The sequence below is a fragment of the Macaca mulatta genome, chromosome 20 (assembly GCF_049350105.2).
Source record: "Macaca mulatta isolate MMU2019108-1 chromosome 20, T2T-MMU8v2.0, whole genome shotgun sequence".
Lineage (NCBI taxonomy): Eukaryota > Metazoa > Chordata > Mammalia > Primates > Cercopithecidae > Macaca > Macaca mulatta.
In genome coordinates this window covers 34,276,066-34,348,154 of record NC_133425.1, presented here as the reverse complement: position 1 = coordinate 34,348,154, position 72,089 = coordinate 34,276,066, and positions in this window count along the sequence as shown.

Here is a 72,089-nt window from a genome sequence, read left to right as displayed (position 1 = left end):
CTTTTTCACCATAGCCCTCTATGGGCTTCCAAATATCACTTTGCCAATTCCACAAGAACTGTCTTAGCGAAAGGCTTCTTGAGGGGAAAGCTGTAACTCTGTGAGATGATTTCACAGAACACAAAGAAGTTTCTCAGAAAGCTTCTTTCTCTTTGTTATCGGAGGATATTTCCTTTGGCCCTATAGTCTCCAAAGGGAACCGAAATATCTGTTCTCAGATTCCACAGAAATAAGGCTAGCAAAGAGATCCACGAAATACAGATGTAACTCTGTGAGATGAATTAACAGAACACTAAGCAGTTTCTCAGAAAGCTTCTTTCCAGATTTCATCTGAGGATATTTCCTTTTTCACCATAGCCCTCTAGGGGCTTCCAAATATCACTTTGCCAATTCCACAAAAACTGTCTTAGCGAAAGGCTTCTTGAAGGGAAAGCTGTAACTCTGTGAGATGATTTCACAGAACACAAAGAAGTTTCTCAGAAAGCTTCTTTCTCTTTGTTATCGGAGGATATCTCCTTTGGCCCTATAGTCTCCAAAGGGAACCGAAATATCTGTTCTCAGATTCCACAGAAATAAGGCTAGCAAAGAGATCCACGAAATACAGATGTAACTCTGTGAGATGAATTAACAGAACACTAAGCAGTTTCTCAGAAAGCTTCTTTCCAGATTTCATCTGAGGATATTTCCTTTTTCAAAATAGCCCTCTATGGGCTTCCAAATATCACTTTGCCAATACCACAAAAACTGTCTTAGCGAAAGGCTTCTTGAGGGGAAAGCTGTAACTCTGTGAGATGATTTCACAGAACACAAAGAAGTTTCTCAGAAAGCTTCTTTCTCTTTGTTATCGGAGGATATCTCCTTTGGCCCTATAGTCTCCAAAGGGAACCGAAATATCTGTTCTCAGATTCCACACAAATAAGGCTAGCAAAGAGATCCACGAAATACAGATGTAACTCTGTGAGCTGAAATAACAGAACACTAAGCAGGTTCTCAGAAATCTTCTTTCCAGATTTCATCTCAGGAAATTTCCTTTTTCACCATAGCGCTCTATGGGCTTCCAAATATCACTTTGCCAATTCCACAAGAACTGTCTTAGCGAAAGGCTTCTTGAGGGGAAAGCTGTAACTCTGTGAGATGATTTCACAGAACACAAAGAAGTTTCTCAGAAAGCTTCTTTCTCTTTGTTATCGGAGGATATTTCCTTTGGCCCTATAGTCTCAAAAGGGAACCGAAATATCTGTTCTCAGATTCCACAGAAATAAGGCTAGCAAAGAGATCCACGAAATACAGATGTAACTCTGTGAGATGAATTAACAGAACACTAAGCAGTTTCTCAGAAACCTTCTTTCCATATTTCATCTGAGGATATTTCCTTTTTCACCATAGCCCTCTATGGGCTTCCAAATATCACTTTGCCAATTCCACAAGAACTGTCTTAGCGAAAGGCTTCTTGAGGGGAAAGCTGTAAATCTGTGATATGATTTCACAGAACACAAAGAAGTTTCTCAGAGAGCTTCTTTCTCTTTGTTATCGGAGGATATTTCCTTTGGCCCTATAGTCTCCAAAGGGATCAGAAATATCTGTTCTCAGATTCCACAGCAATAAGGCTAGCAAAGAGATCCACGAAATACAGATGTAACTCTGTGAGATGAATTAACAGAACACTAAGCAGTTTCTCAGAAAGCTTCTTTCCAGATTTCATCTGAGGATATTTCCTTTTTCACCATAGTCCTCTATGGGCTTCCAAATATCACTTTGCCAAATCTACAAGAACTGTCTTAGCGAAAGGCTTCTTGAGGTGAAAGCTGTAACTCTGTGAGATGATTTCACAGAACACAAAGAAGTTTCTCAGAAAGCTTCTTTCTCTTTGTTATCGGAGGATATTTCCTTTGGCCATATAGTCTCCACAGGGATCCGAAATATCTGTTCTCAGATTCCACAGAAATAAGGCTAGCAAAGAGATCCATGAAATACAGATGTAACTCTGTGAGATGAATTAACGGAACACTAAGCAGTTTCTCAGAAAGCTTCTTTCCAGATTTCATCTGAGGATATTTCCTTTTTCACCATAGCCCTCTATGGGCTTCCAAATATCACTTTGCCAATTCCACAAGAACTGTCTTAGCGAAAGGCTTCTTGAGGGGAAAGCTGTAACTCTGTGGGATGATTTCACAGAACACAAAGAAGTTTCTCAGAAAGCTTCTTTCTCTTTGTTATCGGAGGATATTTCCTTTGGCCCTATAGTCTCCAAAGGGAACAGAAATATCTGTTCTCAGATTCCACAGAAATAAGGCTAGCAAAGAGATCCACGAAATACAGATGTAACTCTGTGAGATGAATTAACAGAACACTAAGCAGTTTCTCAGAAAGCTTCTTTCCAGATTTCATCTGAGGATATTTCCTTTTTCACCATAGCCCTCTATGGGCTTCCAAATATCACTTTGCCAATTCCACAAGAACTGTCTTAGCGAAAGGCTTCTTGAGGGGAAAGCTGTAACTCTGTGAGATGATTTCACAGAACACAAAGAAGTTTCTCAGAAAGCTTCTTTCTCTTTGTTATCGGAGGATATTTCCTTTGGCCATATAGTCTCCACAGGGATCCGAAATATCTGTTCTCAGATTCCACAGAAATAAGGCTAGCAAAGAGATCCACGAAATACAAATGTAACTCTGTGAGATGAATTAACAGAACACTAAGCAGTTTCTCAGAAAGCTTCTTTCCAGATTTCATCTGAGGATATTTCCTTTTTCACCATAGCCCTCTAGGGGCTTCCAAATATCACTTTGCCAATTCCACAAAAACTGTCTTAGCGAAAGGCTTCTTGAAGGGAAAGCTGTAACTCTGTGAGATGATTTCACAGAACACAAAGAAGTTTCTCAGAAAGCTTCTTTCTCTTTGTTATCGGAGGATATTTCCTTTGGCCCTATAGTCCCCAAAGGGAACCGAAATATCTGTTCTCAGATTCCACAGAAATAAGGCTAGCAAAGAGATCCACGAAATACAGATGTAACTCTGTGAGATGAATTAACAGAACACTAAGCAGTTTCTCAGAAAGCTTCTTTCCAGATTTCATCTGAGGATATTTCCTTTTTCAAAATAGCCCTCTATGGGCTTCCAAATATCACTTTGCCAATACCACAAAAACTGTCTTAGCGAAAGGCTTCTTGAGGGGAAAGCTGTAACTCTGTGAGATGATTTCACAGAAGACAAAGAAGTTTCTCAGAAAGCTTCTTTCTCTTTGTTATCGGAGGATATCTCCTTTGGCCCTATAGGGAACCGAAATATCTGTTCTCAGATTCCACAGAAATAAGGCTAGCAAAGAGATCCACGAAATACAGATGTAACTCTGTGAGATGAAATAACAGAACACTAAGCAGTTTCTCAGAAAGCTTCTTTCCAGATTTCATCTCAGGAAATTTCCTTTTTCACCATAGCCCTCTATGGGCTTCCAAATATCACTTTGCCAATTCCACAAGAACTGTCTTAGCGAAAGGCTTCTTGAGGGGAAAGCTGTAACTCTGTGAGATGATTTCACAGAACACAAAGAAGTTTCTCAGAAAGCTTCTTTCTCTTTGTTATCGGAGGATATTTCCTTTGGCCCTATAGTCTCAAAAGGGAACCGAAATATCTGTTCTCAGATTCCACAGAAATAAGGCTAGCAAAGAGATCCACGATATACAGATGTAACTCTGTGAGATGAATTAACAGAACACTAAGCAGTTTCTCAGAAAGCTTCTTTCCAGATTTCATCTGAGGATATTTCCTTTTTCACCATAGCCCTCTATGGGCTTCCAAATATCACTTTGCCAAATCTACAAGAACTGTCTTAACGAAAGGCTTCTTGAGAGGAAATCTGTAAATCTGTGAGTTGATTTCACAGAACACAAAGAAGTTTCTCAGAAAGCTTCTTTCTCTTTGTTATCGGAGGATATTTCCTTTGGCCCTATAGTCTCCCAAGGGATCCGAAATATCTGTTCTCAGATTCCACAGCAATAAGGCTAGCAAAGAGATCCACGAAATACAGATGTAACTCTGAGAGATGAATTAACAGAACACTAAGCAGTTTCTCAGAAAGCTTCTTTCCAGATTTCATCTGAGGATATTTCGTTTTTCACCATAGCCCTCTCTGGGCTTCCAAATATCACTTTGCCAAATCTACAAGAACTGTCTTAGCGAAAGGCTTCTTGAGGGGAAAGTTGTAACTCTGTGAGATGATTTCACATAACACAAAGAAGTTTCTCAGAAAGCTTCTTTCTCTTTGTTATCGGAGGATATTTCCTTTGGCCATATAGTCTCCACAGGGATCAGAAATATCTGTTCTCAGATTCCACAGAAATAAGGCTAGCAAAGAGATCCACGAAATAACAGATGTAACTCTGTGAGATGAATTAACAGAACACTAAGCAGTTTCTCAGAAAGCTTCTTTACAGATTTCATGTGAGGATATTTCCTTTTTCACCATAGCCCTCTATGGGTTTCCAAATATCACTTTGCCAATTCCACAAGAAGTGTCTTAGCGAAAGGCTTCTTGGGGGGAAAGCTGTAACTCTGTGAGATGATTTCACAGAACACAAAGAAGTTTCTCAGAAAGCTTCTTTCTCTTTGTTATCGGTGGATATTTCCTTTGGCCCTATAGTCTCAAAAGGGATCCGAAATATCTGTTCTCAGATTCCACAGAAATAAGGCTAGCAAAGAGATCCACGAAATACAGATGTAACTCTGTGAGATGAATTAACAGAACACTAAGCAGTTTCTCAGAAAGCTTCTTTCCAGATTTCATCTGAGGATATTTCCTTTTTCACCATAGCCCTCTATGGGCTTCCAAATATCACTTTGCCAATTCCACAAGAACTGTCTTAGCGAAAGGCTTCTTGAGGGGAAAGCTGTAACTCTGTGAGATGATTTCACAGAACACAAAGAAGTTTCTCAGAAAGCTTCTTTCTCTTTGTTATCGGAGGATATTTCCTTTGGCCATATAGTCTCCACAGGGATCCGAAATATCTGTTCTCAGATTCCACAGAAATAAGGCTAGCAAAGAGATCCACGAAATACAGATGTAACTCTGTGAGATGAATTAACAGAACACTAAGCAGTTTCTCAGAAAGCTTCTTTCCAGATTTCATCTGAGGATATTTCCTTTTTCACCATAGCCCTCTATGGGCTTCCAAATATCACTTTGCCAATTCCACAAGAACTGTCTTAGCGAAAGGCTTCTTGAGGGGAAAGCTGTAACTCTGTGAGATGATTTCACAGAACACAAAGAAGTTTCTCAGAAAGCTTCTTTCTCTTTGTTATCGGAGGATATTTCCTTTGGCCCTAGAGTCTCCAAAGGGATCCGAAATGTGTGTTCTCAGATTCCACAGAAATAAGGCTAGCAAAGAGATCCACGAAATACAGATGTAACTCTGTGAGATGAATTAACAGAACACTAAGCAGTTTCTCAGAAAGCTTCTTTCCAGATTTCATCTGAGGATATTTCCTTTTTCACCATAGCCCTCTATGGGCTTCCAAATATCACTTTGCCAATTCCACAAGAACTGTCTTAGCGAAAGGCTTCTTGAGGGGAAAGCAGTAACTCTGTGAGACGATTTCACAGAACACAAAGAAGTTTCTCAGAAAGCTTCTTTCTCTTTGTTATCGGAGGATATTTCCTTTGGCCCTATAGTCTCCAAAGGGAACCGAAATATCTGTTCTCAGCTTCCACAGAAATAAGGGTAGCAAAGAGATCCACGAAATACAGATGTAACTCTGTGAGATGAATTAACAGAACACTAAGCAGTTTCTCAGAAAGCTTCTTTCCAGATTTCATCTGAGGATATTTCCTTTTTCACCATAGCCCTCTATGGGCTTCCAAATATCACTTTACCAATTCCACAAGAACTGTCTTAGCGAAAGGCTTCTTGAGGGGAAAACTGTAAATCTGTGAGATGATTTCACAGAACACAAAGAAGTTTCTCAGAAAGCTTCTTTCTCTTTGTTATCGGAGGATATTTCCTTTGGCCCTATAGGCTCCAAAGGGAACCGAAATATCTGTTCTCAGATTCCACAGAAATAAGGCTAGCAAAGAGATCCACGAAATACAGATGTAACTCTGTGAGATGAATTAACAGAACACTTAGCAGTTTCTCAGAAAGCTTCTTTCCAGATTTCATCTGAGGATATTTCCTTTTTCACCATAGCCCTCTATGGGCTTCCAAATATCACTTTGCCAATTCCACAAGAACTGTCTTAGCGAAAGGCTTCTTGAGGGGAAAGCTGTAACTCTGTGAGATGATTTCACAGAACACAAAGAAGTTTCTCAGAAAGCTTCTTTCTCTTTGTTATCGGAGGATATTTCCTTTGGCCCTATAGTCTCCCTAGGGATTCGAAATATCTGTTCTCAGATTCCACAGAAATAAGGCTAGCAAAGAGATCGACGAAATACAGATGTAACTCTGTGAGATGAATTAACAGAACACTAAGCAGTTTCTCAGAAAGCTTCTTTCCAGATTTCATCTGAGGATATTTCCTTTTTCACCATAGCCCTCTATCGGCTTCCAAATATCACTTTGCCAATTCCACAAGAACTGTCTTAGTGAAAGGCTTCTTGAGGGGAAAGCTGTAACTCTGTGAGGTGATTTCACAGAACACAAAGAAGTTTCTCAGAAAGCTTCTTTCTCTCTGTTATCAGAGGATAGTTCCTTTGGCTCTAGAGACTCCAAAGGGAACCGAAATATCTGTTCTCAGATTCCACAGAAATGAGGCTAGCAAAGAGATCCACGAAATACAGATGTAACTCTGTGAGATGAATTAACAGAACACTAAGCAGTTTCTCAGAAAGCTTCTTTCCAGATTTCATCTGAGGATATTTCCTTTTTCACCATAGCCCTCTATGGGCTTCCAAATATCACTTTGCCAATTCCACAAGAACTGTCTTAGCGAAAGGCTTCTTGAGGGGAAAGCTGTAACTCAGTGAGATGATTTCACAGAACACAAAGAAGTTTCTCAGAAAACTTCTTTCTCTTTGTTATCGGAGGATATTTCCTTTGGCCCTATAGTCTCCAAAGGGAACCGAAATATCTGTTCTCAGATTCCACAGAAATAAGGCTAGCAAAGAGATCCACGAAATACAGATGTAACTCTGTGAGATGAATTAACAGAACACTAAGCAGTTTCTCAGAAAGCTTCTTTCCAGATTTCAACTGAGGATATTTCCTTTTTCACCATAGCCCTCTATGGGCTTCCAAATATCACTTTGCCAATTCCACAAGAACTGTCTTAGCGAAAGGCTTCTTGAGGGGAAAGCTGTAACTCTGTGAGATGATTTCACAGAACACAAAGAAGTTTCTCAGAAAGCTTCTTTCTCTTTGTTATCGGAGGATATTTCCTTTGGCCATATAGTCTCCACAGGGATCCGAAATATCTGTTCTCAGATTCCACAGAAATAAGGGTAGCAAAGAGATCCACGAGATACAGATGTAACTCTGTGAGATGAATTAACAGAACACTAAGCAGTTTCTCAGAAAGCTTCTTTCCAGATTTCATCTGAGGATATTTCCTTTTTCACCATAGCCCTCTATGGGCTTCCAAATATCACTTTGCCAATTCACAAGAACTGTCTTAGCGAAAGGCTTCTTGAGGGGAAAGCTGTAACTCTGTGAGATGATTTCACAGAACACAAAGAAGTTTCTCAGAAAGCTTCTTTCTCTTTGTTATCGGAGGATTTTTCCTTTGGCCCTATAGTCTCCAAAGGGAACCGAAATATCTGTTCTCAGATTCCACAGAAATGAGGCTAGCAAAGAGATCCACGAAATACAGATGTAACTCTGTGAGATGAATTAACAGAACACTAAGCAGTTTCTCAGAAAGCTTCTTTCCAGAATTCATCTGAGGATCTTTCCTTTTTCACCATAGCCCTCTATGGGCTTCCAAATATCACTTTGCCAATTCCACAAAAACTGTCTTAGCGAAAGGATTCTTGAGGGGAAAGCTGTAACTCTGTGAGATGATTTCACAGAACACAAAGAAGTTTCTCAGAAAGCTTCTTTCTCTTTGTTATCGGAGGATATTTCCTTTGGCCCTATAGTCTCCCAAGGGATCCGAAATATCTGTTCTCAGATTCCACAGAAATAACGCTAGCAAAGAGATCCACGAAATACAGATGTAACTCTGTGAGATGAATTAACAGAACACTAAGCAGTTTCTCAGAAAGCTTCTTTCCAGATTTCATCTGAGGATATTTCCTTTTTCACCATAGCCCTCTATGGGCTTCCAAATATCACTTTGCCAATTCCACAAGAACTGTCTTAGCGAAAGGCTTCTTGAGGGGAAAGCTGTAACTCTGTGAGATGATTTCACAGAACACAAAGAAGTTTCTCAGAAAGCTTCTTTCTCTTTGTTATCGGAGGATATTTCCTTTGGCCCTATAGTCTCCAAAGGGATTCGAAATATCTGTTCTCAGATTCCACAGAAATAAGGCTAGCAAAGAGATCCACGAAATACAGATGTAACTCTGTGAGATGAATTAACAGAACACTAAGCAGTTTCTCAGAAAGCTTCTTTCCAGATTTTATCTGAGGATATTTCCTTTTTCACCATAGCCCTCTATGGTCTTCCAAATATGACTTTGCCAATTCCACAAGAACTGTCTTAGCGAAAGGCTTCTTGAGGGGAAAGCTGTAACTCTGTGAGATGATTTCACAGAACGCAAAGAAGTTTCTCAGAAAGCTTCTTTCTCTTTGTTATCGGAGGATATTTCCTTTTGCCCTAGAGTCTCCAAAGGGATCCGAAATGTCTGTTCTCAGATTCCACAGAAATAAGGCTAGCAAAGATATCAACGAAATACAGATGTAACTCTGTGAGATGAATTAACAGAACACTAAGCAGTTTCTCAGAAAGCTTCTTTCCAGATTTCATCTGAGGATATTTCCTTTTTCACCATAGCCCTCTATGGGCTTCCAAATATCACTTTGCCAATTCCACAAGAACTGTCTTAGCGAAAGGCTTCTTGAGGGGAAAGCTGTAACTCTGTGAGATGATTTCACAGAACACAAAGAAGTTTCTCAGAAAGCTTCTTTCTCTTTGTTATCGGAGGATATTTCCTTTGGCCCTATAGTCTCCAAAGGGAACCGAAATATCTGTTCTCAGTTTCCACAGAAATAAGGGTAGCAAAGAGATCCACGATATACAGATGTAGCTCTGTGAGATGAATTAACAGAACACTAAGCAGTTTCTCAGAAAGCTTCTTTCCAGATTTCATCTGAGGATATTTCCTTTTTCACCATAGCCCTCTATGGGCTTCCAAATATCACTTTGCCAATTCCACAAGAACTGTCTTAGCGAATGGCTTCTTGAGGGGAAAGCTGTAACTCTGTGAGATGATTTCACAGAACACTAAGAAGTTTCTCAGAAAGCTTCTTTCTCTTTGTTATCGGAGGATATTTCCTTTGGCCCTATAGTCTCCCAAGGGAACCGAAATATCTGTTCTCAGATTCCACAGAAATGAGGCTAGCAAAGAGATCCACGAAATACAGATGTAACTCTGTGAGATGAATTAACAGAACACTAAGCAGTTTCTCAGAAAGCTTCTTTCCAGATTTCATCTCAGGATATTTCCTTTTTCACCATAGCCCTCTATGGGCTTCCAAATATCACTTTGCCAATTCCACAAGAACTGTCTTAGCGAAAGGCTTCTTGAGGGGAAAGCTGTAACTCTGTGAGATGATTTCACAGAACACAAAGAAGTTTCTCAGAAAGCTTCTTTCTCTTTGTTATCGGAGGATATTTCCTTTGGCCCTATAGTCTCCAAAGGGAACCGAAATATCTTTTCTCTGATTCTACAGAAATAAGGCTAGCAAAGACATCCACGAAATACAGATGTAACTCTGTGAGATGAATTAACAGAACACTAAGCAGTTTCTCAGAAAGCTTCTTTCCAGATTTCATCTGAGGATATTTCCTTTTTCACCATAGCCCTCTATGGGCTTCCAAATATGACTTTGCCAATTCCACAAGAACTGTCTTAGCGAAAGGCTTCTTGAGGGGAAAGCTGTAACTCTGTGAGATGATTTCACAGGACACAAAGAAGTTTCTCAGAAAGCTTCTTTCTCTTTGTTATCGGAGGATATTTCCTTTGGCCCTATAGTCTCCAAAGGGAACCGAAATATCTGTTCTCAGATTCCACAGAAATAAGGCTAGCAAAGAGATCCACGAAATACAGATGTAACTCTGTGAGATGAATTAACAGAACACTAAGCAGTTTCTCAGAAAGCTTCTTTCCAGATTTCATCTGAGGATATTTCCTTTTTCACCATAGCCCTCTATGGGCTTCCAAATATCACTTTGCCAATTCCACAAGAACTGTCTTAGCGAAAGGCTTCTTGAGGGGAAAGCTGTAACTCTGTGAGATGATTTCACAGAACACAAAGAAGTTTCTCAGAAAGCTTCTTTCTCTTTGTTATCGGAGGATATTTCCTTTGGCCCTATAGTCTCCAAAGGGAACCGAAATATCTGTTCTCAGATTCCACAGAAATGAGGCTAGCAAAGAGCTCCACGAAATACAGATGTAACTCTGTGAGATGAATTAACAGAACACTAAGCAGTTTCTCAGAAAGCTTCTTTCCAGATTTCATCTCAGGAAATTTCCTTTTTCACCATAGCCCTCTATGGGCTTCCAAATATCACTTTGCCAATTCCACAAGAACTGTCTTAGCGAAAGGCTTCTTGAGGGGAAAGCTGTAACTCTGTGAGATGATTTCACAGAACACAAAGAAGTTTCTCAGAAAGCTTCTTTCTCTTTGTTATCGGAGGATATTTCCTTTGGCCCTATAGTCTCCCAAGGGAACCGAAATATCTGTTCTCAGATTCCACAGAAATGAGGCTAGCAAAGAGATCCACGAAATACAGATGTAACTCTGTGAGATGAATTAACACAACACTAAGCAGTTTCTGAGAAAGCTTCTTTCCAGATTTCATCTGAGGATATTTCCTTTTTCACCGTAGCCCTCTATGGGCTTCCAAATATCACTTTGCCAATTCCACAAGAACTGTCTTAGCGAAAGGCTTCTTGAGGGGAAAGCTGTAACTCTGTGAGATGATTTCACAGAACACAAAGAAGTTTCTCAGAAAGCTTGTTTCTCTTTGTTATCGGAGGATATTTCCTTTGGCCCTATAGTCTCCAAAGGGATCCGAAATATCTGTTCTCAGATTCCACAGAAATAAGGCTAGCAAAGAGATCCACGAAATACGGATGTAACTCTGTGAGATGAATTAACAGAACACTAAGCAGTTTCTCAGAAAGCTTCTTTCCAGATTTCATCTGAGGATATTTCCTTTTTCACCATAGCCCTCTATGGGCTTCCAAATATCACTTTGCTAATTCCACAAGAACTGTCTTAGCGAAAGGCTTCTTGACGGGAAAGCTGTAACTCTGTGAGATGATTTCACAGAACACAAAGAAGTTTCTCAGAAAGCTTCTTTCTCTTTGTTATCGGAGGATATTTCCTTTGGCCCTATAGTCTGCAAAGGGATCCGAAATGTCTGTTCTCAGATTCCACAGAAATAAGGCTAGCAAACATATCGACGAAATACAGATGTAACTCTTTGAGATGAATTAACAGAACACTAAGCAGTTTCTCAGAAAGCTTCTTTCCAGATTTCATCTGAGGATATTTCCTTTTTCACCATAGCCCTCTATGGGCTTCCAAATATCACTTTGCCAATTCCACAAGAACTGTCTTAGCGAAAGGCTTCTTGAGGGGAACGCTGTAACTCTCTGAGATGATTTCACAGAACACAAAGAAGTTTCTCAGAAAGCTTCTTTCTCTTTGTTATCGGAGGATATTTCCTTTGGCCCTATAGTCTCCCAAGGGAACCGAAATATCTCTTCTCAGATTCCACAGAAATGAGGCTAGCAAAGAGATCCACGAAATACAGATGTAACTCTTTGAAATGAATTAAGAGAACACTAAGCAGTTTCTCAGAAAGCTTCTTTCCAGATTTCATCTGAGGATATTTCCTTTTTCACCATAGCCCTCTATGGGCTTCCAAATATCACTTTGCCAAATCTACAAGAACTGTCTTAGCGAAAGGCTTCTTGAGGGGAAAGCTGTAACTCTGTGAAATGATTTCACAGAACACAAAGAAGTTTCTCAGAAAGCTTCTTTCTCTTTGTTATCGGAGGATATTTCCTTTGTCCATATTTTCTGCACAGGGATCCGAAATATCTGTTCTCAGATTCCACAGAAATAAGGCTAGCAAAGAGATCCACGAAATACGGATGTAACTCTGTGAGATGAATTAACAGAACACTAAGCAGTTTCTCAGAAAGCTTCTTTCCAGATTTCATCTGAGGATATTTCCTTTTTCACCATAGCCCTCAATGGGCTTCCAAATATCACTTTGCTAATTCCACAAGAACTGTCTTAGCGAAAGTCTTCTTGACGGGAAAGCTGTAACTCTGTGAGATGATTTCACAGAACACAAAGAAGTTTCTCAGAAAGCTTCTTTCTCTTTGTTATCGGAGGATATTTCCTTTGGCCCTGTAGTCTCCAAAGGGAACAGAAATATCTGTTCTCAGATTCCACAGAAATGAGGCTAGCAAAGAGATCCACGAAATACAGATGTAACTCTGTGAGATGAATTAACAGAACACTAAGCAGTTTCTCAGAAAGCTTCTTTCCAGATTTCATCTGAGGATATTTCCTTTTTCACCATAGCCGTCTATGGGCTTCCAAATATGACTTTGCCAATTCCACAAGAACTGTCTTAGCGAAAGGCTTCTTGAGGGGAAAGCTGTAACTCTGTGAGATGATTTCACAGAACACAAAGAAGTTTCTCAGAAAGCTTCTTTCTCTTTGTTATCGGAGGATATTTCCTTTTGCCCTAGAGTCTCCAAAGGGATCCGAAATGTCTGTTCTCAGATTCCACAGAAATAAGGCTAGCAAAGATATCGACGAAATACAGATGTAACTCTGTGAGATGAATTAACAGAACACTAAGCAGTTTCTCAGAAAGCTTCTTTCCAGATTTCATCTGAGGATATTTCCTTTTTCACCATAGCCCTCTTTGGGCTTCCAAATATCACTTTGCCAATTCCACAAGAACTGTCTTGGCGAAAGGCTTCTTGAGGGGAAAGTTGTAACTCTGTGAGATGATTTCACAGAACACAAAGAAGTTTCTCAGAAAGCTTCTTTCTCTTTGTTATCGGAGGATATTTCCTTTGGCACTATAGTCTCCAAAGGGAACTGAAATATCTCTTCTCAGATTCCACAGAAATGAGGCTAGCAAAGAGATCCACGAAATACAGATGTAACTCTTTGAGATGAATTAACAGAACACTAAGCAGTTTCTCAGAAAGCTTCTTTCCAGATTTCATCTGGGGATACTTCCTTTTTCACCATAGCCCTCTATGGGCTTCCTAATATCACTTTGCCAATTCCACAAGAACTGTCTTAGCGAAAGGCTTCTTGAGGGGAAAGCTGTAACTCTGTGAGATGATTTCACAGAACACAAAGAAGTTTATCAGAAAGCTTCTTTCTCTTTGTTATCCGAGGATAATTCCTTTGGCCCTATAGTCTCCAAAGGGAACCGAAATATCTGTTCTCAGATTCCACAGAAATAAGGCTAGCAAAGAGATCCACGAAATACAGATGTAACTCTGTGAGATGAATTAACAGAACACTAAGCAGTTTCTCAGAAAGCTTCTTTCCAGATTTCATCTGAGGATATTTCCTTTTTCACCATAGCCCTCTATGGGCTTCCAAATATCACTTTGCCAATTCCACAAGAACTGTCTTAGCGAAAGGCTTCTTGAGGGGAAAGCTGTAACTCTGTGAGATGATTTCACAGAACACAAAGAAGTTTCTCAGAAAGCTTCTTTCTCTTTGTTATCGGAGGATATTTCCTTTGGCCCTATAATCTCCAAAGGGATCCGAAATATCTGTTCTCAGATTCCACAGAAATAAGGCTAGCAAAGAGATCCACGAAATACGGATGTAACTCTGTGAGATGAATTAACAGAACACTAAGCAGTTTCTCAGAAAGCTTCTTTCCAGATTTCATCTGGGGATACTTCCTTTTTCACCATAGCCCTCTATGGGCTTCCTAATATCACTTTGCCAATTCCACAAGAACCGTCTTAGCGAAAGGCTTCTTGAGGGGAAAGCTGTAACTCTGTGAGATGATTTCACAGAACACAAAGAAGTTTCTCAGAAAGCTTCTTTCTCTTTGTTATCGGAGGATAATTCCTTTGGCCCTATAGTCTCCAAAGGGAACCGAAATATCTGTTCTCAGATTCCACAGAAATAAGGCTAGCAAAGAGATCCACGAAATACAGATGTAACTCTGTGAGATGAATTAACAGAACACTAAGCAGTTTCTCAGAAAGCTTCTTTCCAGATTTCATCTGAGGATATTTCCTTTTTCACCATAGCCCTCTATGGGCTTCCAAATATCACTTTGCCAAATCTACAAGAACTGTCTTAGCGAAAGGCTTCTTGAGGGGAAAGCTGTAACTCTGTGAAATGATTTCACAGAACACAAAGAAGTTTCTCAGAAAGCTTCTTTCTCTTTGTTATCGGAGTATATTTCCTTTGGCCATATATTCTGCACAGGGATCCGAAATATCTGTTCTCAGATTCCACAGAAATAAGGCTAGCAAAGAGATCCACGAAATACAGATGTAACTCTGTGAGATGAATTAACAGAACACTAAGCAGTTTCTCAGAAAGCTTCTTTCCAGATTTCATCTGAGGATATTTCCTTTTTCACCGTAGCCCTCTATGGGCTTCCAAATATCACTTTGCCAATTCCACAAGAACTGTCTTAGCGAAAGGCTTCTTGAGGGGAAAGCTGTAACTCTGTGAGATGATTTCACAGAACACAAAGAAGTTTCTCAGAAAGCTTCTTTCTCTTTGTTATCGGAGGATATTTCCTTTGGCCCTATAGTCTCCAAAGGGATCCGAAATATCTGTTCTCAGATTCCACAGAAATAAGGCTAGCAAAGAGATCCACTAAATACAGATGTAACTCTGTGAGATGAATTAACGGAACACTAAGCAGTTTCTCAGAAAGCTTCTTTCCAGATTTCATCTGAGGATATTTCCTTTTTCACCATAGCCCTCTATGGGCTTCCAAATATCACTTTGCTAATTCCACAAGAACTGTCTTAGCGAAAGGCTTCTTGACGGGAAAGCTGTAACTCTGTGAGATGATTTCACAGAACACAAAGAAGTTTCTCAGAAAGCTTCTTTCTCTTTGTTATCGGAGGATATTTCCTTTGGCCCTATAGTCTCCAAAGGGAACTGAAATATCTCTTCTCAGATTCCACAGAAATGAGGCTAGCAAAGAGATCCACGAAATACAGATGTAACTCTGTGAGATGAATTAACAGAACACTAAGCAGTTTCTCAGAAAGCTTCTTTCCAGATTTCATCTGAGGATATTTCCTTTTTCACCATAGCCCTCTATGGGCTTCCAAATATCACTTTGCTAATTCCACAAGAACTGTCTTAGCGAAAGGCTTCTTGACGGGAAAGCTGTAACTCTGTGAGATGATTTCACAGAACACAAAGAAGTTTTCAGAAAGCTTCTTTCTCTTTGTTATCGGAGGATATTTCCTTTGGCCCTATAGTCTCCAAAGGGAACCGAAATATCTGTTCTCAGTTTCCACAGAAATGAGGCTAGCAAAGAGATCCACGAAATACAGATGTAACTCTGTGAGATGAATTAACAGAACACTAAGCAGTTTCTCAGAAAGCTTCTTTCCAGATTTCATCTGAGGATATTTCCTTTTTCACCATAGCCCTCTAAGGGCTTCCAAATATGACTTTGCCAATTCCACAAGAACTGTCTTAGCGAAAGGCTTCTTGAGGGGAAAGCTGTAACTCTGTGAGATGATTTCACAGAACACAAAGAAGTTTCTCAGAAAGCTTCTTTCTCTTTGTTATCGGAGGATATTTCCTTTGGCCCTAGAGTCTCCAAAGGGATCTGAAATTTCTGTTCTCAGATTCCACAGAAATAAGGCTAGCAAAGATATCGACGAAATACAGATGTAACTCTGTGAGATGAATTAACAGAACACTAAGCAGTTTCTCAGAAAGCTTCTTTCCAGATTTCATCTGAGGATATTTCCTTTTTCACCATAGCCCTCTATGGGCTTCCAAATATCCCTTTGCCAATTCCACAAGAACTGTCTTAGCGAAAGGCTTCTTGAGGGGAAAGCTGTAACTCTGTGAGATGATTTCACAGAACACAAAGAAGTTTCTCAGAAAGCTTCTTTCTCTTTGTTATGGGAGGATATTTCCTTTGGCCCTATAGTCTCCAAAGGGAACCGAAATATCTGTTCTCAGATTCCACAGAAATGAGGCTAGCAAAGAGATCCACGAAATACAGATGTAACTCTGTGAGATGAATTAACAGAACACTAAGCAGTTTCTCAGAAAGCTTCTTTCCAGATTTCATCTCAGGAAATTTCCTTTTTCACCATAGCCCTCTATGGGCTTCCAAATATCACTTTGCCAATTCCACAAGAACTGTCTTAGCGAAAGGCTTCTTGAGGGGAAAGCTGTAACTCTGTGATATGATTTCACAGAACACAAAGAAGTTTCTCAGAAAGCTTCTTTCTCTTTGTTATCGGAGGATATTTCCTTTGGCCCTATAGTCTCCCAAGGGAACCGAAATATCTGTTCTCAGATTCCACAGAAATGAGGCTAGCAAAGAGATCCACGAAATACAGATGTAACTCTGTGAGATGAATTAACGCAACACTAAGCAGTTTCTGAGAAAGCTTCTTTCCAGATTTCATCTGAGGATATTTCCTTTTTCACCGTAGCCCTCTATGGGCTTACAAATATCACTTTGCCAATTCCACAAGAACTGTCTTAGCGAAAGTCTTCTTGAGGGGAAAGCTGTAACTCTGTGAGATGATTTCACAGAACACAAAGAAGTTTCTCAGAAAGCTTGTTTCTCTTTGTTATCGGAGGATATTTCCTTTGGCCCTATAGTCTTCAAAGGGATCCGAAATATCTGTTCTCAGATTCCACAGAAATAAGGCTAGCAAAGAGATCCACGAAATACGGATGTAACTCTGTGAGATGAATTAACAGAACACTAAGCAGTTTCTCAGAAAGCTTCTTTCCAGATTTCATCTGAGGATATTTCCTTTTTCACCATAGCCCTCTATGGGCTTCCAAATATCACTTTGCTAATTCCACAAGAACTGTCTTAGCGAAAGGCTTCTTGACGGGAAAGCTGTAACTCTGTGAGATGATTTCACAGAACACAAAGAAGTTTCTCAGAAAGCTTCTTTCTCTTTGTTATCGGAGGATATTTCCTTTCGCACTATAGTCTGCAAAGGGATCCGAAATGTCTGTTCTCAGATTCCACAGAAATAAGGCTAGCAAAGATATCGACGAAATACAGATGTAACTCTGTGAGATGAATTAACAGAACACTAAGCAGTTTCTCAGAAAGCTTCTTTCCAGATTTCATCTGAGGATATTTCCTTTTTCACCATAGCCCTCTATGGGCTTCCAAATATCACTTTGCCAATTCCACAAGAACTGTCTTAGCGAAAGGCTTCTTGAGGGGAACGCTGTAACTCTGTGAGATGATTTCACAGAACACAAAGAAGTTTCTCAGAAAGCTTCTTTCTCTTTGTTATCGGAGGATATTTCCTTAGGCCCTATAGTCTCCCAAGGGAACCGAAATATCTGTTCTCAGATTCCACAGAAATGAGGCTAGCAAAGAGATCCACGAAATACAGATGTAACTCTGTGAGATGAATTAACAGAACACTAAGCAGTTTCTCAGAAAGCTTCTTTCCAGATTTCATCTGAGAATATTTCCTTTTTCACCATAGCCCTCTAGGGGCTTCCAAATATCACTTTGCCAATTCCACAAGAACTGTCTTAGCGAAAGGCTTCTTGAGGGGAAAGCTGTAACTCTGTGAGATGATTTCACAGAACACAAAGAAGTTTCTCAGAAAGCTTCTTTCTCTTTGTTATCGGAGGATATTTCCTTTGGCCCTATAGTCTCCAAAGGGAACTGAAATATCTCTTCTCAGATTCCACAGAAATGAGGCTAGCAAAGAGATCCACGAAATACAGATGTAACTCTTTGAGATGAATTAACAGAACACTAAGCAGTTTCTCAGAAAGCTTCTTTCCAGATTTCATCTGGGGATACTTCCTTTTTCACCATAGCCCTCTATGGGCTTCCTAATATCACTTTGCCAATTCCACAAGAACTGTCTTAGCGAAAGGCTTCTTGAGGGGAAAGCTGTAACTCTGTGAGATGATTTCACAGAACACAAAGAAGTTTCTCAGAAAGCTTCTTTCTCTTTGTTATCGGAGGATAATTCCTTTGGCCCTATAGTCTCCAAAGGGAACCGAAATATCTGTTCTCAGATTCCACAGAAATAAGGCTAGCAAAGAGATCCACGAAATACAGATGTAACTCTGTGAGATGAATTAACAGAACACTAAGCAGTTTCTCAGAAAGCTTCTTTCCAGATTTCATCTGAGGATATTTCCTTTTTCACCATAGCCCTCTATGGGCTTCCAAATATCACTTTGCTAATTCCACAAGAACTGTCTTAGCGAAAGGCTTCTTGACGGGAAAGCTGTAACTCTGTGAGATGATTTCACAGAACACAAAGAAGTTTTCAGAAAGCTTCTTTCTCTTTGTTATCGGAGGATATTTCCTTTGGCCCTATAGTCTCCAAAGGGAACCGAAATATCTGTTCTCAGTTTCCACAGAAATGAGGCTAGCAAAGAGATCCACGAAATACAGATGTAACTCTGTGAGATGAATTAACAGAACACTAAGCAGTTTCTCAGAAAGCTTCTTTCCAGATTTCATCTGAGGATATTTCCTTTTTCACCATAGCCCTCTAAGGGCTTCCAAATATGACTTTGCCAATTCCACAAGAACTGTCTTAGCGAAAGGCTTCTTGAGGGGAAAGCTGTAACTCTGTGAGATGATTTCACAGAACACAAAGAAGTTTCTCAGAAAGCTTCTTTCTCTTTGTTATCGGAGGATATTTCCTTTGGCCCTAGAGTCTCCAAAGGGATCTGAAATTTCTGTTCTCAGATTCCACAGAAATAAGGCTAGCAAAGATATCGACGAAATACAGATGTAACTCTGTGAGATGAATTAACAGAACACTAAGCAGTTTCTCAGAAAGCTTCTTTCCAGATTTCATCTGAGGATATTTCCTTTTTCACCATAGCCCTCTATGGGCTTCCAAATATCCCTTTGCCAATTCCACAAGAACTGTCTTAGCGAAAGGCTTCTTGAGGGGAAAGCTGTAACTCTGTGAGATGATTTCACAGAACACAAAGAAGTTTCTCAGAAAGCTTCTTTCTCTTTGTTATGGGAGGATATTTCCTTTGGCCCTATAGTCTCCAAAGGGAACCGAAATATCTGTTCTCAGATTCCACAGAAATGAGGCTAGCAAAGAGATCCACGAAATACAGATGTAACTCTGTGAGATGAATTAACAGAACACTAAGCAGTTTCTCAGAAAGCTTCTTTCCAGATTTCATCTCAGGAAATTTCCTTTTTCACCATAGCCCTCTATGGGCTTCCAAATATCACTTTGCCAATTCCACAAGAACTGTCTTAGCGAAAGGCTTCTTGAGGGGAAAGCTGTAACTCTGTTATATGATTTCACAGAACACAAAGAAGTTTCTCAGAAAGCTTCTTTCTCTTTGTTATCGGAGGATATTTCCTTTGGCCCTATAGTCTCCCAAGGGAACCGAAATATCTGTTCTCAGATTCCACAGAAATGAGGCTAGCAAAGAGATCCACGAAATACAGATGTAACTCTGTGAGATGAATTAACGCAACACTAAGCAGTTTCTGAGAAAGCTTCTTTCCAGATTTCATCTGAGGATATTTCCTTTTTCACCGTAGCCCTCTATGGGCTTACAAATATCACTTTGCCAATTCCACAAGAACTGTCTTAGCGAAAGTCTTCTTGAGGGGAAAGCTGTAACTCTGTGAGATGATTTCACAGAACACAAAGAAGTTTCTCAGAAAGCTTGTTTCTCTTTGTTATCGGAGGATATTTCCTTTGGCCCTATAGTCTCCAAAGGGATCCGAAATATCTGTTCTCAGATTCCACAGAAATAAGGCTAGCAAAGAGATCCACGAAATACGGATGTAACTCTGTGAGATGAATTAACAGAACACTAAGCAGTTTCTCAGAAAGCTTCTTTCCAGATTTCATCTGAGGATATTTCCTTTTTCACCATAGCCCTCTATGGGCTTCCAAATATCACTTTGCTAATTCCACAAGAACTGTCTTAGCGAAAGGCTTCTTGACGGGAAAGCTGTAACTCTGTGAGATGATTTCACAGAACACAAAGAAGTTTCTCAGAAAGCTTCTTTCTCTTTGTTATCGGAGGATATTTCCTTTGGCACTATAGTCTGCAAAGGGATCCGAAATGTCTGTTCTCAGATTCCACAGAAATAAGGCTAGCAAAGATATCGACGAAATACAGATGTAACTCTGTGAGATGAATTAACAGAACACTAAGCAGTTTCTCAGAAAGCTTCTTTCCAGATTTCATCTGAGGATATTTCCTTTTTCACCATAGCCCTCTATGGGCTTCCAAATATCACTTTGCCAATTCCACAAGAACTGTCTTAGCGAAAGGCTTCTTGAGGGGAACGCTGTAACTCTGTGAGATGATTTCACAGAACACAAAGAAGTTTCTCAGAAAGCTTCTTTCTCTTTGTTATCGGAGGATATTTCCTTAGGCCCTATAGTCTCCCAAGGGAACCGAAATATCTGTTCTCAGATTCCACAGAAATGAGGCTAGCAAAGAGATCCACGAAATACAGATGTAACTCTGTGAGATGAATTAACAGAACACTAAGCAGTTTCTCAGAAAGCTTCTTTCCAGATTTCATCTGAGGATATTTCCTTTTTCACCATAGCCCTCTAGGGGCTTCCAAATATCACTTTGCCAATTCCACAAGAACTGTCTTAGCGAAAGGCTTCTTGAGGGGAAAGCTGTAACTCTGTGAGATGATTTCACAGAACACAAAGAAGTTTCTCAGAAAGCTTCTTTCTCTTTGTTATCGGAGGATATTTCCTTTGGCCCTATAGTCTCCAAAGGGAACTGAAATATCTCTTCTCAGATTCCACAGAAATGAGGCTAGCAAAGAGATCCACGAAATACAGATGTAACTCTTTGAGATGAATTAACAGAACACTAAGCAGTTTCTCAGAAAGCTTCTTTCCAGATTTCATCTGGGGATACTTCCTTTTTCACCATAGCCCTCTATGGGCTTCCTAATATCACTTTGCCAATTCCACAAGAACTGTCTTAGCGAAAGGCTTCTTGAGGGGAAAGCTGTAACTCTGTGAGATGATTTCACAGAACACAAAGAAGTTTCTCAGAAAGCTTCTTTCTCTTTGTTATCGGAGGATAATTCCTTTGGCCCTATAGTCTCCAAAGGGAACCGAAATATCTGTTCTCAGATTCCACAGAAATAAGGCTAGCAAAGAGATCCACGAAATACAGATGTAACTCTGTGAGATGAATTAACAGAACACTAAGCAGTTTCTCAGAAAGCTTCTTTCCAGATTTCATCTGAGGATATTTCCTTTTTCACCATAGCCCTCTATGGGCTTCCAAATATCACTTTGCCAAATCTACAAGAACTGTCTTAGCGAAAGGCTTCTTGAGGGGAAAGCTGTAACTCTGTGAAATGATTTCACAGAACACAAAGAAGTTTCTCAGAAAGCTTCTTTCTCTTTGTTATCGGAGGATATTTCCTTTGGCCATATATTCTGCACAGGGATCCGAAATATCTGTTCTCAGATTCCACAGAAATAAGGCTAGCAAAGAGATCCACGAAATACGGATGTAACTCTGTGAAATGAATTAACAGAACACTAAGCAGTTTCTCAGAAAGCTTCTTTCCAGATTTCATCTGAGGATATTTCCTTTTTCACCATAGCCCTCTATGGGCTTCCAAATATCACTTTGCTAATTCCACAAGAACTGTCTTAGCGAAAGTCTTCTTGACGGGAAAGCTGTAACTCTGTGAGATGATTTCACAGAACACAAAGAAGTTTCTCAGAAAGCTTCTTTCTCTTTGTTATCGGAGGATATTTCCTTTGGCCCTATAGTCTGCAAAGGGATCCGAAATGTCTGTTCTCAGATTCCACAGAAATAAGGCTAGCAAAGATATCGACGAAATACAGATGTAACTCTGTGAGATGAATTAACAGAACACTAAGCAGTTTCTCAGAAAGCTTCTTTCCATATTTCATCTGAGGATATTTCCTTTTTCACCATAGCCCTCTATGGGCTTCCAAATATCACTTTGCCAATTCCACAAGAACTGTCTTAGCGAAAGGCTTCTTGAGGGGCAAGCTGTAACTCTGTGAGATGATTTCACAGAACACAAAGAAGTTTCTCAGAAAGCTTCTTTCTCTTTGTTATCGCAGGATATTTCCTTTGGCCCTATAGTCTCCCAAGAGAACCGAAATATCTGTTCTCAGATTCCACAGAAATGAGGCTAGCAAAGAGATCCACGAAATACAGATGTAACTCTGTGAGATGAATTAACAGAACACTAAGCAGTTTCTCAGAAAGCTTCTTTCCAGATTTCATCTGAGGATATTTCCTTTTTCACCATAGCCCTCTATGGGCTTCCAAATATCCTTTTGCCAATTCCACAAGAACTGTCTTAGTGAAAGGCTTCTTGAGGGGAAAGCTGTAACTCTGTGAGATGATTTCACAGAACACAAAGAAGTTTCTCAGAAAGCTTCTTTCTCTTTGTTATCGGAGGATATTTCCTTTGGCCCTATAGTCTCCAAAGGGAACCGAAATATCTGTTCTCAGATTCCACAGAAATGAGGCTAGCAAAGAGATCCACGAAATACAGATGTAACTCTGTGAGATGAATTAACAGAACACTAAGCAGTTTCTCAGAAAGCTTCTTTCCAGATTTCATCTCAGGAAATTTCCTTTTTCACCATAGCCCTCTATGGGCTTCCAAATATCACTTTGCCAATTCCACAAGAACTGTCTTAGCGAAAAGCTTCTTGAGGGGAAAGCTGTAACTCTGTGAGATGATTTCACAGAACACAAAGAAGTTTCTCAGAAAGCTTCTTTCTCTTTGTTATCGGAGGATATTTCCTTTGGCCCTATAGTCTCCCAAGGGAACCGAAATATCTGTTCTCAGATTCCACAGAAATGAGGCTAGCAAAGAGATCCACGAAATACAGATGTAACTCTGTGAGATGAATTAACACAACACTAAGCAGTTTCTGAGAAAGCTTCTTTCCAGATTTCATCTGAGGATATTTCCTTTTTCACCGTAGCCCTCTATGGGCTTCCAAATATCACTTTGCCAATTCCACAAGAACCGTCTTAGCGAAAGGCTTCTTGAGGGGAAAGCTGTAACTCTGTGAGATGATTTCACAGAACACAAAGAAGTTTCTCAGAAAGCTTGTTTCTCTTTGTTATCGGAGGATATTTCCTTTGGCCCTATAGTCTCCAAAGGGATCCGAAATATCTGTTCTCAGATTCCACAGAAATAAGGCTAGCAAAGAGATCCACGAAATACGGATGTAACTCTGTGAGATGAATTAACAGAACACTAAGCAGTTTCTCAGAAAGCTTCTTTCCAGATTTCATCTGAGGATATTTCCTTTTTCACCATAGCCCTCTATGGGCTTCCAAATATCACTTTGCTAATTCCACAAGAACTGTCTTAGCGAAAGGCTTCTTGTCGGGAAAGCTGTAACTCTGTGAGATGATTTCACAGAACACAAAGAAGTTTCTCAGAAAGCTTCTTTCTCTTTATTATCGGAGGATATTTCCTTTGGCCCTATAGTCTGCAAAGGGATCCGAAATGTCTGTTCTCAGATTCCACAGAAATAAGGCTAGCAAAGATATCGACGAAATACAGATGTAACTCTGTGAGATGAATTAACAGAACACTAAGCAGTTTCTCAGAAAGCTTCTTTCCAGATTTCATCTGAGGATATTTCCTTTTTCACCATAGCCCTCTATGTGCTTCCAAATATCACTTTGCCAATTCCACAAGAACTGTCTTAGCGAAAGGCTTCTTGAGGGGAACGCTGTAACTCTGTGAGATGATTTCACAGAACACAAAGAAGTTTCTCAGAAAGCTTCTTTCTCTTTGTTATCGGAGGATATTTCCTTTGGCCCTATAGTCTCCCAAGGGAACCGAAATATCTGTTCTCAGATTCCACAGAAATGAGGCTAGCAAAGAGATCCACGAAATACAGATGTAACTCTGTGAGATGAATTAACAGAACACTAAGCAGTTTCTCAGAAAGCTTCTTTCCAGATTTCATCTGAGGATATTTCCTTTTTCACCATAGCCCTCTATGGGCTTCCAAATATCACTTTGCCAATTCCACAAGAACTGTCTTAGCGAAAGGCTTCTTGAGGGGAAAGCTGTAACTCTGTGAGATGATTTCACAGAACACAAAGAAGTTTCTCAGAAAGCTTCTTTCTCTTTGTTATCAGAGGATATTTCCTTTGGCCCTATAGTCTCCAAAGGGATCCGAAATATCTGTTCTCAGATTCCACAGAAATAAGGCTAGCAAAGAGACCCACGAAATACGGATGTAACTCTGTGAGATGAATTAACAGAACACTAAGCAGTTTCTCAGAAAGCTTCTTTCCAGATTTCATCTGGGGATATTTCCTTTTTCACCATAGCCCTCTATGGGCTTCCAAATATTACTTTGCCAATTCCACAAGAACTGTCTTGGCGAAAGGCTTCTTGAGGGGAAAGTTGTAACTCTGTGAGATGATTTCACAGAACACAAAGAAGTTTCTCAGAAAGCTTCTTTCTCTTTGTTATCGGAGGATATTTCCTTTGGCCCTATAGTCTCCAAAGGGAACTGAAATATCTCTTCTCAGATTCCACAGAAATGAGGCTAGCAAAGAGATCCACGAAATACAGATGTAACTCTTTGAGATGAATTAACAGAACACTAAGCAGTTTCTCAGAAAGCTTCTTTCCAGATTTCATCTGAGGATATTTCCTTTTTCACCATAGCCCTCTATGGGCTTCCAAATATCACTTTGCCAAATCTACAAGAACTGTCTTAGCGAAAGGCTTCTTGAGGGGAAAGCTGTAACTCTGTGAAATGATTTCACAGAACACAAAGAAGTTTCTGAGAAAGCTTCTTTCTCTTTGTTATCGGAGGATATTTCCTTTGGCCATATATTCTGCACAGGGATCCGAAATATCTGTTCTCAGATTCCACAGAAATAAGGCTAGCAAAGAGATCCACGAAATACGGATGTAACTCTGTGAGATGAATTAACAGAACACTAAGCAGTTTCTCAGAAAGCTTCTTTCCAGATTTCATCTGAGGATATTTCCTTTTTCACCATAGCCCTCTATGGGCTTCCAAATATCACTTTGCTAATTCCACAAGAACTGTCTTAGCGAAAGGCTTCTTGACGGGAAAGCTGTAACTCTGTGAGATGATTTCACAGAACACAAAGAAGTTTCTCAGAAAGCTTCTTTCTCTTTGTTATCGGAGTATATTTCCTTTGGCCCTATAGTCTGCAAAGGGATCCGAAATGTCTGTTCTCAGATTCCACAGAAATAAGGCCAGCAAAGATATCGACGAAATACAGATGTAACTCTGTGAGATGAATTAACAGAACACTAAGCAGTTTCTCAGAAAGCTTCTTTCCAGATTTCATCTGAGGATATTTCCTTTTTCACCTTAGCCCTCTATGGGCTTCCAAATATCACTTTGCCAATTCCACAAGAACTGTCTTAGCGAAAGGCTTCTTGAGGGGAAAGCTGTAACTCTGTGAGATGATTTCACAGAACACAAAGAAGTTTCTCAGAAAGCTTCTTTCTCTTTGTTATCGGAGGATATTTCCTTTGGCCCTATAGTCTCCAAAGGGATCCGAAATATCTGTTCTCAGATTCCACAGAAATAAGGCTAGCAAAGAGATCCACGAAATACGGATGTAACTCTGTGAGATGAATTAACAGAACACTAAGCAGTTTCTCAGAAAGCTTCTTTCCAGATTTCATCTGAGGATATTTCCTTTTTCACCATAGCCCTCTATGTGCTTCCAAATATCACTTTGCCAATTCCACAAGAACTGTCTTGGCGAAAGGCTTCTTGAGGGGAAAGTTGTAACTCTGTGAGATGATTTCACAGAACACAAAGAAGTTTCTCAGAAAGCTTCTTTCTCTTTGTTATCAGAGGATATTTCCTTTGGCCCTATAGTCTCCAAAGGGAACTGAAATATCTCTTCTCAGATTCCACAGAAATGAGGCTAGCAAAGAGATCCACGAAATACAGATGTAACTCTTTGAGATGAATTAACAGAACACTAAGCAGTTTCTCAGAAAGCTTCTTTCCAGATTTCATCTGGGGATACTTCCTTTTTCACCATAGCCCTCTATGGGCTTCCTAATATCACTTTGCCAATTCCACAAGAACTGTCTTAGCGAAAGGCTTCTTGAGGGGAAAGCTGTAACTCTGTGAGATGATTTCACAGAACACAAAGAAGTTTCTCAGAAAGCTTCTTTCTCTTTGTTATCGGAGGATAATTCCTTTGGCCCTATAGTCTCCAAAGGGAACCGAAATATCTGTTCTCAGATTCCACAGAAATGAGGCTAGCAAAGAGATCCACGAAATACAGATGTAACTCTGTGAGATGAATTAACAGAACACTAAGCAGTTTCTCAGAAAGCTTCTTTCCAGATTTCATCTGAGGATATTTCCTTTTTCACCATAGCCCTCTATGGGCTTCCAAATATCACTTTGCCAAATCTACAAGAACTGTCTTAGCGAAAGGCTTCTTGAGGGGAAAGCTGTAACTCTGTGAGATGATTTCACAGAACACAAAGAAGTTTCTCAGAAAGCTTCTTTCTCTTTGTTATCGGAGGATATTTCCTTTGGCCCTAGAGTCTCCAAAGGGATCCGAAATTTCTGTTCTCAGATTCCACAGAAATAAGGCTAGCAAAGAGATCCACGAAATACGGATGTAACTCTGTGAGATGAATTAACAGAACACTAAGCAGTTTCTCAGAAAGCTTCTTTCCAGATTTCATCTGAGGATATTTCCTTTTTCACCATAGCCCTCTATGGGCTTCCAAATATCACTTTGCTAATTCCACAAGAACTGTCTTAGCGAAAGTCTTCTTGACGGGAAAGTTGTAACTCTGTGAGATGATTTCACAGAACACAAAGAAGTTTCTCAGAAAGCTTCTTTCTCTTTGTTATCGGATGATATTTCCTTTGGCCCTATAGTCTCCAAAGGGAACCGAAATATCTGTTCTCAGATTCCACAGAAATGAGGCTAGCAAAGAGATCCACGAAATACAGATGTAACTCTGTGAGATGAATTAACAGAACACTAAGCAGTTTCTCAGAAAGCTTCTTTCCAGATTTCATCTGAGGATATTTCCTTTTTCACCATAGCCGTCTATGGGCTTCCAAATATGACTTTGCCAATTCCACAAGAACTGTCTTAGCGAAAGGCTTCTTGAGGGGAAAGCTGTAACTCTGTGAGATGATTTCACAGAACACAAAGAAGTTTCTCAGAAAGCTTCTTTCTCTTTGTTATCGGAGGATATTTCCTTTTTCCCTAGAGTCTCCAAAGGGATCCGAAATGTCTGTTCTCAGATTCCACAGAAATAAGGCTAGCAAAGATATCGACGAAATACAGATGTAACTCTGTGAGATGAATTAACAGAACACTAAGCAGTTTCTCAGAAAGCTTCTTTCCAGATTTCATCTGAGGATATTTCCTTTTTCACCATAGCCCTCTTTGGGCTTCCAAATATCACTTTGCCAATTCCACAAGAACTGTCTTGGCGAAAGGCTTCTTGAGGCGAAAGTTGTAACTCTGTGAGATGATTTCACAGAACACAAAGAAGTTTCTCAGAAAGCTTCTTTCTCTTTGTTATCGGAGGATATTTCCTTTGGCCCTATAGTCTCCAAAGGGAACTGAAATATCTCTTCTCAGATTCCACAGAAATGAGGCTAGCAAAGAGATCCACGAAATACAGATGTAACTCTTTGAGATGAATTAACAGAACACTAAGCAGTTTCTCAGAAAGCTTCTTTCCAGATTTCATCTGGGGATACTTCCTTTTTCACCATAGCCCTCTATGGGCTTCCTAATATCACTTTGCCAATTCCAGAAGAACTGTCTTAGCGAAAGGCTTCTTGAGGGGAAAGTTGTAACTCTGTGAGATGATTTCACAGAACACAAAGAAGTTTCTCAGAAAGCTTCTTTCTCTTTGTTATCGGAAGATAATTCCTTTGGCCCTATAGTCTCCAAAGGGAACCGAAATATCTGTTCTCAGATTCCACAGAAATAAGGCTAGCAAAGAGATCCACGAAATACAGATGTAACTCAGTGAGATGAATTAACAGAACACTAAGCAGTTTCTCAGAAAGCTTCTTTCCAGATTTCATCTGAGGATATTTCCTTTTTCACCATAGCCCTCTATGGGCTTCCAAATATCACTTTGCCAAATCTACAAGAACTGTCTTAGCGAAAGGCTTCTTGAGGGGAAAGCTGTAACTCTGTGAAATGATTTCACAGAACACAAAGAAGTTTCTCAGAAAGCTTCTTTCTCTTTGTTATCGGAGGATATTTCCTTTGGCCATATATTCTGCACAGGGATCCGAAATATCTGTTCTCAGATTCCACAGAAATAAGGCTAGCAAAGAGATCCACGAAATACGGATGTAACTCTGTGAGATGAATTAACAGAACACTAAGCAGTTTCTCAGAAAGCTTCTTTCCAGATTTCATCTGAGGATATTTCCTTTTTCACCATAGCCCTCTATGCGCTTCCAAATATCACTTTGCTAATTCCACAAGAACTGTCTTAGCGTAAGGCTTCTTGACGGGAAAGCTGTAACTCTGTGAGATGATTTCACAGAACACAAAGAAGTTTCTCAGAAAGCTTGTTTCTCTTTGTTATCGAAGGATATTTCCTTTGGCCCTATAGTCTCCAAAGGGATCCGAAATATCTGTTCTCAGATTCCACAGAAATAAGGCTAGCAAAGAGATCCACGAAATACGGATATAACTCTGTGAGATGAATTAACAGAACACTAAGCAGTTTCTCAGAAAGCTTCTTTCCAGATTTCATCTGAGGAAATTTCCTTTTTCACCATAGCCCTCTATGGGCTTCAAAATATCACTTTGCTAATTCCACAAGAACTGTCTTAGCGAAAGGCTTCTTGACGGGAAAGCTGTAACTCTGTGAGATGATTTCACAGAACACAAAGAAGTTTCTGAGAAAGCTTCTTTCTCTTTGTTATCGGAGGATATTTCCTTTGGTCCTATAGTCCCCAAAGGGATCCGAAATATCTGTTCTCAGATTCCACAGAAATAAGGCTAGCAAAGAGATCCACGAAATACGGATGTAACTCTGTGAGATGAATTAACAGAACACTAAGCAGTTTCTCAGAAAGCTTCTTTCCAGATTTCATCTGAGGATATTTCCTTTTTCACCATAGCCCTCTATGGGCTTCCAAATATTACTTTGCCAATTCCACAAGAACTGTCTTGGCGAAAGGCTTCTTGAGGGGAAAGTTGTAACTCTGTGAGATGATTTCACAGAACACAAAGAAGTTTCTCAGAAAGCTTCTTTCTCTTTGTTATCGGAGGATATTTCCTTTGGCCCTATAGTCTCCAAAGGGAACTGAAATATCTCTTCTCAGATTCCACAGAAATGAGGCTAGCAAAGAGATCCACGAAATACAGATGTAACTCTTTGAGATGAATTAACAGAACACTAAGCCGTTTCTCAGAAAGCTTCTTTCCAGATTTCATCTGGGGATACTTCTTTTTCACCATAGCCCTCTATGGGCTTCCTAATATCACTTTGCCAATTCCACAAGAACTGTCTTAGCGAAAGGCTTCTTGAGGGGAAAGCTGTAACTCTGTGAGATGATTTCACAGAACACAAAGAAGTTTCTCAGAAAGCTTCTTTCTCTTTGTTATCGGAGGATAATTCCTTTGGCCCTATAGTCTCCAAAGGGAACCGAAATATCTGTTCTCAGATTCCACAGAAATAAGGCTAGCAAAGAGATCCACGAAATACAGATGTAACTCTGTGAGATGAATTAACAGAACACTAAGCAGTTTCTCAGAAAGCTTCTTTCCAGATTTCATCTGAGGATATTTCCTTTTTCACCATAGCCCTCTATGGGCTTCCAAATATCACTTTGCCAAATCTACAAGAACTGTCTTAGCTAAAGGCTTCTTGAGGGGAAAGCTGTAACTCTGTGAGATGATTTCACAGAACACAAAGAAGTTTCTCAGAAAGCTTCTTTCTCTTTGTTATCGGAGTATATTTCCTTTGGCCATATATTCTGCACAGGGATCCGAAATATCTGTTCTCAGATTCTACAGAAATAAGGCTAGCAAAGAGATCCACGAAATACACATGTAACTCTGTGAGATGAATTAACAGAACACTAAGCAGTTTCTCAGAAAGCTTCTTTCCAGATTTCATCTGAGGATATTTCCTTTTTCACCATAGCCCTCTATGGGCTTCCAAATATCACTTTGCCAATTCCACAAGAACTGTCTTAGCGAAAGGCTTCTTGAGGGGAAAGCTGTAACTCTGTGAGATGATTTCACAGAACACAAAGAAGTTTCTCAGAAAGCTTGTTTCTCTTTGTTATCGGAGGAAATTTCCTTTGGCCCTATAGTCTCCAAAGGGATCCGAAATATCTGTTCTCAGATTCCACAGAAATAAGGCTAGCAAAGAGATCCACGAAATACAGATGTAACTCTGTGAGATGAATTAACAGAACACTCAGCAGTTTCTCAGAAAGCTTCTTTCCAGATTTCATCTGAGGATATTTCCTTTTTCACCATAGCCCTCTATGGGCTTCCAAATATCACTTTGGTAATTCCACAAGAACTGTCTTAGCGAAAGGCTTCTTGACGGGAAAGCTGTAACTCTGTGAGATGATTTCAAAGAACACAAAGAAGTTTCTCAGAAAGCTTCTTTCTCTTTGTTATCGGAGGATATTTCCTTTGGCCCTATAGTCTGCAAAGGGATCCGAAATGTCTGTTCTCAGATTCCACAGAAATAAGGCTAGCAAAGATATCGACGAAATACAGATGTAACTCTGTGAGTTGAATTAACAGAACACTAAGCAGTTTCTCAGAAAGCTTCTTTCCAGATTTCATCTGAGGATATTTAATTTTTCACCATAGCCCTCTATGGGCTTCCAAATATCACTTTGCCAATTCCACAAGAACTGTCTTAGCGAAAGCTTTCTTGAGGGGAAAGCTGTAACTCTGTGAGATGATTTCACAGAACACAAAGAAGTTTCTCAGAAAGCTTCTTTCCAGATTTCATCTGAGGATATTTCCTTTTTCACCGTAGCCCTCTATGGGCTTCCAAATATCACTTTGCCAATTCCACAAGAACTGTCTTAGCGAAAGGCTTCTTGAGGGGAAAGCTGTAACTCTGTGAGATGATTTCACAGAACACAAAGAAGTTTCTCAGAAAGCTTCTTTCTCTTTGTTATCGGAGGATATTTCCTTTGGCCCTATAGTCTCCAAAGGGATCCGAAATATCTGTTCTCAGATTCCACAGAAATAAGGCTAGCAAAGAGATCCACTAAATACAGATGTAACTCTGTGAGATGAATTAACGGAACACTAAGCAGTTTCTCAGAAAGCTTCTTTCCAGATTTCATCTGAGGATATTTCCTTTTTCACCATAGCCCTCTATGGGCTTCCAAATATCACTTTGCTAATTCCACAAGAACTGTCTTAGCGAAAGGCTTCTTGACGGGAAAGCTGTAACTCTGTGAGATGATTTCACAGAACACAAAGAAGTTTCTCAGAAAGCTTCTTTCTCTTTGTTATCGGAGGATATTTCCTTTGGCCCTATAGTCTCCAAAGGGAACTGAAATATCTCTTCTCAGATTCCACAGAAATGAGGCTAGCAAAGAGATCCACGAAATACAGATGTAACTCTGTGAGATGAATTAACAGAACACTAAGCAGTTTCTCAGAAAGCTTCTTTCCAGATTTCATCTGAGGATATTTCCTTTTTCACCATAGCCCTCTATGGGCTTCCAAATATCACTTTGCTAATTCCACAAGAACTGTCTTAGCGAAAGGCTTCTTGACGGGAAAGCTGTAACTCTGTGAGATGATTTCACAGAACACAAAGAAGTTTTCAGAAAGCTTCTTTCTCTTTGTTATCGGAGGATATTTCCTTTGGCCCTATAGTCTCCAAAGGGAACCGAAATATCTGTTCTCAGTTTCCACAGAAATGAGGCTAGCAAAGAGATCCACGAAATACAGATGTAACTCTGTGAGATGAATTAACAGAACACTAAGCAGTTTCTCAGAAAGCTTCTTTCCAGATTTCATCTAAGGATATTTCCTTTTTCACCATAGCCCTCTAAGGGCTTCCAAATATGACTTTGCCAATTCCACAAGAACTGTCTTAGCGAAAGGCTTCTTGAGGGGAAAGCTGTAACTCTGTGAGATGATTTCACAGAACACAAAGAAGTTTCTCAGAAAGCTTCTTTCTCTTTGTTATCGGAGGATATTTCCTTTGGCCCTAGAGTCTCCAAAGGGATCTGAAATTTCTGTTCTCAGATTCCACAGAAATAAGGCTAGCAAAGATATCGACGAAATACAGATGTAACTCTGTGAGATGAATTAACAGAACACTAAGCAGTTTCTCAGAAAGCTTCTTTCCAGATTTCATCTGAGGATATTTCCTTTTTCACCATAGCCCTCTATGGGCTTCCAAATATCCCTTTGCCAATTCCACAAGAACTGTCTTAGCGAAAGGCTTCTTGAGGGGAAAGCTGTAACTCTGTGAGATGATTTCACAGAACACAAAGAAGTTTCTCAGAAAGCTTCTTTCTCTTTGTTATGGGAGGATATTTCCTTTGGCCCTATAGTCTCCAAAGGGAACCGAAATATCTGTTCTCAGATTCCACAGAAATGAGGCTAGCAAAGAGATCCACGAAATACAGATGTAACTCTGTGAGATGAATTAACAGAACACTAAGCAGTTTCTCAGAAAGCTTCTTTCCAGATTTCATCTCAGGAAATTTCCTTTTTCACCATAGCCCTCTATGGGCTTCCAAATATCACTTTGCCCATTCCACAAGAACTGTCTTAGCGAAAGGCTTCTTGAGGGGAAAGCTGTAACTCTGTGATATGATTTCACAGAACACAAAGAAGTTTCTCAGAAAGCTTCTTTCTCTTTGTTATCGGAGGATATTTCCTTTGGCCCTATAGTCTCCCAAGGGAACCGAAATATCTGTTCTCAGATTCCACAGAAATGAGGCTAGCAAAGAGATCCACGAAATACAGATGTAACTCTGTGAGATGAATTAACGCAACACTAAGCAGTTTCTGAGAAAGCTTCTTTCCAGATTTCATCTGAGGATATTTCCTTTTTCACCGTAGCCCTCTATGGGCTTACAAATATCACTTTGCCAATTCCACAAGAACTGTCTTAGCGAAAGGCTTCTTGAGGGGAAAGCTGTAACTCTGTGAGATGATTTCACAGAACACAAAGAAGTTTCTCAGAAAGCTTCTTTCTCTTTGTTATCGGAGGATATTTCCTTTGGCCCTATAGTCTCCAAAGGGATCCGAAATATCTGTTCTCAGATTCCACAGAAATAAGGCTAGCAAAGAGATCCACTAAATACAGATGTAACTCTGTGAGATGAATTAACGGAACACTAAGCAGTTTCTCAGAAAGCTTCTTTCCAGATTTCATCTGAGGATATTTCCTTTTTCACCATAGCCCTCTATGGGCTTCCAAATATCACTTTGCTAATTCCACAAGAACTGTCTTAGCGAAAGGCTTCTTGACGGGAAAGCTGTAACTCTGTGAGATGATTTCACAGAACACAAAGAAGTTTCTCAGAAAGCTTCTTTCTCTTTGTTATCGGAGGATATTTCCTTTGGCCCTATAGTCTCCAAAGGGAACTGAAATATCTCTTCTCAGATTCCACAGAAATGAGGCTAGCAAAGAGATCCACGAAATACAGATGTAACTCTGTGAGATGAATTAACAGAACACTAAGCAGTTTCTCAGAAAGCTTCTTTCCAGATTTCATCTGAGGATATTTCCTTTTTCACCATAGCCCTCTATGGGCTTCCAAATATCACTTTGCTAATTCCACAAGAACTGTCTTAGCGAAAGGCTTCTTGACGGGAAAGCTGTAACTCTGTGAGATGATTTCACAGAACACAAAGAAGTTTTCAGAAAGCTTCTTTCTCTTTGTTATCGGAGGATATTTCCTTTGGCCCTATAGTCTCCAAAGGGAACCGAAATATCTGTTCTCAGTTTCCACAGAAATGAGGCTAGCAAAGAGATCCACGAAATACAGATGTAACTCTGTGAGATGAATTAACAGAACACTAAGCAGTTTCTCAGAAAGCTTCTTTCCAGATTTCATCTGAGGATATTTCCTTTTTCACCATAGCCCTCTAAGGGCTTCCAAATATGACTTTGCCAATTCCACAAGAACTGTCTTAGCGAAAGGCTTCTTGAGGGGAAAGCTGTAACTCTGTGAGATGATTTCACAGAACACAAAGAAGTTTCTCAGAAAGCTTCTTTCTCTTTGTTATCGGAGGATATTTCCTTTGGCCCTAGAGTCTCCAAAGGGATCTGAAATTTCTGTTCTCAGATTCCACAGAAATAAGGCTAGCAAAGATATCGACGAAATACAGATGTAACTCTGTGAGATGAATTAACAGAACACTAAGCAGTTTCTCAGAAAGCTTCTTTCCAGATTTCATCTGAGGATATTTCCTTTTTCACCATAGCCCTCTATGGGCTTCCAAATATCCCTTTGCCAATTCCACAAGAACTGTCTTAGCGAAAGGCTTCTTGAGGGGAAAGCTGTAACTCTGTGAGATGATTTCACAGAACACAAAGAAGTTTCTCAGAAAGCTTCTTTCTCTTTGTTATGGGAGGATATTTCCTTTGGCCCTATAGTCTCCAAAGGGAACCGAAATATCTGTTCTCAGATTCCACAGAAATGAGGCTAGCAAAGAGATCCACGAAATACAGATGTAACTCTGTGAGATGAATTAACAGAACACTAAGCAGTTTCTCAGAAAGCTTCTTTCCAGATTTCATCTCAGGAAATTTCCTTTTTCACCATAGCCCTCTATGGGCTTCCAAATATCACTTTGCCCATTCCACAAGAACTGTCTTAGCGAAAGGCTTCTTGAGGGGAAAGCTGTAACTCTGTGATATGATTTCACAGAACACAAAGAAGTTTCTCAGAAAGCTTCTTTCTCTTTGTTATCGGAGGATATTTCCTTTGGCCCTATAGTCTCCCAAGGGAACCGAAATATCTGTTCTCAGATTCCACAGAAATGAGGCTAGCAAAGAGATCCACGAAATACAGATGTAACTCTGTGAGATGAATTAACGCAACACTAAGCAGTTTCTGAGAAAGCTTCTTTCCAGATTTCATCTGAGGATATTTCCTTTTTCACCGTAGCCCTCTATGGGCTTACAAATATCACTTTGCCAATTCCACAAGAACTGTCTTAGCGAAAGTCTTCTTGAGGGGAAAGCTGTAACTCTGTGAGATGATTTCACAGAACACAAAGAAGTTTCTCAGAAATCTTGTTTCTCTTTGTTATCGGAGGATATTTCCTTTGGCCCTATAGTCTCCAAAGGGATCCGAAATATCTGTTCTCAGATTCCACAGAAATAAGGCTAGCAAAGAGATCCACGAAATACGGATGTAACTCTGTGAGATGAATTAACAGAACACTAAGCAGTTTCTCAGAAAGCTTCTTTCCAGATTTCATCTGAGGATATTTCCTTTTTCACCATAGCCCTCTATGGGCTTCCAAATATCACTTTGCTAATTCCACAAGAACTGTCTTAGCGAAAGGCTTCTTGACGGGAAAGCTGTAACTCTGTGAGATGATTTCACAGAACACAAAGAAGTTTCTCAGAAAGCTTCTTTCTCTTTGTTATCGGAGGATATTTCCTTTGGCCCTATAGTCTGCAAAGGGATCCGAAATGTCTGTTCTCAGATTCCACAGAAATAAGGCTAGCAAAGATATCGACGAAATACAGATGTAACTCTGTGAGATGAATTAACAGAACACTAAGCAGTTTCTCAGAAAGCTTCTTTCCATATTTCATCTGAGGATATTTCCTTTTTCACCATAGCCCTCTATGGGCTTCCAAATATCACTTTGCCAATTCCACAAGAACTGTCTTAGCGAAAGTCTTCTTGAGGGGAAAGCTGTAACTCTGTGAGATGATTTCACAGAACACAAAGAAGTTTCTCAGAAAGCTTCTTTCTCTTTGTTATCGCAGGATATTTCCTTTGGCCCTATAGTCTCCCAAGAGAACCGAAATATCTGTTCTCAGATTCCACAGAAATGAGGCTAGCAAAGAGATCCACGAAATACAGATGTAACTCTGTGAGATGAATTAACAGAACACTAAGCAGTTTCTCAGAAAGCTTCTTTCCAGATTTCATCTGAGGATATTTCCTTTTTCACCATAGCCCTCTATGGGCTTCCAAATATCACTTTGCCAATTCCACAAGAACTGTCTTAGGGAAAGGCTTCTTGAGGGGAACGCTGTAACTCTGTGAGATGATTTCACAGAACACAAAGAAGTTTCTCAGAAAGCTTCTTTCTCTTTGTTATCGGAGGATATTTCCTTTGGCCCTATAGTCTCCCAAGGGAACCGAAATATCTGTTCTCAGATTCCACAGAAATGAGGCTAGCAAAGAGATCCACGAAATACAGATGTAACTCTGTGAGATGAATTAACAGAACACTAAGCAGTTTCTCAGAAAGCTTCTTTCCAGATTTCATCTGAGGATATTTCCTTTTTCACCATAGCCCTCTATGGGCTTCCAAATATCACTTTGCCAATTCCACAAGAACTGTCTTAGCGAAAGGCTTCTTGAGGGGAAAGCTGTAACTCTGTGAGATGATTTCACAGAACACAAAGAAGTTTCTCAGAAAGCTTCTTTCTCTTTGTTATCAGAGGATATTTCCTTTGGCCCTATAGTCTCCAAAGGGATCCGAAATATCTGTTCTCAGATTCCACAGAAATAAGGCTAGCAAAGAGACCCACGAAATACGGATGTAACTCTGTGAGATGAATTAACAGAACACTAAGCAGTTTCTCAGAAAGCTTCTTTCCAGATTTCATCTGGGGATATTTCCTTTTTCACCATAGCCCTCTATGGGCTTCCAAATATTACTTTGCCAATTCCACAAGAACTGTCTTGGCGAAAGGCTTCTTGAGGGGAAAGTTGTAACTCTGTGAGATGATTTCACAGAACACAAAGAAGTTTCTCAGAAAGCTTCTTTCTCTTTGTTATCGGAGGATATTTCCTTTGGCCCTATAGTCTCCAAAGGGAACTGAAATATCTCTTCTCAGATTCCAGAGAAATGAGGCTAGCAAAGAGATCCACGAAATACAGATGTAACTCTTTGAGGTGAATTAACAGAACACTAAGCAGTTTCTCAGAAAGCTTCTTTCCAGATTTCATCTGAGGATATTTCCTTTTTCACCATAGCCCTCTATGGGCTTCCAAATATCACTTTGCCAAATCTACAAGAACTGTCTTAGCGAAAGGCTTCTTGAGGGGAAAGCTGTAACTCTGTGAAATGATTTCACAGAACACAAAGAAGTTTCTCAGAAAGCTTCTTTCTCTTTGTTATCGGAGGATATTTCCTTTGGCCATATATTCTGCACAGGGATCCGAAATATCTGTTCTCAGATTCCACAGAAATAAGGCTAGCAAAGAGATCCACGAAATACGGATGTAACTCTGTGAGATGAATTAACAGAACACTAAGCAGTTTCTCAGAAAGCTTCTTTCCAGATTTCATCTGAGGATATTTCCTTTTTCACCATAGCCCTCTATGGGCTTCCAAATATCACTTTGCTAATTCCACAAGAACTGTCTTAGCGAAAGGCTTCTTGACGGGAAAGCTGTAACTCTGTGAGATGATTTCACAGAACACAAAGAAGTTTCTCAGAAAGCTTCTTTCTCTTTGTTATCGGAGTATATTTCCTTTGGCCCTATAGTCTGCAAAGGGATCCGAAATGTCTGTTCTCAGATTCCACAGAAATAAGGCCAGCAAAGATATCGACGAAATACAGATGTAACTCTGTGAGATGAATTAACAGAACACTAAGCAGTTTCTCAGAAAGCTTCTTTCCAGATTTCATCTGAGGATATTTCCTTTTTCACCTTAGCCCTCTATGGGCTTCCAAATATCACTTTGCCAATTCCACAAGAACTGTCTTAGCGAAAGGCTTCTTGAGGGGAAAGCTGTAACTCTGTGAGATGATTTCACAGAACACAAAGAAGTTTCTCAGAAAGCTTCTTTCTCTTTGTTATCGGAGGATATTTCCTTTGGCCCTATAGTCTCCAAAGGGATCCGAAATATCTGTTCTCAGATTCCACAGAAATAAGGCTCGCAAAGAGATCCACGAAATACGGATGTAACTCTGTGAGATGAATTAACAGAACACTAAGCAGTTTCTCAGAAAGCTTCTTTCCAGATTTCATCTGAGGATATTTCCTTTTTCACCATAGCCCTCTATGTGCTTCCAAATATCACTTTGCCAATTCCACAAGAACTGTCTTGGCGAAAGGCTTCTTGAGGGGAAAGTTGTAACTTTGTGAGATGATTTCACAGAACACAAAGAAGTTTCTCAGAAAGCTTCTTTCTCTTTGTTATCAGAGGATATTTCCTTTGGCCCTATAGTCTCCAAAGGGAACTGAAATATCTCTTCTCAGATTCCACAGAAATGAGGCTAGCAAAGAGATCCACGAAATACAGATGTAACTCTTTGAGATGAATTAACAGAACACTAAGCAGTTTCTCAGAAAGCTTCTTTCCAGATTTCATCTGGGGATACTTCCTTTTTCACCATAGCCCTCTATGGGCTTCCTAATATCACTTTGCCAATTCCACAAGAACTGTCTTAGCGAAAGGCTTCTTGAGGGGAAAGCTGTAACTCTGTGAGATGATTTCACAGAACACAAAGAAGTTTCTCAGAAAGCTTCTTTCTCTTTGTTATCGGAGGATAATTCCTTTGGCCCTATAGTCTCCAAAGGGAACCGAAATATCTGTTCTCAGATTCCACAGAAATGAGGCTAGCAAAGAGATCCACGAAATACAGATGTAACTCTGTGAGATGAATTAACAGAACACTAAGCAGTTTCTCAGAAAGCTTCTTTCCAGATTTCATCTGAGGATATTTCCTTTTTCACCATAGCCCTCTATGGGCTTCCAAATATCACTTTGCCAAATCTACAAGAACTGTCTTAGCGAAAGGCTTCTTGAGGGGAAAGCTGTAACTCTGTGAGATGATTTCACAGAACACAAAGAAGTTTCTCAGAAAGCTTCTTTCTCTTTGTTATCGGAGGATATTTCCTTTGGCCCTAGAGTCTCCAAAGGGATCCGAAATTTCTGTTCTCAGATTCCACAGAAATAAGGCTAGCAAAGAGATCCACGAAATACGGATGTAACTCTGTGAGATGAATTAACAGAACACTAAGCAGTTTCTCAGAAAGCTTCTTTCCAGATTTCATCTGAGGATATTTCCTTTTTCACCATAGCCCTCTATGGGCTTCCAAATATCACTTTGCTAATTCCACAAGAACTGTCTTAGCGAAAGTCTTCTTGACGGGAAAGCTGTAACTCTGTGAGATGATTTCACAGAACACAAAGAAGTTTCTCAGAAAGCTTCTTTCTCTTTGTTATCGGAGGATATTTCCTTTGGCCCTATAGTCTCCAAAGGGAACCGAAATATCTGTTCTCAGATTCCACAGAAATGAGGCTAGCAAAGAGATCCACGAAATACAGATGTAACTCTGTGAGATGAATTAACAGAACACTAAGCAGTTTCTCAGAAAGCTTCTTTCCAGATTTCATCTGAGGATATTTCCTTTTTCACCATAGCCGTCTATGGGCTTCCAAATATGACTTTGCCAATTCCACAAGAACTTTCTTAGCGAAAGGCTTCTTGAGGGGAAAGCTGTAACTCTGTGAGATGATTTCACAGAACACAAAGAAGTTTCTCAGAAAGCTTCTTTCTCTTTGTTATCGGAGGATATTTCCTTTTGCCCTAGAGTCTCCAAAGGGATCCGAAATGTCTGTTCTCAGATTCCACAGAAATAAGGCTAGCAAAGATATCGACGAAATACAGATGTAACTCTGTGAGATGAATTAACAGAACACTAAGCAGTTTCTCAGAAAGCTTCTTTCCAGATTTCATCTGAGGATATTTCCTTTTTCACCATAGCCCTCTTTGGGCTTCCAAATATCACTTTGCCAATTCCACAAGAACTGTCTTGGCGAAAGGCTTCTTGAGGGGAAAGTTGTAACTCTGTGAGATGATTTCACAGAACACAAAGAAGTTTCTCAGAAAGCTTCTTTCTCTTTGTTATCGGAGGATATTTCCTTTGGCCCTATAGTCTCCAAAGGGAACTGAAATATCTCTTCTCAGATTCCACAGAAATGAGGCTAGCAAAGAGATCCACGAAATACAGATGTAACTCTTTGAGATGAATTAACAGAACACTAAGCAGTTTCTCAGAAAGCTTCTTTCCAGATTTCATCTGGGGATACTTCCTTTTTCACCATAGCCCTCTATGGGCTTCCTAATATCACTTTGCCAATTCCACAAGAACTGTCTTAGCGAAAGGCTTCTTGAGGGGAAAGCTGTAACTCTGTGAGATGATTTCACAGAACACAAAGAAGTTTCTCAGAAAGCTTCTTTCTCTTTGTTATCGGAAGATAATTCCTTTGGCCCTATAGTCTCCAAAGGGAACCGAAATATCTGTTCTCAGATTCCACAGAAATAAGGCTAGCAAAGAGATCCACGAAATACAGATGTAACTCAGTGAGATGAATTAACAGAACACTAAGCAGTTTCTCAGAAAGCTTCTTTCCAGATTTCATCTGAGGATATTTCCTTTTTCACCATAGCCCTCTATGGGCTTCCAAATATCACTTTGCCAAATCTACAAGAACTGTCTTAGCGAAAGGCTTCTTGAGGGGAAAGCTGTAACTCTGTGAAATGATTTCACAGAACACAAAGAAGTTTCTCAGAAAGCTTCTTTCTCTTTGTTATCGGAGGATATTTCCTTTGGCCATATATTCTGCACAGGGATCCGAAATATCTGTTCTCAGATTCCACAGAAATAAGGCTAGCAAAGAGATCCACGAAATACGGATGTAACTCTGTGAGATGAATTAACAGAACACTAAGCAGTTTCTCAGAAAGCTTCTTTCCAGATTTCATCTGAGGATATTTCCTTTTTCACCATAGCCCTCTATGCGCTTCCAAATATCACTTTGCTAATTCCACAAGAACTGTCTTAGCGAAAGGCTTCTTGACGGGAAAGCTGTAACTCTGTGAGATGATTTCACAGAACACAAAGAAGTTTCTCAGAAAGCTTGTTTCTCTTTGTTATCGAAGGATATTTCCTTTGGCCCTATAGTCTCCAAAGGGATCCGAAATATCTGTTCTCAGATTCCACAGAAATAAGGCTAGCAAAGAGATCCACGAAATACGGATATAACTCTGTGAGATGAATTAACAGAACACTAAGCAGTTTCTCAGAAAGCTTCTTTCCAGATTTCATCTGAGGATATTTCCTTTTTCACCATAGCCCTCTATGGGCTTCAAAATATCACTTTGCTAATTCCACAAGAACTGTCTTAGCGAAAGGCTTCTTGACGGGAAAGCTGTAACTCTGTGAGATGATTTCACAGAACACAAAGAAGTTTCTGAGAAAGCTTCTTTCTCTTTGTTATCGGAGGATATTTCCTTTGGTCCTATAGTCCCCAAAGGGATCCGAAATATCTGTTCTCAGATTCCACAGAAATAAGGCTAGCAAAGAGATCCACGAAATACGGATGTAACTCTGTGAGATGAATTAACAGAACACTAAGCAGTTTCTCAGAAAGCTTCTTTCCAGATTTCATCTGGGGATACTTCTTTTTCACCATAGCCCTCTATGGGCTTCCTAATATCACTTTGCCAATTCCACAAGAACTGTCTTAGCGAAAGGCTTCTTGAGGGGAAAGCTGTAACTCTGTGAGATGATTTCACAGAACACAAAGAAGTTTCTCAGAAAGCTTCTTTCTCTTTGTTATCGGAGGATAATTCCTTTGGCCCTATAGTCTCCAAAGGGAACCGAAATATCTGTTCTCAGATTCCACAGAAATAAGGCTAGCAAAGAGATCCACGAAATACAGATGTAACTCTGTGAGATGAATTAACAGAACACTAAGCAGTTTCTCAGAAAGCTTCTTTCCAGATTTCATCTGAGGATATTTCCTTTTTCACCATAGCCCTCTATGGGCTTCCAAATATCACTTTGCCAAATCTACAAGAACTGTCTTAGCGAAAGGCTTCTTGAGGGGAAAGCTGTAACTCTGTGAGATGATTTCACAGAACACAAAGAAGTTTCTCAGAAAGCTTCTTTCTCTTTGTTATCGGAGTATATTTCCTTTGGCCATATATTCTGCACAGGGATCCGAAATATCTGTTCTCAGATTCTACAGAAATAAGGCTAGCAAAGAGATCCACGAAATACAGATGTAACTCTGTGAGATGAATTAACAGAACACTCAGCAGTTTCTCAGAAAGCTTCTTTCCAGATTTCATCTGATGATATTTCCTTTTTCAACATAGCCCTCTATGGGCTTCCAAATATCACTTTGCCAATTCCACAAGAACTGTCTTAGCGAAAGGCTTCTTGAGGGGAAAGCTGTAACTCTGTGAGATGATTTCACAGAACACAAAGAAGTTTCTCAGAAAGCTTCTTTCTCTTTGTTATCGGAGGATATTTCCTTTGGCCCTATAGTCTCCAAAGGGAACCGAAATATCTGTTCTCAGATTCCACAGAAATGAGGCTAGCAAAGAGATAAACGAAATACAGATGTAACTCTGTGAGATGAATTAACAGAACACTAAGCAGTTTCTCAGAAAGCTTCTTTCCAGATTTCATCTCAGGAAATTTCCTTTTTCACCATAGCCCTCTATGGGCTTCCAAATATCACTTTGCCAATTCCACAAGAACTGTCTTAGCGAAAGGCTTCTTGAGGGGAAAGCTGTAACTCTGTGAGATGATTTCACAGAACACAAAGAAGTTTCTCAGAAAGCTTCTTTCTCTTTGTTATCGGAGGATATTTCCTTTGGCCCTATAGTATCCCAAGGGAACCGAAATATCTGTTCTCAGATTCCACAGAAATGAGGCTAGCAAAGAGATCCACGAAATACAGATGTAACTCTGTGAGATGAATTAACAGAACACTAAGCAGTTTCTCAGAAAGCTTCTTTCCAGATTTCATCTGAGGATATTTCCTTTTTCACCATAGCCCTCTATGGGCTTCCAAATATCACTTTGCCAATTCCACAAGAACTGTCTTAGCGAAAGGCTTCTTGAGGGGAAAGCTGTAACTCTGTGAGATGATTTCACAGAACACAAAGAAGTTTCTCAGAAAGCTTCTTTCTCTTTGTTATCGGAGGATATTTCCTTTGGCCCTATAGTCTCCAAAGGGATCCGAAATATCTGTTCTCAGATTCCACAGAAATAAGGCTAGCAAAGAGATCCACGAAATACCGATGTAACTCTGTGAGATGAATTAACAGAACACTAAGCAGTTTCTCAGAAAGCTTCTTTCCAGATTTCATCTGGGGATACTTCCTTTTTCACCATAGCCCTCTATGGGCTTCCTAATATCACTTTGCCAATTCCACAAGAACTGTCTTAGCGAAAGGCTTCTTGAGGGGAAAGCTGTAACTCTGTGAGATGATTTCACAGAACACAAAGAAGTTTCTCAGAAAGCTTCTTTCTCTTTGTTGTCGGAGGATAATTCCTTTGGCCCTATAGTCTCCAAAGGGAACCGAAATATCTGTTCTCAGATTCCACAGAAATAAGGCTAGCAAAGAGATCCACGAAATACAGATGTAACTCTGTGAGATGAATTAACAGAACACTAAGCAGTTTCTCAGAAAGCTTCTTTCCAGATTTCATCTGAGGATATTTCCTTTTTCACCATAGCCCTCTATGGGCTTCCAAATATCACTTTGCCAAATCTACAAGAACTGTCTTAGCGAAAGGCTTCTTGAGGGGAAAGCTGTAACTCTGTGAAATGATTTCACAGAACACAAAGAAGTTTCTCAGAAAGCTTCTTTCTCTTTGTTATCGGAGTATATTTCCTTTGGCCATATATTCTGCACAGGGATCCGAAATATCTGTTCTCAGATTCCACAGAAATAAGGCTAGCAAAGAGATCCACGAAATACAGATGTAACTCGGTGAGATGAATTAACAGAACACTAAGCAGTTTCTCAGAAAGCTTCTTTCCAGATTTCATCTGAGGATATTTCCTTTTTCACCGTAGCCCTCTATGGGCTTCCAAATATCACTTTGCCAATTCCACAAGAACTGTCTTAGCGAAAGGCTTCTTGAGGGGAAAGCTGTAACTCTGTGAGATGATTTCACAGAACACAAAGAAGTTTCTCAGAAAGCTTCTTTTTCTTTGTTATCGGAGGATATTTCCTTTGGCCCTATAGTCTCCAAAGGGAACCGAAATATCTGTTCTCAGATTCCACAGAAATGAGGCTAGCAAAGAGATCCACGAAATACAGATGTAACTCTGTGAGATGAATTAACAGAACACTAAGCAGTTTCTCAGAAAGCTTCTTTCCAGATTTCATCTGAGGATATTTCCTTTTTCACCATAGCCCTCTATGGGCTTCCAAATATCACTTTGCCAATTCCACAAGAACTGTCTTAGCGAAAGGCTTCTTGAGCGGAAAGCTGTAACTCTGTGAGATGATTTCACAGAACACAAAGAAGTTTCTCAGAAAGCTTCTTTCTCTTTGTTATCGGAGGATATTTCCTTTGGCCCTATAGTCTCCAAAGGGAACCGAAATATCTGTTCTCAGATTCCACAGAAATGAGGCTAGCAAAGAGATCCACGAAATACAGATGTAACTCTGTGAGATGAATTAACAGAACACTAAGCAGTTTCTCAGAAAGCTTCTTTCCAGATTTCATCTCAGGAAATTTCCTTTTTCACCATAGCCCTCTATGGGCTTCCAAATATCACTTTGCCAATTCCACAAGAACTGTCTTAACGAAAGGCTTCTTGAGGGGAAAGCTGTAACTCTGTGAGATGATTTCACAGAACACAAAGAAGTTTCTCAGAAAGCTTCTTTCTCTTTGTTATCGGAGGATATTTCCTTTGGCCCTATAGTCTCCCAAGAGAACCGAAATATCTGTTCTCAGATTCCACAGAAATGAGGCTAGCAAAGAGATCCACGAAATACAGATGTAACTCTGTGAGATGAATTAACAGAACACTAAGCAGTTTCTCAGAAAGCTTCTTTCCAAATTTCATCTGAGGATATTTCCTTTTTCACCATAGCCCTCTATGGGCTTGCAAATATGACTTTGCCAATTCCACAAGAACTGTCTTAGCGAAAGGCTTCTTGAGGGAAGAAGCTGTAACTCTGTGAGATGATTTCACAGAACACAAAGAAGTTTCTCAGAAAGATTCTTTCTCTTTGTTATCGGAGGATATTTCCTTTGGCCCTAGAGTCTCCAAAGGGATCCGGAATTTCTGTTCTCAGATTCCACAGAAATAAGGCTAGCAAAGATATCGACGAAATACAGATGTAACTCTGTGAGATGAATTAACAGAACACTAAGCACTTTCTCAGAAAGCTTCTTTCCAGATTTCATCTGAGGATATTTCCTTTTTCACCATAGCCCTCTATGGGCTTCCAAATATCCCTTTGCCAATTCCACAAGAACTGTCTTAGCGAAAGGCTTCTTGAGGGGAAAGCTGTAACTCTGTGAGATGATTTCACAGAACACAAAGAAGTTTCTCAGAAAGCTTCTTTCTCTTTGTTATCGGAGGATATTTCCTTTGGCCCTATAGTCTCCAAAGGGAACCGAAATATCTGTTCTCAGATTCCACAGAAATGAGGCTAGCAAAGAGATCCACGAAATACAGATGTAACTCTGTGAGATGAATTAACAGAACACTAAGCGGTTTCTCAGAAAGCTTCTTTCCAGATTTCATCTCAGGAAATTTCCTTTTTCACCATAGCCCTCTATGGGCTTCCAAATATCACTTTGCCAATTCCACAAGAACTGTCTTAGCGAAAGGCTTCTTGAGGGGAAAGCTGTAACTCTGTGAGATGATTTCACAGAACACAAAGAAGTTTCTCAGAAAGCTTCTTTCTCTTTGTTATCGGAGGATATTTCCTTTGGCCCTATAGTCTCCCAAGGGAACCGAAATATCTGTTCTCAGATTCCACAGAAATGAGGCTAGCAAAGAGATCCACGAAATACAGATGTAACTCTGTGAGATGAATTAACACAACACTAAGTAGTTTCTGAGAAAGCTTCTTTCCACATTTCATCTGAGGATATTTCCTTTTTCACCATAGCCCTCTATAGGCTTCCAAATATCACTTTGCCAATTCCACAAGAACTGTCTTAGCGAAAGGCTTCTTGAGGGGAAAGCTGTAACTCTGTGAGATGATTTCACAGAACACAAAGAAGTTTCTCAGAAAGCTTGTTTCTCTTTGTTATCGGAGGATATTTCCTTTGGCCCTATATTCTCCAAAGGGATCCGAAATATCTGTTCTCAGATTCCACAGAAATAAGGCTAGCAAAGAGATCCACGAAATACGGATGTAACTCTGTGAGATGAATTAACAGAACACTAAGCAGTTTCTCAGAAAGCTTCTTTCCAGATTTCATCTGAGGATATTTCCTTTTTCACAATAGCCCTCTATGGGCTTCCAAATATCACTTTGCTAATTCCACAAGAACTGTCTTAGCGAAAGGCTTCTTGACGGGAAAGCTGTAACTCTGTGAGGTGATTTCACAGAACACAAAGAAGTTTCTCAGAAAGCTTCTTTCTCTTTGTTATCGGAGGATATTTCCTTTGGCCCTATAGTCTGCAAAGGGATCCGAAATGTCTGTTCTCAGATTCCACAGAAATAAGGCTAGCAAAGATATCGACGAAATACAGATGTAACTCTGTGAGATGAATTAACAGAACACTAAGCAGTTTCTCAGAAAGCTTCTTTCCAGATTTCATCTGAGGATATTTCCTTTTTCACCATAGCCCTCTATGGGCTTCCAAATATCACTTTGCCAATTCCACAAGAACTGTCTTAGCGAAAGGCTTCTTGAGGGGAACGCTGTAACTCTGTGAGATGATTTCACAGAACACAAAGAAGTTTCTCAGAAAGCTTCTTTCTCTTTGTTATCGGAGGATATTTCCTTTGGCCCTATAGTCTCCCAAGGGAACCGAAATATCTGTTCTCAGATTCCACAGAAATGAGGCTAGCAAAGAGATCCACGAAATACAGATGTAACTCTGTGAGATGAATTAACAGAACACTAAGCAGTTTCTCAGAAAGCTTCTTTCCAGATTTCATCTGAGGATATTTCCTTTTTCACCATAGCCCTCTATGGGCTTCCAAATATCACTTTGCCAATTCCACAAGAACTGTCTTAGCGAAAGGCTTCTTGAGGGGAAAGCTGTAACTCTGTGAGATGATTTCACAGAACACAAAGAAGTTTCTCAGAAAGCTTCTTTCTCTTTGTTATCAGAGGATATTTCCTTTGGCCCTATAGTCTCCAAAGGGATCCGAAATATCTGTTCTCAGATTCCACAGAAATAAGTCTAGCAAAGAGACCCACGAAATACGGATGTAACTCTGTGAGATGAATTAACAGAACACTAAGCAGTTTCTCAGAAAGCTTCTTTCCAGATTTCATCTGGGGATATTTCCTTTTTCACCATAGCCCTCTATGGGCTTCCAAATATTACTTTGCCAATTCCACAAGAACTGTCTTGGCGAAAGGCTTCTTGAGGGAAAAGTTGTAACTCTGTGAGATGATTTCACAGAACACAAAGAAGTTTCTCAGAAAGCTTCTTTCTCTTTGTTATCGGAGGATATTTCCTTTGGCCCTATAGTCTCCAAAGGGAACTGAAATATCTCTTCTCAGATTCCACAGAAATGAGGCTAGCAAAGAGATCCACGAAATACAGATGTAACTCTTTGCGATGAATTAACAGAACACTAAGCAGTTTCTCAGAAAGCTTCTTTCCAGATTTCATCTGAGGATATTTCCTTTTTCACCATAGCCCTCTATGGGCTTCCAAATATCACTTTGCCAAATCTACAAGAACTGTCTTAGCGAAAGGCTTCTTGAGGGGAAAGCTGTAACTCTGTGAAATGATTTCACAGAACACAAAGAAGTTTCTCAGAAAGCTTCTTTCTCTTTGTTATCGGAGGATATTTCCTTTGGCCATATATTCTGCACAGGGATCCGAAATATCTGTTCTCAGATTCCACAGAAATAAGGCTAGCAAAGAGATCCACGAAATACGGATGTAACTCTGTGAGATGAATTAACAGAACACTAAGCAGTTTCTCAGAAAGCTTCTTTCCAGATTTCATCTGAGGATATTTCCTTTTTCACCATAGCCCTCTATGGGCTTCCAAATATCACTTTGCTAATTCCACAAGAACTGTCTTAGCGAAAGGCTTCTTGACGGGAAAGCTGTAACTCTGTGAGATGATTTCACAGAACACAAAGAAGTTTCTCAGAAAGCTTCTTTCTCTTTGTTATCGGAGGATATTTCCTTTGGCCCTATAGTCTGCAAAGGGATCCGAAATGTCTGTTCTCAGATTCCACAGAAATAAGGCTAGCAAAGATATCGACGAAATACAGATGTAACTCTGTGAGATGAATTAACAGAACACTAAGCAGTTTCTCAGAAAGCTTCTTTCCAGATTTCATCTGAGGATATTTCCTTTTTCACCATAGCCCTCTATGGGCTTCCAAATATCACTTTGCCAATTCCACAAGAACTGTCTTAGCGAAAGGCTTCTTGAGGGGAAAGCTGTAACTCTGTGAGATGATTTCACAGAACACAAAGAAGTTTCTCAGAAAGCTTCTTTCTCTTTGTTATCGGAGGATATTTCCTTTGGCCCTATAGTCTCCCAAGAGAACCGAAATATCTGTTCTCAGATTCCACAGAAATGAGGCTAGCAAAGAGATCCACGAAATACAGATGTAACTCTGTGAGATGAATTAACAGAACACTAAGCAGTTTCTCAGAAAGCTTCTTTCCAGATTTCATCTGAGGATATTTCCTTTTTCACCATAGCCCTCTATGGGCTTCCAACTATCACTTTGCCAATTCCACAAGAACTGTCTTAGCGAAAGGCTTCTTGAGGGGAAAGCTGTAACTCTGTGAGATGATTTCACAGAACACAAAGAAGTTTCTCAGAAAGCTTCTTTCTCTTTGTTATCGGAGGATATTTCCTTTGGCCCTATAGTCTCCAAAGGGATCCGAAATATCTGTTCTCAGATTCCACAGAAATAAGGCTAGCAAAGAGATCCACGAAATACGGATGTAACTCTGTGAGATGAATTAACAGAACACTAAGCAGTTTCTCAGAAAGCTTCTTTCCAGATTTCATCTGAGGATATTTCCTTTTTCACCATAGCCCTCTATGTGCTTCCAAATATCACTTTGCCAATTCCACAAGAACTGTCTTGGCGAAAGGCTTCTTGAGGGGAAAGTTGTAACTCTGTGAGATGATTTCACAGAACACAAAGAAGTTTCTCAGAAAGCTTCTTTCTCTTTGTTATCAGAGGATATTTCCTTTGGCCCTATAGTCTCCAAAGGGAACTGAAATATCTCTTCTCAGATTCCACAGAAATGAGTCTAGCAAAGAGGTCCACGAAATACAGATGTAACTCTTTGAGATGAATTAACAGAACACTAAGCAGTTTCTCAGAAAGCTTCTTTCCAGATTTCATCTGGGGATACTTCCTTTTTCACCATAGCCCTCTATGGGCTTCCTAATATCACTTTGCCAATTCCACAAGAACTGTCTTAGCGAAAGGCTTCTTGAGGGGAAAGCTGTAACTCTGTGAGATGATTTCACAGAACACAAAGAAGTTTCTCAGAAAGCTTCTTTCTCTTTGTTATCGGAGGATAATTCCTTTGGCCCTATAGTCTCCAAAGGGAACCGAAATATCTGTTCTCAGATTCCACAGAAATGAGGCTAGCAAAGAGATCCACGAAATACAGATGTAACTCTGTGAGATGAATTAACAGAACACTAAGCAGTTTCTCAGAAAGCTTCTTTCCAGATTTCATCTGAGGATATTTCCTTTTTCACCATAGCCCTCTATGGGCTTCCAAATATCACTTTGCCAAATCTACAAGAACTGTCTTAGCGAAAGGCTTCTTGAGGGGAAAGCTGTAACTCTGTGAGATGATTTCACAGAACACAAAGAAGTTTCTCAGAAAGCTTCTTTCTCTTTGTTATCGGAGGATATTTCCTTTGGCCCTAGAGTCTCCAAAGGGATCCGAAATTTCTGTTCTCAGATTCCACAGAAATAAGGCTAGCAAAGAGATCCACGAAATACGGATGTAACTCTGTGAGATGAATTAACAGAACACTAAGCAGTTTCTCAGAAAGCTTCTTTCCAGATTTCATCTGAGGATATTTCCTTTTTCACCATAGCCCTCTATGGGCTTCCAAATATCACTTTGCTAATTCCACAAGAACTGTCTTAGCGAAAGTCTTCTTGACGGGAAAGCTGTAACTCTGTGAGATGATTTCACAGAACACAAAGAAGTTTCTCAGAAAGCTTCTTTCTCTTTGTTATCGGAGGATATTTCCTTTGGCCCTATAGTCTCCAAAGGGAACCGAAATATCTGTTCTCAGATTCCACAGAAATGAGGCTAGCAAAGAGATCCACGAAATACAGATGTAACTCTGTGAGATGAATTAACAGAACACTAAGCAGTTTCTCAGAAAGCTTCTTTCCAGATTTCATCTGAGGATATTTCCTTTTTCACCATTGCCCTCTATGGGCTTCCAAATATGACTTTGCCAATTCCACAAGAACTGTCTTAGCGAAAGGCTTCTTGAGGGGAAAGCTGTAACTCTGTGAGATGATTTCACAGAACACAAAGAAGTTTCTCAGAAAGCTTCTTTCTCTTTGTTATCGGAGGATATTTCCTTTTGCCCTAGAGTCTCCAAAGGGATCCGAAATGTCTGTTCTCAGATTCCACAGAAATAAGGCTAGCAAAGATATCGACGAAATACAGATGTAACTCTGTGAGATGAATTAACAGAACACTAAGCAGTATCTCAGAAAGCTTCTTTCCATATTTCATCTGAGGATATTTCCTTTTTCACCATAGCCCTCTTTGGGCTTCCAAATATCACTTTGCCAATTCCACAAGAACTGTCTTGGCGAAAGGCTTCTTGAGGGGAAAGTTGTAACTCTGTGAGATGATTTCACAGAACACAAAGAAGTTTCTCAGAAAGCTTCTTTCTCTTTGTTATCGGAGGATATTTCCTTTGGCCCTATAGTCTCCAAAGGGAACTGAAATATCTCTTCTCAGATTCCACAGAAATGAGGCTAGCAAAGAGATCCAGGAAATACAGATGTAACTCTTTGAGATGAATTAACAGAACACTAAGCAGTTTCTCAGAAAGCTTCTTTCCAGATTTCATCTGGGGATACTTCCTTTTTCACCATAGCCCTCTATGGGCTTCCTAATATCACTTTGCCAATTCCACAAGAACTGTCTTAGCGAAAGGCTTCTTGAGGGGAAAGCTGTAACTCTGTGAGATGATTTCACAGAACACAAAGAAGTTTCTCAGAAAGCTTCTTTCTCTTTGTTATCGGAGGATAATTCCTTTGGCCCTATAGTCTCCAAAGGGAACCGAAATATCTGTTCTCAGATTCCACAGAAATAAGGCTAGCAAAGAGATCTACGAAATACAGATGTAACTCTGTGAGATGAATTAACAGAACACTAAGCAGTTTCTCAGAAAGCTTCTTTCCAGATTTCATCTGAGGATATTTCCTTTTTCACCATAGCCCTCTATGGGCTTCCAAATATCACTTTGCCAAATCTACAAGAACTGTCTTAGCGAAAGGCTTCTTGAGGGGAAAGCTGTAACTCTGTGAAATGATTTCACAGAACACAAAGAAGTTTCTCAGAAAGCTTCTTTCTCTTTGTTATCGGAGGATATTTCCTTTGGCCATATATTCTGCACAGGGATCCGAAATATCTGTTCTCAGATTCCACAGAAATAAGGCTAGCAAAGAGATCCACGAAATACGGATGTAACTCTGTGAGATGAATTAACAGAACACTAAGCAGTTTCTCAGAAAGCTTCTTTCCAGATTTCATCTGAGGATATTTCCTTTTTCACCATAGCCCTCTATGGGCTTCCAAATATCACTTTGCTAATTCCACAAGAACTGTCTTAGCGAAAGGCTTCTTGACGGGAAAGCTGTAACTCTGTGAGATGATTTCACAGAACACAAAGAAGTTTCTCAGAAAGCTTCTTTCTCTTTGTTATCGGAGGATATTTCCTTTGGCCCTATAGTCTGCAAAGGGATCCGAAATGTCTGTTCTCAGATTCCACAGAAATAAGGCTAGCAAAGATATCGACGAAATACAGATGTAACTCTGTGAGATGAATTAACAGAACACTAAGCAGTTTCTCAGAAAGCTTCTTTCCAGATTTCTTCTGAGGATATTTCCTTTTTCACCATAGCCCTCTATGGGCTTCCAAATATCCCTTTGCCAATTCCACAAGAACTGTCTTAGCGAAAGGCTTCTTGAGGGGAAAGCTGTAACTCTGTGAGATGATTTCACAGAACACAAAGAAGTTTCTCAGAAAGCTTCTTTCTCTTTGTTATCGGAGGATATTTCCTTTGGCCCTATAGTCTTCCAAGGGAACCGAAATATCTGTTCTCAGATTCCACAGAAATGAGGCTAGCAAAGAGATCCACGAAATACAGATGTAACTCTGTGAGATGAATTAACAGAACACTAAGCAGTTTCTGAGAAAGCTTCTTTCCAGATTTCATCTGAGGATATTTCCTTTTTCACCGTTGCCCTCTATAGGCTTCCAAATATCACTTTGCCAATTCCACAAGAACTGTCATGGCGAAAGGCTTCTTGAGGGGAAAGCTGTAACTCTGTGAGATGATTTCACAGAACACAAAGAAGTTTCTCAGAAAGCTTGTTTCTCTTTGTTATCGGAGGATATTTCCTTTGGCCCTATAGTCTTCAAAGGGATCCGAAATATCTGTTCTCAGATTCCACAGAAATAAGGCTAGCAAAGAGATCCACGAAATACGGATGTAACTCTGTGAGATGAATTAACAGAACACTAAGCAGTTTCTCAGAAAGCTTCTTTCCAGATTTCATCTGAGGATATTTCCTTTTTCACCATAGCCCTCTATGGGCTTCCAAATATCACTTTGCTAATTCCACAAGAACTGTCTTAGCGAAAGGCTTCTTGAGGGGAAAGCTGTAACTCTGTGAGATGATTTCACAGAACACAAAGAAGTTTCTCAGAAAGCTTCTTTCGCTTTGTTATCGGAGGATATTTCCTTTGGCCCTATAGTCTGCAAAGGGATCCGAAATGTCTGTTCTCAGATTCCACAGAAATAAGGCTAGCAAAGATATCGACGAAATACAGATGTAACTCTGTGAGATGAATTAACAGAACACTAAGCAGTTTCTCAGAAAGCTTCTTTACATATTTCATCTGAGGATATTTCCTTTTTCACCATAGCCCTCTATGGGCTTCCAAATATCACTTTGCCAATTCCACAAGAACTGTCTTAGCGAAAGGCTTCTTGAGGGGAAAGCTGTAACTCTGTGAGATGATTTCACAGAACACAAAGAAGTTTCTCAGAAACCTTCTTTCTCTTTGTTATCGGAGGATATTTCCTTTGGCCCTATAGTTTCCCAAGGGAACCGAAATATCTGTTCTCAGATTCCACAGAAATGAGGCTAGCAAAGAGATCCACGAAATACAGATGTAACTCTGTGAGATGAATTAACAGAACACTAAGCAGTTTCTCAGAAAGCTTCTTTCCAGATTTCATCTGAGGATATTTCCTTTTTCACCATAGCCCTCTATGGGCTTCCAAATATCACTTTGCCAATTCCACAAGAACTGTCTTAGCGAAAGGCTTCTTGAGGGGAAAGCTGTAACTCTGTGAGATGATTTCACAGAACACAAAGAAGTTTCTCAGAAAGCTTCTTTCTCTTTGTTATCGGAGGATATTTCCTTTGGCCCTATAGTCTCCAAAGGGATCCGAAATATCTGTTCTCAGATTCCACAGAAATAAGGCTAGCAAAGAGATCCACGAAATACGGATGTAACTCTGTGAGATGAATTAACAGAACACTAAGCAGTTTCTCAGAAAGCTTCTTTCCAGATTTCATCTGAGGATATTTCCTTTTTCACCATAGCCCTGTATGGGCTTCGAAATATTACTTTGCCAATTCCACAAGAACTGTCTTGGCGAAAGGCTTCTTGAGGGGAAAGTTGTAACTCTGTGAGATGATTTCACAGAACACAAAGAAGTTTCTCAGAAAGCTTCTTTCTCTTTGTTATCGGAGGATATTTCCTTTGGCCCTATAGTCTCCAAAGGGAACTGAAATATCTCTTCTCAGATTCCACAGAAATGAGGCTAGCAAAGAGATCCACGAAATACAGATGTAACTCTTTGAGATGAATTAACAGAACACTAAGCAGTTTCTCAGAAAGCTTCTTTCCAGATTTCATCTGGGGATACTTCCTTTTTCACCATAGCCCTCTAAGGGCTTCCTAATATCACTTTGCCAATTCCACAAGAACTGTCTTAGCGAATGGCTTCTTGAGGGGAAAGCTGTAACTCTGTGAGATGATTTCACAGAACACAAAGAAGTTTCTCAGAAAGCTTCTTTCTCTTTGTTATCGGAGGATAATTCCTTTGGCCCTATAGTCTCCAAAGGGAACCGAAATATCTGTTCTCAGATTCCACAGAAATGAGGCTAGCAAAGAGATCCACGAAATACAGATGTAACTTTGTGAGATGAATTAGCAGAACACTAAGCAGTTTCTCAGAAAGCTTCTTTCCAGATTTCATCTGAGGATATTTCCTTTTTCACCATAGCCCTCTATGGGCTTCCAAATATCACTTTGCCAAATCTACAAGAACTGTCTTAGCGAAAGGCTTCTTGAGGGGAAAGCTGTAACTCTGTGAAATGATTTCACAGAACACAAAGAAGTTTCTCAGAAAGCTTCTTTCTCTTTGTTATCGGAGTATATTTCCTTTGGCCATATATTCTGCACAGGGATCCGAAATATCTGTTCTCAGATTCCACAGAAATAAGGCTAGCAAAGAGATCCACGAAATACGGATGTAACTCTGTGAGATGAATTAACAGAACACTAAGCAGTTTCTCAGAAAGCTTCTTTCCAGATTTCATCCGAGGATATTTCCTTTTTCACCATAGCCCTCTATGGGCTTCCAAATATCACTTTGCTAATTCCACAAGAACTGTGTTAGCGAAAGGCTTCTTGACGGGAAAGCTGTAACTCTGTGAGATGATTTCACAGAACACAAAGAAGTTTCTCAGAAAGCTTCTTTCTCTTTGTTATCGGAGGATATTTCCTTTGGCCCTATAGTCTGCAAAGGGATCCGAAATGTCTGTTCTCAGATTCCACAGAAATAAGGCTAGCAAAGATATCGACGAAATACAGATGTAACTCTGTGAGATGAATTAACAGAACACTAAGCAGTTTCTCAGAAAGCTTCTTTCCAGATTTCATCTGAGGATATTTCCTTTTTCACCATAGCCCTCTATGGGCTTCCAAATATCACTTTGCCAATTCCACAAGAACTGTCTTAGCGAAAGGCTTCTTGAGGGGAACGCTGTAACTCTGTGAGATGATTTCACAGAACACAAAGAAGTTTCTCAGAAAGCTTCTTTCTCTTTGTTATCGGAGGATATTTCCTTTGGCCCTATAGTCTCCCAAGGGAACCGAAATATCTGTTCTCAGATTCCACAGAAATGAGGCTAGCAAAGAGATCCACGAAATACAGATGTAACTCTGTGAGATGAATTAACAGAACACTAAGCAGTTTCTCAGAAAGCTTCTTTCCAGATTTCATCTGAGGATATTTCCTTTTTCACCATAGCCCTCTATGGGCTTCCAAATATCACTTTGCCAATTCCACAAGAACTGTCTTAGCGAAAGGCTTCTTGAGGGGAAAGCTGTAACTCTGTGAGATGATTTCACAGAACACAAAGAAGTTTCTCAGAAAGCTTCTTTCTCTTTGTTATCGGAGGATATTTCCTTTGGCCCTATAGTCTCCAAAGGGATCCGAAATATCTGTTCTCAGATTCCACAGAAATAAGGCTAGCAAGGAGATCCACGAAATACGGATGTAACTCTGTGAGATGAATTAACAGAACACTAAGCAGTTTCTCAGAAAGCTTCTTTCCAGATTTCATCTGAGGATATTTCCTTTTTCACCATAGCCCTCTATGGGCTTCCAAATATTACTTTGCCAATTCCACAAGAACTGTCTTGGCGAAAGGCTTCTTGAGGGGAAAGTTGTAACTCTGTGAGACGATTTCACAGAACACAAAGAAGTTTCTCAGAAAGCTTCTTTCTCTTTGTTATCGGAGGATATTTCCTTTGGCCCTATAGTCTCCAAAGGGAACTGAAATATCTCTTCTCAGATTCCACAGAAATGAGGCTAGCAAAGAGATCCACGAAATACAGATGTAACTCTTTGAGATGAATTAACAGAACACTAAGCAGTTTCTCAGAAAGCTTCTTTCCAGATTTCATCTGGGGATACTTCCTTTTTCACCATAGCCCTCTATGGGCTTCCTAATATCACCTTGCCAATTCCACAAGAACTGTCTTAGCGAAAGGCTTCTTGAGGGGAAAGCTGTAACTCTGTGAGATGATTTCACAGAACACAAAGAAGTTTCTCAGAAAGCTTCTTTCTCTTTGTTATCGGAGGATAATTCCTTTGGCCCTATAGTCTCCAAAGGGAACCGAAATATCTGTTCTCAGATTCCACAGAAATAAGGCTAGCAAAGAGATCCACGAAATACAGATGTAACTCTGTGAGATGAATTAACAGAACACTAAGCAGTTTCTCAGAAAGCTTCTTTCCAGATTTCATCTGAGGATATTTCCTTTTTCACCATAGCCCTCTATGGGCTTCGAAATATCACTTTGCCAAATCTACAAGAACTGTCTTAGCGAAAGGCTTCTTGAGGGGAAAGCTGTAACTCTGTGAAATGATTTCACAGAACACAAAGAAGTTTCTCAGAAAGCTTCTTTCTCTTTGTTATCGGAGTATATTTCCTTTGGCCATATATTCTGCACAGGGATCCGAAATATCTGTTCTCAGATTCCACAGAAATAAGGCTAGCAAAGAGATCCACGAAATACAGATGTAACTCTGTGAGATGAATTAACAGAACACTAAGCAGTTTCTCAGAAAGCTTCTTTCCAGATTTCATCTGAGGATATTTCCTTTTTCACCATAGCCCTCTAGGGGTTCCAAATATCACTTTGCCAATTCCACAAGAACTGTCTTAGCGAAAGGCTTCTTGAGGGGAAAGCTGTAACTCTGTGAGATGATTTCACAGAACACAAAGAAGTTTCTCAGAAAGCTTCTTTCTCTTTGTTATCGGAGGATATTTCCTTTGGCCCTATAGTCCCCAAAGGGAACCGAAATATCTGTTCTCAGATTCCACAGAAATAAGGCTAGCAAAGAAATCCACGAAATACAGATGTAACTCTGTGAGATGAATTAACAGAACACTAAGCAGTTTCTCAGAAAGCTTCTTTCCAGATTTCATCTGAGGATATTTCCTTTTTCACCATAGCCCTCTATGGGCTTCCAAATATCACTTTGCCAATTCCACAAGAACTGTCTTAGCGAAAGGCTGCTTGAGGGGAAAGCTGTAACTCTGTGAGATGATTTCACAGAACACAAAGAAGTTTCTCAGAAAGCTTCTTTCTCTTTGTTATTGGAGGATATTTCCTTTGGCCCTCTTGTCTCCAAAGGGAACCGAAATATCTGTTCTCAGATTCCACAGAAATAAGGCTAGCAAGACATCCACGAAATACAGATGTAACACTGTGAGATGAATTAACAGAACACTAAGCAGTTTCTGAGAAAGCTTCTTTCCAGATTTCATCTGAGGATATTTCCTTTTTCACCGTAGCCCTCTATGGGCTTCCAAATATCACTTTGCCAATTCCACAAGAACTGTCTTGGCGAAAGGCTTCTTGAGGGGAAAGCTGTAACTCTGTGAGATGATTTCACAGAACACAAAGAAGTTTCTCAGAAAGCTTGTTTCTCTTTGTTATCGGAGGATATTTCCTTTGGCCCTATAGTCTTCAAAGGGATCCGAAATATCTGTTCTCAGATTCCACAGAAATAAGGCTAGCAAAGAGATCCACGAAATACGGATGTAACTCTGTGAGATGAATTAACAGAACACTAAGCAGTTTCTCAGAAAGCTTCTTTCCAGATTTCATCTGAGGATATTTCCTTTTTCACCATAGCCCTCTATGGGCTTCCAAATATCACTTTGCTAATTCCACAAGAACTGTCTTAGCGAAAGGCTTCTTGACGGGAAAGCTGTAACTCTGTGAGATGATTTCACAGAACACAAAGAAGTTTCTCAGAAAGCTTCTTTCTCTTTGTTATCGGAGGATATTTCCTTTGGCCCTATAGTCTCCAAAGGGAACCGACATATCTGTTCTCAGATTCCACAGAAATGAGGCTAGCAAAGAGATCCACGAAATACAGATGTAACTCTGTGAGATGAATTAACAGAACACTAAGCAGTTTCTCAGAAAGCTTCTTTCCAGATTTCATCTGAGGATATTTCCTTTTTCACCATAGCCCTCTATGGGCTTCCAAATATGACTTTGCCAATTCCACAAGAACTGTCTTAGCGAAAGGCTTCTTGAGGGGAAAGCTGTAACTCTGTGAGATGATTTCACAGAACACAAAGAAGTTTCTCAGAAAGCTTCTTTCTCTTTGTTATCGGAGGATATTACCTTTGGCCCTATAGTCTCCAAAGGGAACCGAAATATCTGTTCTCAGATTCCACAGAAATAAGGCTAGCAAAGAGATCCACGAAATACAGATGTAACTCTGTGAGATGAATTAACAGAACACTAAGCAGTTTCTCAGAAAGCTTCTTTCCAGATTTCATCTGAGGATATTTCCTTTTTCACCATAGCCCTCTATGGGCTTCCAAATATCACTTTGCCAATTCCACAAGAACTGTCTTAGCGAAAGGCTGCTTGAGGGGAAAGCTGTAACTCTGTGAGATGATTTCACAGAACACAAAGAAGTTTCTCAGAAAGCTTCTTTCTCTTTGTTATTGGAGGATATTTCCTTTGGCCCTCTTGTCTCCAAAGGGAACCGAAATATCTGTTCTCAGATTCCACAGAAATAAGGCTAGCAAGACATCCACGAAATACAGATGTAACACTGTGAGATGAATTAACAGAACACTAAGCAGTTTCTGAGAAAGCTTCTTTCCAGATTTCATCTGAGGATATTTCCTTTTTCACCGTAGCCCTCTATGGGCTTCCAAATATCACTTTGCCAATTCCACAAGAACTGTCTTGGCGAAAGGCTTCTTGAGGGGAAAGCTGTAACTCTGTGAGATGATTTCACAGAACACAAAGAAGTTTCTCAGAAAGCTTGTTTCTCTTTGTTATCAGAGGATATTTCCTTTGGCCCTATAGTCTTCAAAGGGATCCGAAATATCTGTTCTCAGATTCCACAGAAATAAGGCTAGCAAAGAGATCCACGAAATACGGATGTAACTCTGTGAGATGAATTAACAGAACACTAAGCAGTTTCTCAGAAAGCTTCTTTCCAGATTTCATCTGAGGATATTTCCTTTTTCACCATAGCCCTCTATGGGCTTCCAAATATCACTTTGCTAATTCCACAAGAACTGTCTTAGCGAAAGGCTTCTTGACGGGAAAGCTGTAACTCTGTGAGATGATTTCACAGAACACAAAGAAGTTTCTCAGAAAGCTTCTTTCTCTTTGTTATCGGAGGATATTTCCTTTGGCCCTATAGTCTCCAAAGGGAACCGACATATCTGTTCTCAGATTCCACAGAAATGAGGCTAGCAAAGAGATCCACGAAATACAGATGTAACTCTGTGAGATGAATTAACAGAACACTAAGCAGTTTCTCAGAAAGCTTCTTTCCAGATTTCATCTGAGGATATTTCCTTTTTCACCATAGCCCTCTATGGGCTTCCAAATATGACTTTGCCAATTCCACAAGAACTGTCTTAGCGAAAGGCTTCTTGAGGGGAAAGCTGTAACTCTGTGAGATGATTTCACAGAACACAAAGAAGTTTCTCAGAAAGCTTCTTTCTCTTTGTTATCGGAGGATATTACCTTTGGCCCTATAGTCTCCAAAGGGAACCGAAATATCTGTTCTCAGATTCCACAGAAATAAGGCTAGCAAAGAGATCCACGAAATACAGATGTAACTCTGTGAGATGAATTAACAGAACACTAAGCAGTTTCTCAGAAAGCTTCTTTCCAGATTTCATCTGAGGATATTTCCTTTTTCACCATAGCCCTCTATGGGCTTCCAAATATCACTTTGCCAATTCCACAAGAACTGTCTTAGCGAAAGGCTTCTTGAGGGGAAAGCTGTAACTCTGTGAGATGATTTCACAGAACACAAAGAAGTTTCTCAGAAAGCTTCTTTCTCTTTGTTATCGGAGGATATTTCCTTTGGCCCTATAGTCTCCAAAGGGAACCGAAATATCTGTTCTCAGATTCCACAGAAATGAGGCTAGCAAAGAGATCCACGAAATACAGATGTAACTCTGTGAGATGAATTAAAAGAACACTAAGCAGTTTCTCAGAAAGCTTCTTTCCAGATTTCATCTGAGGATATTTCCTTTTTCACCATAGCCCACTATGGGCTTCCAAATATCACTTTGCCAATTCCACAAGTACTGTCTTAGCGAAAGGCTTCTTGAGGGGACAGCTGTAACTCTGTGAGATGATTTCACAGAACACAAAGAAGTTTCTCAGAAACCTTCTTTCTCTTTGTTATCAGAGGATATTTCCTTTGGCCCTATAGTCTCCAAAGGGATCCGAAATATCTGTTCTCAGATTCCACAGAAATAAGGCTAGCAAAGAGATCCACGAAATACGGATGTAACTCTGTGAGATGAATTAACGGAACACTAAGCAGTTTCTCAGAAAGCTTCTTTCCAGATTTCATCTGGGGATATTTCCTTTTTCACCATAGCCCTCTATGGGCTTCCAAATATTACTTTGCCAATTCCACAAGAACTGTCTTGGCGAAAGGCTTCTTGAGGGGAAAGTTGTAACTCTGTGAGATGATTTCACAGAACACAAAGAAGTTTCTCAGAAAGCTTCTTTCTCTTTGTTATCGGAGGATATTTCCTTTGGCCCTATAGTCTCCAAAGGGAACTGAAATATCTCTTCTCAGATTCCACAGAAATGAGGCTAGCAAAGAGATCCACGAAATACAGATGTAACTCTTTGAGATGAATTAACAGAACACTAAGAAGTTTCTCAGAAAGCTTCTTTCCAGATTTCATCTGGGGATAATTCCTTTTTCACCATAGCCCTCTATGGGCTTCCTAATATCACTTTGCCAATTCCACAAGAACTGTCTTAGCGAAAGGCTTCTTGAGGGGAAAGCTGTAACTCTGTGAGATGATTTCACAGAACACAAAGAAGTTTCTCAGAAAGCTTCTTTCTCTTTGTTATCGGAGGATAATTCCTTTGGCCCTATAGTCTCCAAAGGGAACCGAAATATCTGTTCTCAGATTCCACAGAAATAAGGCTAGCAAAGAGATCCACGAAATACAGATGTAACTCTGTGAGATGAATTAACAGAACACTAAGCAGTTTCTCAGGAAGCTTCTTTCCAGATTTCATCTGAGGATATTTCCTTTTTCACCATAGCCCTCTATGGGCTTCCAAATATCACTTTGCCAAATCTACAAGAACTGTCTTAGCGAAAGGCTTCTTGAGGGGAAAGCTGTAACTCTGTGAGATGATTTCACAGAACACAAAGAAGTTTCTCAGAAAGCTTCTTTCTCTTTGTTGTCGGAGGATATTTCCTTTGGCCATATATTCTGCACAGGGATCCGAAATATCTGTTCTCAGATTCCACAGAAATAAGGCTAGCAAAGAGATCCACGAAATACGGATGTAACTCTGTGAGATGAATTAACAGAACACTAAGCAGTTTCTCAGAAAGCTTCTTTCCAGATTTCATCTGAGGATATTTCCTTTTTCACCATAGCCCTCTATGGGCTTCCAAATATCACTTTGCTAATTCCACAAGAACTGTCTTAGCGAAAGGCTTCTTGACGGGAAAGCTGTAACTCTGTGAGATGATTTCACAGAACACAAAGAAGTTTCTCAGAAAGCTTCTTTCTCTTTGTTATCGGAGGATATTTCCTTTGGCCCTATAGTCTGCAAAGGGATCCGAAATGTCTGTTCTCAAATTCCACAGAAATAAGGCTAGCAAAGATATCGACGAAATACAGATGTAACTCTGTGAGATGAATTAACAGAACACTAAGCCGTTTCTCAGAAAGCTTCTTTCCATATTTCATCTGAGGATATTTCCTTTTTCACCATAGCCCTCTATGGGCTTCCAAATATCACTTTGCCAATTCCACAAGAACTGTCTTAGCGAAAGGCTTCTTGAGGGGAAAGCTGTAACTCTGTGAGATGATTTCACAGAACACAAAGAAGTTTCTCAGAAAGCTTCTTTCTCTTTGTTATCGGAGGATATTTCCTTTGGCCCTATAGTCTCCCAAGAGAACCGAAATATCTGTTCTCAGATTCCACAGAAATGAGGCTAGCAAAGAGATCCACGAAATACAGATGTAACTCTGTGAGATGAATTAACAGAACACTAAGCAGTTTCTCAGAAAGCTTCTTTCCAGATTTCATCTGAGGATATTTCCTTTTTCACCATAGCCCTCTATGGGCTTCCAAATATCACTTTGCCAATTCCACAAGAACTGTCTTAGCGAAAGGCTTCTTGAGGGGAAAGCTGTAACTCTGTGAGATGATTTCACAGAACACAAAGAAGTTTCTCAGAAAGCTTCTTTCTCTTTGTTATCGGAGGATATTTCCTTTGGCCCCAAAGTCTCCAAAGGGATCCGAAATATCTGTTCTCAGATTCCACAGAAATAAGGCTAGCAAAGAGATCCACGAAATACGGATGTAACTCTGTGAGATGAATTAACAGAACACTAAGCAGTTTCTCAGAAAGCTTCTTTCCAGATTTCATCTGAGGATATTTCCTTTTTCACCATAGCCCTCTATGTGCTTCCAAATATCACTTTGCCAATTCCACAAGAACTGTCTTGGCGAAAGGCTTCTTGAGGGGAAAGTTGTAACTCTGTGAGATGATTTCACAGAACACAAAGAAGTTTCTCAGAAAGCTTCTTTCTCTTTGTTATCAGAGGATATTTCCTTTGGCCCTATAGTCTCCAAAGGGAACTGAAATATCTCTTCTCAGATTCCACAGAAATGAGGCTAGCAAAGAGATCCACGAAATACAGATGTAACTCTTTGAGATGAATTAACAGAACACTAAGCAGTTTCTCAGAAAGCTTCTTTCCAGATTTCATCTGGGGATACTTCCTTTTTCACCATAGCCCTCTATGGGCTTCCTAATATCACTTTGCCAATTCCACAAGAACTGTCTTAGCGAAAGGCTTCTTGAGGGGAAAGCTGTAACTCTGTGAGATGATTTCACAGAACACAAAGAAGTTTCTCAGAAAGCTTCTTTCTCTTTGTTATCGGAGGATAATTCCTTTGGCCCTATAGTCTCCAAAGGGAACCGAAATATCTGTTCTCAGATTCCACAGAAATGAGGCTAGCAAAGAGATCCACGAAATACAGATGTAACTCTGTGAGATGAATTAACAGAACACTAAGCAGTTTCTCAGAAAGCTTCTTTCCAGATTTCATCTGAGGATATTTCCTTTTTCACCATAGCCCTCTATGGGCTTCCAAATATCACTTTGCCAAATCTACAAGAACTGTCTTAGCGAAAGGCTTCTTGAGGGGAAAGCTGTAAGTCTGTGAGATGATTTCACAGAACACAAAGAAGTTTCTCAGAAAGCTTGTTTCTCTTTGTTATGGGAGGATATTTCCTTTGGCCCTAGAGTCTCCAAAGGGATCCGAAATTTCTGTTCTCAGATTCCACAGAAATAAGGCTAGCAAAGAGATCCACGAAATACGGATGTAACTCTGTGAGATGAATTAACAGAACACTAAGCAGTTTCTCAGAAAGCTTCTTTCCAGATTTCATCTGAGGATATTTCCTTTTTCACCATAGCCCTCTATGGGCTTCCAAATATCACTTTGCTAATTCCACAAGAACTGTCTTAGCGAAAGTCTTCTTGACGGGAAAGCTGTAACTCTGTGAGATGATTTCACAGAACACAAAGAAGTTTCTCAGAAAGCTTCTTTCTCTTTGTTATCGGAGGATATTTCCTTTGGCCCTATAGTCTCCAAAGGGAACCGAAATATCTGTTCTCAGATTCCACAGAAATGAGGCTAGCAAAGAGATCCACGAAATACGGATGTAACTCTGTGAGATGAATTAACAGAACACTAAGCAGTTTCTCAGAAAGCTTCTTTCCAGATTTCATCTCAGGAAATTTCCTTTTTCACCATAGCCCTCTATGGGCTTCCAAATATCACTTTGCCAATTCCACAAGAACTGTCTTAGCGAAAGGCTTCTTGAGGGGAAAGCTGTAACTCTGTGAGATGATTTCACAGAACACAAAGAAGTTTCTCAGAAAGCTTCTTTCTCTTTGTTATCGGAGGATATTTCCTTTGGCCCTATAGTCTCCCAAGGGAACCGAAATATCTGTTCTCAGATTCCACAGAAATGAGGCTAGCAAAGAGATCCACGAAATACAGATGTAACACTGTGAGATGAATTAACAGAACACTAAGCAGTTTCTCAGAAAGCTTCTTTCCAGATTTCATCTGAGGATATTTCCTTTTTCACCGTAGCCCTCTATGGGCTTCCAAATATCACTTTGCCAATTCCACAAGAACTGTCTTGGCAAAAGGCTTCTTGAGGGGAAAGCTGTAACTCTGTGAGATGATTTCACAGAACACAAAGAAGTTTCTCAGAAAGCTTGTTTCTCTTTGTTATCGGAGGATATTTCCTTTGGCCCTATAGTCTTCAAAGGGATCCGAAATATCTGTTCTCAGATTCCACAGAAATAAGGCTAGCAAAGAGATCCACGAAATACGGATGTAACTCTGTGAGATGAATTAACAGAACACTAAGCAGTTTCTCAGAAAGCTTCTTTCCAGATTTCACCTGAGGATATTTCCTTTTTCACCATAGCCCTCTATGGGCTTCCAAATATCACTTTGCTAATTCCACAAGAACTGTCTTAGCGAAAGGCTTCTTGACCGGAAAGCTGTAACTCTGTGAGATGATTTCACAGAACACAAAGAAGTTTCTCAGAAAGCTTCTTTCTCTTTGTTATCGGAGGATATTTCCTTTGGCCCTATAGTCTGCAAAGGGATCCGAAATGTCTGTTCTCAGATTCCACAGAAATAAGGCTAGCAAAGATATCCACGAAATACAGATGTAACTCTGTGAGATGAATTAACAGAACACTAAGCAGTTTCTCAGAAAGCTTCTTTCCATATTTCATCTGAGGATATTTCCTTTTTCACCATAGCCCTCTATGGGCTTCCAAATATCACTTTGCCAATTCCACAAGAACTGTCTTAGCGAAAGGCTTCTTGAGGGGAAAGCTGTAACTCTGTGAGATGATTTCACAGAACACAAAGAAGTTTCTCAGAAAGCTTGTTTCTCTTTGTTATCGGAGGATATTTCCTTTGGCCCTATAGTCTTCAAAGGGATCCGAAATATCTGTTCTCAGATTCCACAGAAATAAGGCTAGCAAAGAGATCCACGAAATACGGATGTAACTCTGTGAGATGAATTAACAGAACACTAAGCAGTTTCTCAGAAAGCTTCTTTCCAGATTTCATCTGAGGATATTTCCTTTTTCACCATAGCCCTCTATGGGCTTCCAAATATCACTTTGCTAATTCCACAAGAACTGTCTTAGCGAAAGGCTTCTTGACGGGAAAGCTGTAACTCTGTGAGATGATTTCACAGAACACAAAGAAGTTTCTCAGAAAGCTTCTTTCTCTTTGTTATCGGAGGATATTTCCTTTGGCCCTATAGTCTCCAAAGGGATCCGAAATGTCTGTTCTCAGATTCCACAGAAATAAGGCTAGCAAAGATATCGACGAAATACAGATGTAACTCTGTGAGATGAATGAACAGAACACTAAGCAGTTTCTCAGAAAGCTTCTTTCCATATTTCATCTGAGGATATTTCCTTTTTCACCATAGCCCTCTATGGGCTTCCAAATATCACTTTGCCAATTCCACAAGAACTGTCTTAGCGAAAGGCTTCTTGAGGGGAAAGCTGTAACTCTGTGAGATGATTTCACAGAACACAAAGAAGTTTCTCAGAAAGCTTCTTTCTCTTTGTTATCGGAGGATAATTCCTTTGGCCCTATAGTCTCCAAAGGGAACCGAAATATCTGTTCTCAGATTCCACAGAAATAAGGCTAGCAAAGAGATCCACGAAATACAGATGTAACTCTGTGAGATGAATTAACAGAACACTAAGCAGTTTCTCAGAAAGCTTCTTTCCAGATTTCATCTGGGGATACTTCCTTTTTCACCATAGCCCTCTATGGGCTTCCTAATATCACTTTGCCAATTCCACAAGAACTGTCTTAGCGAAAGGCTTCTTGAGGGGAAAGCTGTAACTCTGTGAGATGATTTCACAGAACACAAAGAAGTTTCTCAGAAAGCTTCTTTCTCTTTGTTATCGGAGGATAATTCCTTTGGCCCTATAGTCTCCAAAGGGAACTGAAATATCTGTTCTCAGATTCCACAGAAATAAGGCTAGCAAAGAGATCCACGAAATACAGATGTAACTCTGTGAGATGAATTAACAGAACACTAAGCAGTTTCTCAGAAAGCTTCTTTCCAGATTTCATCTGAGGATATTTCCTTTTTCACCATAGCCCTCTATGGGCTTCCAAATATCACTTTGCCAAATCTACAAGAACTGTCTTAGCGAAAGGCTTCTTGAGGGGAAAGCTGTAACTCTGTGAAATGATTTCACAGAACACAAAGAAGGTTCTCAGAAAGCTTCTTTCTCTTTGTTATCGGAGTATATTTCCTTTGGCCATATATTCTGCACAGGGATCCGAAATATCTTTTCTCAGATTCCACAGAAATAAGGCTAGCAAAGAGATCCACGAAATACAGATGTAACTCTGTGAGATGAATTAACAGAACACTAAGCAGTTTCTCAGAAAGCTTCTTTCCAGATTTCATCTGAGGATATTTCCTTTTTCACCATAGCCCTCTATGGGCTTCCAAATATCACTTTGCCAATTCCACAAGAACTGTCTTAGTGAAAGGCTTCTTGAGGGGAAAGCTGTAACTCTGTGAGATGATTTCACAGAACACAAAGAAGTTTCTCAGAAAGCTTCTTTCTCTTTGTTATCGGAGGATATTTCCTTTGGCCCTATAGTCTCCAAAGGGATCCGAAATATCTGTTCTCAGATTCCACAGAAATGAGGCTAGCAAAGAGATATACGAAATACACATGTAACTCTGTGAGATGAATTAACAGAACACTAAGCACTTTCTCAGAAAGCTTCTTTCCAGATTTCATCTGAGGATATTTCCTTTTTCACCATTGCCCTCTAGGGGTTCCAAATATCACTTTGCCAATTCCACAAGAACTGTCTAAGCGAAAGGCTTCTTGAGGGGAAAGCTGTAACTCTGTGACATGATTTCACAGAACACAAAGAAGTTTCTCAGAAAGCTTCTTTCTCTTTGTTATCGGAGGATATTTCCTTTGGCCCTATAGTCTCCAAAGGGAACCGACATATCTGTTCTCAGATTCCACAGAAATGAGGCTAGCAAAGAGATCCACGAAATACAGATGTAACTCTGTGAGATGAATTAACAGAACACTAAGCAGTTTCTCAGAAAGCTTCTTTCCAGATTTCATCTGAGGATATTTCCTTTTTCACCATAGCCCTCTATGGGCTTCCAAATATCACTTTGCCAATTCCACAAGAACTGTCTTAGTGAAAGGCTTCTTGAGGGGAAAGCTGTAAATCTGTGAGATGATTTCACAGAACACAAAGAAGTTTCTCAGAAAGCTTCTTTCTCTTTGTTATCGGAGGATATTTCCTTTGGCCCTATAGTCTCCAAAGGGAACCGAAATATCTGTTCTCAGATTCCACAGAAATGAGGCTAGCAAAGAGATCCACGAAATACAGATGTAACTCTGTGAGATGAATTAACAGAACACTAAGCAGTTTCTCAGAAAGCTTCTTTCCAGATTTCATCTGAGGATATTTCCTTTTTCACCATAGCCCTCTATGGGCTTCAAAATATCACTTTGCCAATTCCACAAGAACTGTCTTAGCGAAAGGCTTCTTGAGGGGAAAGCTGTAACTCTGTGAGATGATTACACAGAACACAAAGAAGTTTCTCAGAAACCTTCTTTCTCTTTGTTATCGGAGGATACTTCCTTTGGCCCTATAGTCTCCAAAGGGAACCGAAATATCTGTTCTCAGATTCCACAGAAATAAGGCTAGCAAAGAGATCCACGAAATACAGATGTAACTCTGTGAGATGAATTAACAGAACACTAAGCAGTTTCTCAGAAAGCTACGTTCCAGATTTCATCTGAGGATATTTCCTTTTTCACCATAGCCCTCTATGGGCTTCCAAATATCACTTTGCCAATTCCACAAGAACTGTCTTAGCGAAAGGCTACTTGAGGGGAAAGCTGTAACTCTGTGAGATGATTTCACAGAACACAAAGAAGTTTCTCAGAAAGCTTCTTTCTCTTTGTTATCGGAGGATATTTCCTTTGGCCCTATAGTCTCCAAAGGGATCCGAAATATCTGTTCTCAGATTCCACAGAAATAAGGCTAGCAAAGAGATCCACGAAATACGGACGTAACTCTGTGAGATGAATTAACAGAACACTAAGCAGTTTCTCAGAAAGCTTCTTTCCAGATTTCATCTGAGGATATTTCCTTTTTCACCATAGCCCTCTATGGGCTTCCAAATATCACTTTGCCAATTCCACAAGAACTGTCTTAGCGAAAGGCGTCTTGAATGGAAAGCTGTAACTCTGTGAGATGATTTCACAGAACACAAAGAAGTTTCTCAGAAAGCTTCTTTCTCTTTGTTATCGGAGGATATTTCCTTTGGCCCTATAGTCTCCAAAGGGATCCGATATATCTGTTCTCAGATTCCACAGAAATAAGGCTAGCAAAGAGATCCACGAAATACAGATGTAACTCTGTGAGATGAATTAACAGAACACTAAGCAGTTTTTCAGAAAGCTTCTTTCCAGATTTCATCTCAGGAAATTTCCTTTTTCACCATAGCCCTCTATGGGCTTCCAAATATCACTTTGCCAATTCCACAAGAACTGTCTTAGCGAAAGGCTTCTTGCGGGGAACGCTGTAATTCTGTGAGATGATTTCACAGAACACAAAGAAGTTTCTCAGAAAGCTTCTGTCTCTGTGTTATCGGAGGATATTTCCTTTGGCCCTATAGTCTCCAAAGGGAACCGAAATATCTGTTCTCAGATTCCACAGAAATGAGGCTAGCAAAGAGATCCACGAAATACAGATGTAACTCTGTGAGATGAATTAACAGAACACTAAGCAGTTTCTCAGAAAGCTTCTTTCCAGATTTCATCTGAGGATATTTCCTTTTTCACCATAGCCCTCTATGGGCTTCCAAATATCACTTTGCCAATTCCACAAGAACTGTCTTAGCGAAAGGATTCTTGAGGGGAAAGCTGTAACTCTGTGAGATGATTTCACAGAACACAAAGAAGTTTCTCAGAAAGCTTCTTTCTGTTTGTTAACGGAGGATATTTCCTTTAGCCCTATAGTCTCCAAAGGGAACCGAAATATCTTCTCTCAGATTCCACAGAAATAAGGCTAGCAAAGACATCCACGAAATACAGATGTAACTCTGTGAGATGAATTAACAGAACACTAAGCAGTTTCTCAGAAAGCTTCTTTCCAGATTTCATCTGAGGATATTTCCTTTTTCACCATAGCCCTCTATGGGCTTCCAAATATCACTTTGCCAATTCCACAAGAACTGTCTTAGCGAAAGGCTTTTTGAGGGGAAAGCTGTAACTCTGTGAGATGATTTCACAGGACACAAAGAAGTTTCTCAGAAAGCTTCTTTCTCTTTGTTATCGGAGGATATTTCCTTTGGCCCTATAGTCTCCAAAGGGATCCGAAATATCTGTTCTCAGATTCCACAGAAATAAGGCTAGCAAAGAGATCCACGAAATAGAGATGTAACTCTGTGAGATGAATTAACAGAACACTAAGCAGTTTCTCAGAAAGCTTCTTTCCAGATTTCATCTGAGGATATTTCCTTTTTCACTATAGCCCTCTAAGGGCTTCCAAATATCACTTTGCCAATTCCACAAGAACTGTCTTAGCGAAAGGCTTCTTGAGGGGAAAGCTGTAACTCTGTGAGATGATTTCACAGAACACAAAGAAGTTTCTCAGAAAGCTTCTTTCTCTTTGTTATCGGAGGATATTTCCTTTGGCCCTATAGTCTCCAAAGGGAACCGAAATATCTGTTCTCAGATTCCACAGAAATGAGGCTAGCAAAGAGATATACGAAATACAGATGTAACTCTGTGAGATGAATTAACAGAACACTAAGCAGTTTCTCAGAAAGCTTCTTTCCAGATTTCATCTGGGGATACTTCCATTTTCACCATAGCCCTCTATGGGCTTCCTAATATCACTTTGCCAATTCCACAAGAACTGTCTTAGCGAAAGGCTTCTTGAGGGGAAAGCTGTAACTCTGTGAGATGATTTCACAGAACACAAAGAAGTTTCTCAGAAAGCTTCTTTCTCTTTGTTATCGGAGGATAATTCCTTTGGCCCTATAGTCTCCAAAGGGAACCGAAATATCTGTTCTCAGATTCCACAGAAATGAGGCTAGCAAAGAGATCCACGAAATACAGATGTAACTCTGTGAGATGAATTAACAGAACACTAAGCAGTTTCTCAGAAAGCTTCTTTCCAGATTTCATCTGAGGATATTTCCTTTTTCACCGTAGCCCTCTATGGGCTTCCAAATATCACTTTGCCAAATCTACAAGAACTGTCTTAGCGAAAGGCTTCTTCAGGGGAAAGCTGTAAGTCTGTGAGATGATTTCACAGAACACAAAGAAGTTTCTCAGAAAGCTTGTTTCTCTTTGTTATGGGAGGATATTTCCTTTGGCCCTAGAGTCTCCAAAGGGATCCGAAATTTCTGTTCTCAGATTCCACAGAAATAAGGCTAGCAAAGAGATCCACGAAATACGGATGTAACTCTGTGAGATGAATTAACAGAACACTAAGCAGTTTCTCAGAAAGCTTCTTTCCAGATTTCATCTGAGGATATTTCCTTTTTCACCATAGCCCTCTATGGGCTTCCAAATATCACTTTGCTAATTCCACAAGAACTGTCTTAGCGAAAGTCTTCTTGACGGGAAAGCTGTAACTCTGTGAGATGATTTCACAGAACACAAAGAAGTTTCTCAGAAAGCTTCTTTCTCTTTGTTATCGGAGGATATTTCCTTTGGCCCTATAGTCTCCAAAGGGAACCGAAATATCTGTTCTCAGATTCCACAGAAATGAGGCTAGCAAAGAGATCCACGAAATACGGATGTAACTCTGTGAGATGAATTAACAGAACACTAAGCAGTTTCTCAGAAAGCTTCTTTCCAGATTTCATCTCAGGAAATTTCCTTTTTCACCATAGCCCTCTATGGGCTTCCAAATATCACTTTGCCAATTCCACAAGAACTGTCTTAGCGAAAGGCTTCTTGAGGGGAAAGCTGTAACTCTGTGAGATGATTTCACAGAACACAAAGAAGTTTCTCAGAAAGCTTCTTTCTCTTTGTTATCGGAGGATATTTCCTTTGGCCCTATAGTCTCCCAAGGGAACCGAAATATCTGTTCTCAGATTCCACAGAAATGAGGCTAGCAAAGAGAT